The following is a 62,209-nucleotide window of genomic DNA, read 5'->3' as shown; positions in this document are numbered from 1 at the left end:
GAAAGTACGTAAATTGTTTTTTGTTCATTTGTTTATTTTAGGGGTTTTTGTTTGTTTGTTTGTTTTTTACAGGTACCTAGGGTTGAGATACTTTTAAAAGACACCTAGGACTTTGAAAGAGAATTTGAACTATGGGACTTTTAAAGTTATAAAGTGTTTCATGTGTGGTATTAATATTAATGTTATTTTTGGGGACAAATACAAAAGGAAAGTTTATGACTTACTAGTAATGTATTTGTGTGTCATGTTGACAAGTGGGTCAATTATGTTGGCTAGTTCTTGTCAACTTGACATAAATTAGAGTCATCTGAGAAAAATGAACATTAATTGAGAAAATGCTTCCATTAAATTGCCTTGTAGGCAAGTACATGGAGGAATTTTCTTAGTTAATTATTGATGTGAAAAAGCCACCCCACTGTGGCTATGACACCTCTGGGTAGGTGGTTCTGAGCTACATAAGAAAGTAAACTGAGCAAGACATGAGAAGCAAGCCTGTAAGTGGTTTCCTCCATGGCTTCTACTTCAGGTCCTGCCTCCAGGTTTCTGCCTTGTGTCCCTGCCTTGGCTTCCTTCCATTATGTAGTGTGAATTGTAAATAAATCCATTCCTTCCCAAGTCTATTTGGCCAGTGCTTTCTCACAGCAATAGAAACCTAAGACACTGCACTTAGCCCTAACAGAGTTCAGGAGCCATCTGGCCATGAAGATTATAGGAGGGAGGGGTTTCTCTGCACGCACCAGCTCCACTTGAGATACTATAACTGATTGTGAGGACTCGGATCAGGGTTTCCAGCCATGGTAATAGCATTTGGGTGACTGGGAAAGACATGCCATCTCATATGAAAGGGCTCAATGCTGCCACAGGGTACTTGTCGACTCTGTCAGTGTCCATTGGATTTCCAGTTTTCCAACTAATTTCTTTGTTTGATCATCAATAAACCTTCTTTTTATTGGTTCCCATCTTTTTGCTTGCAAGGAATTCAAAGGCTTAATGTCAATTTCAATTTCAAAAGCTAGTAGCAATTGAGAAAAGAGCTTTCTTCAGATCAATACTTCCTTTCAACTTGACAGTGAGCAATTAATAATGACTTGGCATGTGGTTTCTCTACAATGAAGCAGGAGCTGATAGGACTGCAACACACAGATGTAGAACTAGTCATTTTCCCCTCAATCAGGTTTGTATGTAGAGGCCACAGATGCTTAAAGGGGCAGAAAGCTCCTCTTTCCCCTGATGTCCACAGCTGCCCTTTGGAGCTCCTCTTCCCACCGGTGTCCACAGCTGCCTATTGACTGTGGGCGCCATTATTGTTTCACCAGTAGCTAATGAAGCCCATTTGGCAGGAACAATGCCTCCTTCTGCCAGCTGTGTATCAGCTCCTCATTTCCCTCCCATTGATTGCAAATTGACTTCACCGTCCATCTCAGCAGTTTAAAAGCAATTCAAAGGTGCTAAATTGACTTTCTGGGATCCCACCTTAACCAACCAAGGAAGTCTTATATGGGTTCTTCTCCAAATGTGAAACCCAGTGACCTTTCCAGGTCTGCCCTTGTAGATAGATGATAGCTAGATAGATGGTAGATAGATAGATAGATAGATAGATAGATAGATAGATAGATAGATAGATAGATGATAGATAGTAAATAGATAAATAGTAAATAGATAGATGATAGATAGATAGATAGATAGATAGATAGATAGATAGATAGATAGATAGATAGATGATAGATAGTTAATAGATAAATAGTAAATAGATAGATGATAGATAGATAGATGATAGATAGTTAACAGATAAATAGTAAATAGATAGATGATGATAGATAGATGATAGATAGATAGATAGATAGATAGATAGATAGATAGATAGATAATATAAAAAATAGATGGGTAGATAGAGAAAGAAGAATAGATGGGCAGGTACAAAGGATGAAGAGGTAATGGTTACTCTCTCCAATGCTGACAGACTCCAGTCATTCTCTCAAAGCTGGCTCCCAAGACTTCCCTGTCTCCAGCTTTCCTCTTCCCATTCAGCTGTTCTAGTAGGGAGGGGATGGCTGCTGCACTGACAACTTCATTAGTGATCCCAGACCTGTGTGTTCCAAGGAAAATCCACATTAGGATTTATTATGGTCCCATCTGGACCCTGAGGAGCTGCAGAGGGAGCAGCTGCCTCCTGAGTTCTTGCCAATGACCTGAAAACCATCACACCCCTGAACTCGAGTAGAAGCTTCTCCATGCCCCACCCCAACAGGAACATTCCAAGTCACCATCTGGCACTTCCTGTTCTCCCCAGTCCCTCCCATTTGGCCCCTGGCAAGGGGCTCACAGCCCTGGGAAGGTTTGAGAAACACAGCAGAAGATGGATCCAAGAACAAAAGGTAGAGCCAGGTCACAGATGTGCTCAAGCACACATCTAGCAGACCAGCTCAGGCTGGATGTGGAAGGACGTGATACTTACCCCTCTCCTTAGTACAGAAAGTACATAGGTCACACCATGACGGCAGCTGTCCTCACAGTTCAGAAACCAACACTCTGTCTCCAGGGTCCTCAGGCCAATAAATCAAAATCAAGCAGAAAAGACCCCATCGATGACCTCAGCGAACGGCCATCAGAAAGTCCATACTTGGCTTTCTTTGACTGACGTACTAGCACTTTCTGCCTGTATCTTAAAAGACTGAGAACAGGGCTTCAGAAACCCCCACGATCCTGATCAATCTCTCTGTAACAGCGACTGCTAACCACAAGCTCGCTCCATCCCTAAAGAGGGAGGAAGGGGCGTTAAAAGCCACGTCATATGTTTCTGCTTACACTTAGCTCACATTTAAGATATAGCCCAAGTCGTCTTTGTTTTAAAATCGTGTTAATTTATTTATTCTGGAGGCTATGGTATGTGAGAGTGGATAGATTGATGTGTAATACGTCGTATGTGTAGATACATGTATGCCACAGTGTGTGTGTGTGTGTGTGTGTGTGTGTGTGTGTGTGTGTGTGTGTGTGTGAGATTTTTGCATTCACAGTATGGGTTCTGGGGACTGAACGAAGGTCGTAAGGCATAGTGGCTAGCGTTCACTGGCTCCAAGCCTCTCTCCTCTTTGTTACCCAGTTTTCCCTTCTCTCAAGAGAAAAAGAGTAGAAGATAAAGCTGTGTAGCGGGGACTTAAGAGCTGGCTCAGCTGTGAAGAACACTTGTTGCTCCTGCAGAGGTCCCAGGCTCAGTCCCACACACACACATGCACACAGCTGCCTGTCCCTCCCGTTCTACAGGACCTCCTCCTCTCCTCTGGCCTCTGGGAGCACTGCACACATGTGATACACATACACGTACCCAGGCACACACATATAACACATAAACAAATTAGTCCTCTTAAAAGAGAAAAAAACTACTTAACATAGTTTAAAAGCAGCAACAGAAGGAAAATTGAAGTCCAGCTAGATGGCATAATTGGGTAAGCTGGGTGAGCAGCACCTCAAATTTTATACCATTCAGAGGACAAGCACCAGGTTCAAATATGGGGGTTTCTTCCCGCTGTGGGCCTAGCATGCCCTACAGGCTTTGCTTCTGAGGGTCACTCACAAAAGGCTTCTCACGAGGCAACACAGGTAGCATTACTCCAGGCTAGGTGCTCACTCGGATGGAGGGCAGAGTTCTTGGCTTCCCTCACACTGATGACCAGAGCAAAAATAACCTCGATTTTTATAGACTAGAATTTTTTCTTTCCCAAAGCCTTGGCCCATAATCTTATTAAATGGAACAGTTCAAAATAAGTCTCCCTGGGAAACCAAGAATAAGGCCACAACGTCATTGCTTTAGCTCTAGCATAGACCCTCAGAGTTCACATCCCAGTACTGATGGGTATCCCAGGAAGCTGGATGCCATGCTTGGGCGTGGACAGCCAGCTGCACTGTTTGTTGAAGACCTAACTGCTGCTCCACTCGGAGACGCTCCACATCTTCAGGAAGGGCAGCACCCCCACCCTTCAGTTTCTGGTGACCGGAAAGCTTGGAACTTCTGTCTGCTCATCACTGGCCAGTCAGTAAATTCTCTCCAGAAACTGCCCATCCACTGAGCGTGCTTGGAAGTCCCATCCAAGTCCCATGCTGTCTTCCTGGGGCCTTCAGTTCTGTTAAACCTGACCTACTGGTGTTTTCTTCAAGCCCAGTTCCCAGCAGAACCAATGACCATTCTCCAGCTCCTCACTGGTTACATCTGCCTCCTCCTGCAAGCCGCTCATGACGGGCCAGACTCTCTGTCTTTCCTGCCAGTCTGGCACCCTCATATTTCATGTCTACTGCACTCTCTACCGCTTCCTGGCCACATCCACCTATTCATCCTACTCTACCTCTTCCCAGAGTACCCAGCATGCCTTACCGTGCATCCCTTCCCGCTAATTCACTATTCTTGGCTTTATGATCTACCCCCAGGTGCCCAGCTCTGCCGTGAAATGTTCTCCTCTCAGAGCCAGGAAAGCTGGTGAGTTTGCCCAGCCTGCGATGTACTTTGTCTTGGTCGTAAATGTCCCCAGACAGTACGAAGTTCTGCACTCATGAAGTGGTTCATCATTACACTATTCAGTAATTACATTTGGCAATGTGCCTTCAAGGGGCTGCATAAATTACAGTATTGTAAAAAGAACGTTGTGATAGTTTCTAGGCTCCAAACTGCTTAGGGAAGATGTTACTTCTGTAATATGGTCCATCTCCTGGAGTTCCCGGGACACCATCTCTATGAGCTGACCCACATAGCTCTTACAAGGCAGTCAAGAGCTCAACATTTTATCAATAACTTCACCCCATTGCCCTTCTTCCACGTGTTTGGATAGCGCAAGCTTCTCTTGTTCTAAACATTTACCCTCACCAAAGAATTAGGAGGAGAGTTGGTGTTTCTTTCCAAGGTGATCCCTCCCCTGGTTAGGCAGGGCTTCACCTATGTTCAGCATCAGCTCCTGGATGCTCAGGTTCTACATGAAGCTCTTGAGAGCAGTGGCAGTGGTACCCAGAGAGGAATATCCATCAGGCATCCTGAGTTTCCTCCCACTGTTACGCCCTGGCTGGTCTTCAGTCTAAACCTGTCATTCTACATGCCCTGCCCTCTCCTAGGACACCCTCTATACCCCACTTGAACAGTGAAGCTTCCTAACTGCCCTCTCCCCTGCACTTCCCTGGAACCACACTCCGGTACCCAGGCAGACTCTACCTGAAGTCCTAGTGGCCATGGGTTCCATGTTCTGAGCTCCTGGTCTAAGCTATGAGATGGTGGTCTGTACCCTTTCAACATGGGGGTCTTAGACATGGCTGTGCCCCTATTAGTAATACACATTCGCTCAGGACTGCACCCCCTCCTCAGAATTTGAAAGGAGCCTGACAGTGGTAACCTATGGTGTGGAATGGGGTGGGTTGCACCTTTAAGAGCTTTATAACATTTTGAACCATCTCAGGAATCGTACCTCAGCCTCAGAAAGCTACAAGGCAGAGTGGGCAGGGACAACTCTGTCAGAGCTGGTGACTTCAAGCAAAGGGATCGCTAATGCTCTCAGAGGCCATGTGAGTCAATAATGCCTCCTGTACAGAACAGATTCACAGTGGCAGGGTGCCTATGACATATTCACATGCCAGGCCCACACTGGGCCCTCAGGCAATGTGAGACAAGGTCTGTTTACTGGGATACATGTAACCTAATTAGGTCGCATGTCGATACAAATGTATCCACATTTGACCTAATATTGTTTCAAATAGCCAGTGCTTTGCAAATAGCCAATGAGAAATATGGTGTGTGTGTGTGTGTGTGTGTGTGTGTGTGTGTGTGTGTGTGTGTGCACATGAGCATTGACAATACAGGTTTTTGTTTAGAACTCTGTTGTTTATGACAGAAACTGGTGAATTGGATGTTTAAAGACTTCTGTTACATTCTCTTTTGCTTTGTTTATTGACAAAGCCTCCCTCTAGTTCTACAGTGCAGACCAGCCTATGATTTACTATTTAGAGTATGTAGTCTGTCCTCTAATCCTCCTGTCTCCCTCTCCCAAATGCAGGGCTTAGAGGCATTTGAGCCTCCACACCTAGCATGTCGGTGTCGTTGCTGCCTGAGATCATAGATGTGGCTTGTTATGATGACATCGAGTTCTCACTGAGTAAGTCTCCCTTCTGGAAGATGGCACCCTTACAGTCTCCAGGGAGCTTCCTGCTACCAAAGTCCTTTGGTGAAATGACAGAGATGCATCATGAATACTCTGCCACCAAGACAAGGAGACATCGGCTTTCGACATCATTCTTCAAGTGCAAGCTGGAACATTATTTTTCCACTGTCTCTTTCACCCCAACTATTGACGTAAAAATTAGCCTCTTGTACAAATCCCTCAGAGGCAACAGGACCTCATGTATCCCCACAGACTGTCACAGAGTGCGGTCTGTCCTAGGCTGCATCTACACACTCTCTTGGTGGCTTTCCTGGAACTTGAAGCTGATGACGGAACTCTCAGCCCATAGCACTCCTGCAGGACTTGGGGTGAGAGGGTGTGCCTTAGTATTACTGCTATGAAGAGGCTCAGAAAGTATTTAATGGGGCTGGCTTATGGATTCAAAGGGTAGCCCATTACCATCATGGCAGGAAGCAGACAATCATGGTACCTGAGTAATAGCTGAAGACTTTGTCCTGAGCCACAGGCAGCAGGCAAAGAAAAATATAGGCCTGATGAGGGCTTCTGAAACCCCAAAGCTCACACCCAATGACACACACCCTCCAACAAGGACAAGTCTACGCTAACAAAGCCACTCCTCCAATCTCTCCAAACAGTTCGTCAGCTAAGGATTAAGCCTATGAGGGGCATTGCCAATCAGACCACCACAAGGTGGTTGCAGGAAGGAGTGCCATTCCCAGGGCACTGTTCACTCATCTCCCGTGGATAGCTATAGGATGATGTCATTATGCAGGTGAAGGCAGGTACGAGATAGAATGAGGCCTGACATTGGACGAGAAGGAAGGATGGGTGGGAGAAAAGTTTTAGACAGGAGAAGGAGACTGGATCAAGAGGAGGAGAAGCAGCAGAGAGAATATGGAGGCGGATGTTAAGATTCCTCTCTGCACATTTACAGGTAGTTATGAATATTCTTAAGGGATGGGTGTGTACAGGGCTTTGTATGTCTAGGTGGGCAAATTATATCTTATCAATTGGATCAGAGGTTATTGTGTTGTGTGTTCTTTCATGGGGCGATTTAATTGAATTCAAGAGAGTGTGTGGTGGCTGGAGACATTGGACTGCCATGGAATTGGGATGTGTATGTTTGGCATGGTGGCAACCTGCCTTGGGAACTAGATACATAGAGAGATTGTTGCCAGGCTCAGAGAGTAGACATCAGCAGTGTGATATGGGATAGCGCAAAGCGGGTGAGAGCCTTTGCTGACTGAGATGAAGACACCCAACAGATGTCCTGGGGAACCAGATCTAGTGCAGGATAAAAGATGTATATATATATATATATATATATATATATATATATATATATATATATATATATAATTTTAAAGTAACAGATAGCCACCATGAGAAGTCCACCTCTTGATGCCCATGCAAGTCACCTGGTGGCTAGGTGAGGGCTCTGGTTTTCCTGTTCTTTGTTCCTGGTGTGGTAGTTTGGCCCATGGGAAGTGGCACTATTAGGAGGTGTGGCCTTATTGGAGGAGGTATAGCCTTGTTAGAGAAAGCGTGTCACTCTGGAGGTAGGGCTTTGAGGTCTCATATATAGGCTTAAGTCTGGCCAGTGTGATTGTCTTGTCTTGAGTACCTTTGGATCAAGATGTAGAACCCTTAGTTCCTTCTCCAGCGCCATGCCTGCCTGGATGCTGCCACATTTCCAGTCTTGATGATAATGGACCGAACGTCTGAATCTGTAAGGCAGCCACAATCTAATGCTGTCCTTTATAAGAGTTGCCTTGGACATGGTGTGTCTCCTCATAGCAATGAAACCCTAACAAAGGTACCCAAAAATAACTAAGATTTGGAGGAGAATCGGCCTGCAGATGATTCCAACAACTGTTTTAAGAAAAAGAAAAAAAAATAGCCAAGCTTAGGATTCAGCAGAAGGGATGTTTACAATAAGCAGGGACAGTGATCAAAAGCGCCAACTTTAAAAAATGGCGTAGCCTTCTCAAAATTACGCGACCTCTTATTACACTGTTCACTCTGGTTTCATCTCAGTCTTCAAAGAAATGCCAGGACACTAGACAGGATGAAAGGGGGGGTTGATTAAAGAGAAGGAAACGGCACCACAAGAAGGCTCGGAATGCTGGGAGCGCCCGAAGGAAGGCCTGGGAGTTGGAGGCTGGCCTGCAGGTGCAGACTCCATATTCCTAGATGACCTCTCCAAGCTGAACTCACCACCAGGCAAATGTGCTTTTAAGGAGAGGAAACCGTGTCCGTGCTCTAGCAACATATTCAGGTCTCTGATGGCCCGAGCAGAGAGTCCCCACAAACACCCCTCAGAGACAAGAGAAAGCACAGGGCTCTAAACTTCTGCCAGTGCTGCCTGGAAGTCAGATGGACGTGCTTGCATCCTTGGCAATGCCAGAGAAGAGGCACAGCAAGAGGAAGGGCAAAGCTTCCTGAAGGAACTGAAGCTACCAGAAGGACAGACCCTGCAGTGCTATGGAGATGTGGTGCTAAGTGTGATGACTTAAGATGTACTAGGGTTCTGTGTGGCCTAGAACCCTGTAACCCTGTAACAGTGCCCAGCCTTTTGGTCCTGTGACACAGCATTGTCACATTCAAGAACCAAAGCAATCCAGTTACCAAAATGAATAAATAAAAAAATAATACAGAAGTGATTCCATGGTTCTTTACATAAATTTTTATTTGCATTGGCACTGGTCCTGCCCCCTGTTCTTTTCAGGGGGGGAGTGTCTTCTACTCTCTAACAAATTTCTGAAGCTGAGCTTGATTTGAAATGCTACAGCGAAGTTGGCAAGATGACTCACCTCGTAAAATTACTCGCTAGCTATATAAAGTGCTAACATGTGTGATAGTATCTTTATTTGCCCGATGTAACTGCCTTAGTCTGCTAACCTAGGCCTGGTCCTGGAAACTTCTAGCCTCTGTACAATCTTATCCAGGCCTAGAATGTTTTCAGCCTCTGAGACTTACTGCTGAATAAGCTCACCCTTTCTAACTCTTTCTGAACTCTGGCTGGCTGGTTCAATTCAGCTGTTCTGGCTCAAACTCTTCTTCCACTTGACTGATTTAATCTGGTTTCTCTCTCGGCCTCTGACTGAATTGATCTGCTTGGCCTCAAAGTAACTTTGGCAATCTGTCCTAATCTTCTGGATCCTTCTCATCTTCTGACTCATTCTGTCTTCACCTGTGTCTAGCTTGTTCTCTCTTCAACCTGTTCTCTGTAAAAGTCTCCCAGAAAACTGTCCCCTGTCCTCTGCACTGCTCTCTCTGCTCCAGTGAGAGTTGGACATGTCCTATTCTGTCAAATTTGTCTCTGATACATCACCTTTTCTGCTACTGAAATAGACATCACCTTCAAACATGGGTGTTTCCTTCTGCAAACTAACTTTACCTTCATCGCTTGGGATTGTGCTAGAACACCATCTGTATTGTAGCCAGAGGGATTAAAATCATGCGCTAAGACTGAGCCACACCACAACTAGAAATAGTTTTTTTTTTTCAGTAAATAACACAATCTCAGGGTTCACAGTATGATCAAACACCCTGCAACAAACATGACCATTCTCAGGCATAGTTGAAAGAAAGTTGATTTGGTTTTTGTTTTGTTTTGGGTCTTTCGTTTGTTTGTTTGTTGGTTCTTTGTTGTGTTTTTCTCTGTGTGGCCTTGGCCACCCTGGATACTGCTGGCAGGAATTGGAGATCTGCATTGCCAAACAGCAACCATAGCTGCACATGCTCTCTGGTGCCTCTGTGTCCAGTAAAACTTCAATATGCACACAGCAGAGACCAGAGCCAAGAGTGGACAAGACGAGGCATCCTGTAGAACTCAAGGACCCGAGCCTGAAGTCATATGCATGGGCTGGGGCGGGGAACCTGAGAGGAGAACCCTCTAACTGGCATTCGTCAAGCTGCTGAGAAATACCACCTCCAGGCAGCACATCAAGGTCTCACTGGGTCATCCTCATGGGTTGGTCTCTAGAAGAACAGAACTAATGGAATGAATATATGTGTATCTATATATGTATGTGTACCCCCATAAACATATTTACATGTGTTTATAATACACATATATTTGCATGCATATATACATATTTTTATGTGTGCACATATTTATATAATCTATACATTTACATTATATATGTACATATATATGGAATTTACTAGACTGGCTTACAGGCTGTCGTTCAGCTAGTCCAAAAATGGCTGTCCCTCAAAAGAAAAATCCATGAATCCAGCAGTTGTTGAGTCCACAAGTCTGGATGTCTCAACTGGTCTTCAGTATCTGCCAGAATCCCAAAAAAGTCGGCTCGAATGCCAGTGAAGAGATGGACTTACCAGTGAGAGCGAGAGCAAGCCGGCAAAGAGCAAAAGCTTCCTTCTTCCCCGTCCTTTATCCAGGCTGACAGCAAGTGCGGTCCAGATTAAAGGTGGATCTTCCCATCTCAGAGGTTCTGGATTAAAGGTGAGTCTTCCCACCTTAAATGATTTAATCAAGGAAATTCCCTCACCGATGTGTTTAGTTTACAACCGAAAATAACCCACCTGCAATAAAGACATACAAAGATGAACTCTTTAATTCCAGATGTGTTCTGTTGACAATCAGGAAGAGCCGTCACAGGTAATTAGTCTCACTGAAGGAAAGTTAGCCTGCTGGGAGATGAGTGCAGTCTGGGCATAGGAAACCCACCAAGGAGATGTAGATGTGGCTGCAATGAAGGCATCGTCCTTGCCTCAGCGGCAGAGAATCTCTAGAGGAATTTTTGTTTTGGTTTGGTTTTTGGTTTCATGGGTTTGTTAGGACACCATTGGGATGTACAGCCTGGAGTCACTGTACAGCACAGGCTGGCTTAGAACTTGCAGTGTAGTTCAAACTGGCTTCACACTCACCATGTAGCTCAGGTTGGCCTCAAAACTGCGATCTATCTCTTCTTCCTATGTAAGATCCCAGATGTGCACCACCACAGCCCACCTGAGAGATGCATTTTCCAAATGAAAATCACAACTGATTCCATCAACCTCTGCTCTTGGCAGACAGCCTCTTCAGATGTTCAGAAGGGGAAGCCAGTTGTAAGGCTCATGTGTGTGTGTGTGTGTGTGTGTGTGTGTGTGTGTCTGTGTGTGTGTGTCTGTGTGTGTGTCTGTGTGTGTGTGTGTCTGTGTGTGTGTGTGTGTGTCTGTGTGTGTGTGTGTGTGAGTGTGTGTGTGTGTAGGTGCATGTTCTTTCCAAGGCACTTTTCTCACATGAATTTCACAAATGTCAGAGCCAGAGTAGCATTTGCTTACAACTGCAGAACCCCAGGACAGCAATATGAGTTTCCTTACGTGTTGCTTTTAGAACAGTTTAGCCAAACACCACATCCAGCTGTTCTAGGAAGAGCTTCCTGATAAAGTGTTATAGTCCCCCTTCCAACACCTACAGTAATGTCCTGACCATGCATTCTGGATACTCCAAAAGGATTGGCAAGCTAGGAGCGAGCACACAGTAGGCCCCTCAGGAGGCAAGCCTACTGGACATCTAAGAGGCCTGCTTGAGAATCATTGGTGCCTCAATTTATGAGAGTTCACCCATTTCAGCAGTGTTTGCATTCTCACTGTTAGGGATATGGGCAAGAAGCCCACTCAATGACCAGCTCCAGTATCCAGGAACTCAAGTGGCCTGTGAGATTTGCACAAGAGAACAGGAAACCTAATTCATATGAGTCCTCCATAAGTCAACAGGCTGTGATTCCAGAATCCTTTATCAAAAGACCATGTTAATGCTAACTAGGTTTGAAAATTGGTTTGTGACAAAAAGATTCACAGAAAAACAAAGCCTGTTTCGGCAGAGGAGGCACCACGATAGCAAAGGGGGTTTTTCCCAGGGTGAGCCTTATCCATGGCAGTCTGGATGTGCTGACCCCTGTAATTTCCCCAAATGCAGGAAACTTCATAATTTGAGGTAGTGGGGGACTGTGTTCTAAGTCTACCCAGTTAAAGAGAAAAGAAAGCCGTTTTTAATTAGGGTAAAACTCTTGAAGATAGTGTTTTGTCTGTTATGAGTGTTATTAAAACATCTTTTGCCCTCACAGGTATGGCTGTTGCTCAGCTGGGTCAGCAACAACCATTCTCAGTTGTCAATTAAAAATATTAAATATGGCCAGGTGGTAGTGACGCATACCTATAATCCCAGAGGCAGGTGGATCTCTGTGAGTTTGAGGCCAGCCTTGTCTACAGAGCAAGTTCCAGGACATCCGGGGCTACACAGAGAGACCCTGTCTTGGAAAAAAAATTATATGGAACTGGGTTCATAGCTCAGAGTACAGTGCTGGGTGAGCTCGCACGAGGCACTGTGCTCAACCCCAAGCATCAAAAACAAAACAAAAGCCAAAAGCCCAAATACTGGTAATGTCCATTTATTGTATTATATAACAGCAGTATTTTTGATAAGTACTTTTAAGAAGATGAGTTTCACCAGTTTAAGAAAGAACCACTGCTTTATAATAAATCCTTAGGCAATGAGTCTGTGCACGTGTGTGTGTGTGTGTGTGTGTGTGTGTGTTTGTGTGTGTGTGTAAATGGGTAATGGAAAAACATGCAGAAAGGGATGCTACTATGTTGGGTGATCATATATTGCACGGTATCCATGGTAAACAAAACATTTGTTTCCATTTAGAATCAAATAAAAACTAACAGCGGCTGGTCAGTAGCCTGGGGTCACTAAGGAAGGCCTCTCCTTTGACTCCCAATGCACAGGCAGAATGGTCGCTAAGCTCCAAAGGAATCCTAGAGCTTTCTCTCTGCCTTCCAGGCTAACTCACATCCACTTTCTTCCCCATGACTCTTCCCCTCCTCGTGGAACCTGCCTAGAGAAGAACTGCCTCTGTGCCTGGCATGGGAAGTGGGAGCCTTGCTCTGCAGACCAGGCCCCGTTACTAGCTATGAGACCCTGCCAGCCTAGACCTGGGCGCCTGCGTGGGCTTTCGGTTACTTCTGTCACAGAGCCACCTGCACAGGCTCCCGTCAAAGAACAGAAACAGAAAGCTACGGTGAGGACGATAGCCTTTCAGAAAGTCAGCCTTATCCCGCAAATTGCTGGTGGGCAGGATGAAGGCGTGGGGGCGGGGAAACAGCCTTGGCCTGCGGGCCTTCAGGATCATAGCTTCAGGGCCGGTGTAACTTCCGCCTATCCTCCATCCCCTAATGCCACAGCTCAGAGGAGGCAGGTTGCAGCCTGTGTGCACAGCCCTGAGAAGTTCATCCACAGGAGTTAGAGAGGCGATTCTCTGTATCAGAAAGGTAAAGAGAAAAGGTGAGGCTCTGTCGTTCTGTACAGTGTTTCAAACTCCGAATTTGGGCTGGAGAGATGGCTCAGTGGTTGAGAGCACCGACTGCTCTTCCAGAGGTCCTGAGTTCAATTCCCAGCAACCACATGGTGGCTCTCAACCATCTGTAATGGGATCTGATGCCCTCTTCTGGTGTGTATGAAGACAGCTACAGTGTGCCCATATACATGAAATAAATAAATCTTAAACAAAACTCCGAATTTTGTCTTTTTCTCCTAATAAACGACTAGCACACCTTCTAAATCTTCAAGACATCGTATCCTTCCTGAGTCCCCTTCCCTGTGATTGCAGAGTTTTGGGTCCCTGTTCTGAGCAGAAGTAAGAAGGTAAGCATAAGGGGTTGGGGATTTAGCTCAGTGATAGAGCGCTTGCCTAGCAAGCGCAAGGCCCTGGGTTCGGTCCCCAGCTCCAAAAAAATAAAATAAAATAAAATAAAATAAAAAAGAAGGTAAGTGTAAGGCTTGCTGGTTCCACTCTCATTTCGGGGGAGCAATGTACAGTTTGGCTGGCTTTGTGCAAGTCTGCCCTAGGAGAAGAGCGTCATCAAATATCCACAAGGAGCACGTGTACCACAGTGTAGTCTGATGCCCTGGGTCTTTGGTCCACACAAATGAGCCGAGTGCCACAGTTCTGCCTGTGGTCAGGGCCCACCCCAGCGCTCTACTTAAACTATCTCCATCACGGCAAGACACACTGCACACTGCAGACACTCGGTCCAGCTCAGAAGGAAGATGTGCCACGATGCACGGTAAAGTGCTCCCTAAAATTCCACAAAATGAAAAACATTAAAAGCTGCCTCCCCACACACTCCCCAAAGCAAATCATGTCCCCAAAGGATACCACGTTTTATTGCATTTAATTCCAGAAAAAAGTAACACTTCTTTGCCAGCTAGCTAGGCAAGACTCCTAGGGACACATTGAAAAGCCACCGTTCCACACAGGCTCCGAGTGCCCACCCACTTGCTCGCCTCTGGATGTTACACATGCATGCACTTCTGAGTGGACTCACATCGATTCATCCAGGAGCACAGAATCACAGGCACAGTGACTGGTTCATGGATGTGTGCACAAGCCTAAAAGCATGCGCTCACACACACGTGCGCGCACGCACACACACAGGAATGCTCATAATTATGAGAGCATGTGTAATCCCACACACAAGCCCATGTGTATTTACACACAACATACTTGTGTATATTCAATACACATTCATGTATCCAAACGTGCTCATATGCACTCACGGGTGCACACGTATGCACAGGTGCACACAATTATTTGCAAACACGTTCATCTCATGCCCACAGTCACTCTTCAGCTTGCTAGTGGCTAGCATGGAAGGGCAGCTTCCTCTTGTCTCTCATGGCAAGGTATGTACAGTCCGCAGAGGGTTGCACACTGGCAACTCTGATGAAACTCCTCTCTTTGGTCACTTCTGAAGGGGTGACAGGCCAGAGGTCGCCAGGAAACAAGATCAAACCAAGCCAGGCAGGGGCAAGAGAGGTCCGTGTCACAGCACACTTCAGAAGGGCTCTCCAACACCTCTGACAGCTCATTTGCATAGTGACTACTGGAGAAGTCGATTGAAAGTCACTTCCGTCCACTCTTGATGACCAAAGCAAGAAAAAGGCTACTTCTCCACCTCCTGCAGCTCTTTCAGAGTGGCCTGCAAGAGCCATCTAAGCTTCCAGAACACACTGGAGGAGGCTGTCCAGGAATTCCCAGAGGGGTCCCCGTGGTGAGCACACTCCTGAACGGCCTGCTGTAGCTGCAGCTGAAGCTGCGGGGAGATGGCGGGGCTCCTGTGTGATGAGGAGAACCAGTGTTGGAATATTTTATCACAGATGACCTGGGGGAGGGAGGAATGAGAGGTTAATTCAGGGAAGCAACTCACCTCCTGGGTTTCAAGGACACCCTTACCTTGAGGAAGCTCTACAGAGAGAATCATAACACCTACAGGAGTTTCCCTCTTAAACCTTCAGCCATGCAGCGCTGGGAACCACAGTACACCTGAAGAGCTCCTCAGACTCGGTCCACACACTACTTACTTATAGGTTTTAGGGTCCCCAGTGGGGAACATGACTGGGAGCTGCAGAGAACAGCGCTTAACTTTCCCTTCAGGCTTTCTGTCAGCCTCATTTCCCAGACACCTTCAGAGTCAAGTGTGCCTCAGAGATCCACACGCTGAAGGCTTCGTCACCAGCCTGTGGTGCTGTTGGAATGTGTTAGAGCTGTTAGGAGGTGTGAGTCAGTTAGGTCCTTGCTGTGTGCCTTGCAAAGCATGCTGGGATGGAGGAGATCTCCCTCTCCCTCTTTGCTTCCCTGCCACCATGAGGTAAACAGTTCTTCTTTGCCATACACCTGAGCCAGGATGCTGTGCCTCCCACTGGCACCAAACAAAGGATCAGGCTCACCAAAGGCTGACCCCAAACTTCCCTCATCATAAGCTGTTCGTATCGGGCGATTTATCACAGCGACTGAACTCTGACACACAAAGTGCATCTGACTTTCCGATAAAACGCCGCCTAGTGAACACGAGATCATGTGACAAGTGCTGACTTACAACCTGAACAGTTTTCACTCAGGGCTTTCTTTAGATTACATCCCAATGGAAGCTCACGTTCACTTCTGGAGCTGTATTCAAAGACAGTAGTCAAGCACGGGGATGAGTGTGTCCACAGCCACGCTAGAGCCACAATGTAATGTCATGATAAGGGTGGACAGTCCTCTAACTCCCTGGAGCTTCAGCTGGCACTTAATAGCATTTTAATGACTCTCCCCAATTGGCGAAAGCATATTATGGTTGAGTTTTAATTAACATCGTTTTAATTATGTCTTTCAATGGTGAGATGAGATATGAGATAATTTCCTAAATCCTTTGGCCCTTTGGGTTTCTCGTCTGTGTCTCATTACACCTGCCCTCTCCGGCCAGTTTTCTTTGGCTCAAGGTTCCACTTGCTTCTCAGTGAGTCTGTAAGAGCTGTGTGTGTGTGTGTGTGTGTGTGTGTGTGTGTGTGTGTGTGTGTGCGCGCGTGCATATATGTGTATGTGTATATGTGTGTGTGCACATGCATGTTTGTGTAGGTCAGAGGACAACTTGCAGGAGTCAGTTCTCTCCACTGTTTGACTTCTAGGAATCAAAACCAAGGTGTTGAGTTTGGCCAGTGACGTAACCCACAAAGCCATTTTCACCAGACGTCAGTTTCTCAATGCAAAGACTTGCGGATGAGATCAAATATGGTTAAAAAAAAAAATCTTGTCTCTAGGACATGCATGGCTCTAGGACAGCAGAATCACAGATCCATCAAGGGGTAGCTCCTCATGGGAGGGGCTGGGATGGCACTCCGAAAGCCCACATCATTGGCTAGCCTTCTTAAAGACAAAACATCGGTGACCTTGGCACTTGACTCAGAAGTCTGTAGAACCTATGGCGATGGAGCCAGCGTTGCCTGGCCTGGGCTAGAGCCACCTGAGGGATAGCTCTGTTTCGTGAGTCTCTCTTTCACGGCAAGAAAGCCCCACAGTGTGCTTTCCTGTGCACCTGGCTTAATCTGCTTCGTTTCAGCTCAGGAGTCCTTCAGACCCTAGTGCAAAGCTCTTGGGAAGACGACTAGGAGAGGTGTGGCTGGGAGAGTGAACTGAATTAAGTGCAGGCCGACAGGAGCCGGATATAGATCTCTCCTGAGAGACACAGCCAGAATACAGCAAATACAGAGGTGAATGCCAGCAGCAAACCACTGAACTGAGAATAGGACCCCCGTTGAAGGAATCAGAGAAAGGACTGGAAGAGCTTGAAGGGGCTCGAGACCACATATGAACAACAATGCCAACCAACCAGAGCTTCCAGGGACTAAGCCACTACCTAAAGACTATACATGGACTGACCCTGGACTCTGACCTCATAGGTAGCATTGAATATCCTAGTAAGATCACCAGTGGAAGGGGAAGCCCTGGGTCCTGCTAAGACTGAACGTGATTGTTTGGGGGAGGGCAGCAATGGGGGGAGGATGGGGAGGGGAACACCCATAAAGAAGGGGAGGGGCTAGGGGGATGTTGGCCCGTAAACTGGGAAAGGGAATAACACTCGAAATGTAAATAAGAAATACTCAAGTTAATAAAAAGAAAAAAAAAGAATAAAAAAGAAAAAAAAAGAAGTTTTAGGACAAGGGGACTTAGCTCTCAATGCTTTCTCTCCATATGAGGATTTACAGGAAGGCAGACACTTGCAGAAAGAACGGATCTCCTTAAGTACGAGGACAATTTGAGGACATGCCTCCTTATGAATCACGAAGGTGAGTGCGGCTGATCTGGCTGGCTAGGCAAGGGTCCCCTTCCTATTTCAGAATTCAGAGTGCTTACTGCTTCCTGCTCTAGACCTCCTAGAGAGAAGGAGGACCATTCTTTAGCCCAGGGCATGCAAGTAAATGCATTCCCCCAATAGAATCTCCAAACAAATTCTCAGAAGCAGCCTCAAGGGGAGGTTCAGGAAAGAGAGAAGAACCCACCGGGGGCTATGTTGGGACCTCCACTCATCAGATCCCGTTGGGCCACTTAGGCAACCACCACCCAGGTAGTAAGAAAAAAGTGTGGTGAAGTGTTGAGATAAAAACAAAACAAAACAAAAAAAGCAGTGGATCTCACTAGTTCTGGCTCCAGGGGCCATAGAAACTAACACTAATTTATGTCAGCGGCTCCACGCTGCCCTCAAGTACTTTCTGACCTGCTCACTCTCTGGGAGACATTTCAACACCGCACCCTGTCAGACAGCCCTGGCCCCACTCACAGCTCTAGTGGCTAGTTTCCACCACACCAGGCACACACATCCCAATTCTGTGGTGGGCCGGTTTGTCTGGCCATCAGGCACTCTCTTGAACTCAATTAAGTCCCCACATGAAAGAACACATCACACAATATCCTCTGATCCAATTGATAAGATATAATTTGACCATCTAGACAACACAAAATCCTGTACACACCCATCCCTTAAGAATAGTCATAACAACCTGTAGTATGTGCAGAGAGGAATCTTAACATCCGCCACCATGTTCTCTCAGCTCCCTCCCCTCGCTCTGGCCTCCCCTCCTCTCTAAAACTTTTCTCCCGCCCATCCTTCTCTCTCATCCAATGACAGGCCTCCTTCTATCCTGTACCTACCTTCACCTGTATAATGACATCATCCTACAGTGAGGAACCCCTGCCCCCACCCTGGAGGATGCAATGAACCCAGAGGCATGCAGCCACCAACGCCATCATCCCCAGCCGTCTAGACTGCTCACCTGCAAGTTGCTGTTGACACGCCGGGCTCCACACTTGTTCACTCGCAGATCACACTTGGAGAAACAGTCGAAGAAATTGCAGTCTTCATCTCCCGTGCAGTTTTGCTCAAGGATCTCCCTCATTTTAGGCTCAAAAAAGGCCATGTCTACGTCAATAGCCACCACCTGAAATCAGAACAGCGGGGACAGCCATCGAATCAGAGCGTGGGCCCTGCAAGAGAACCCATTTATGGTTCCTTTTCCTGCCCTGATGTCAATGGGTCACAGGTGACTGGAGAAAGGTCCACCATGGGCTGTGACCACGGAGTCCACCTGTCCAGAGGAAATGCCCAGGTCCTCACCTTGTTCCCCCAGGGCATTTACAAATGCTTCCTTTGACACACGCTGTTGTCTTAAATCAAGTCCTAAAGTTTTACTGTAAAAAAAAAAAAAAAATCTGTTCATGTCACTAACTCAAGCCTAGGGTTGAGGACTGTAACCAGTCATAACACTTTCATCGTTGGGCCCTTTCTGGACATTAAAAGTAATGGAATACTTACAATACCTTAAAATGGATTTTCTTTCTGTTGCTTTCTTAAAGTTCACTTGTATCTGTACTTAGGTATATGTGTGTATTTGGGTGCACGTATGCCACAAGTGTGCAAATGCTTGTGAGGCTAAAGGACGATATTGGATCTCTGGCTGGGTTAGAGGTGGTTGTGAGCCATCCAACCTGGGTTCTGGAAATGAAAACCGGTCCTTCAGAAGAGCAGCTGGCACTCTTAACCACGGAGCCACCATCTCTTGAGCCCGTGCCTTCCATTTCCCTTTTGACTGTCTGTGACATTTGTCAACATAAGCAACAGAAATAATCAGAGAAGCTTTCTCAGAGAAATTCCTTGGGACTAGAATAGCAAAAGTGTGGCCGGGGTGAGACGCAGGTGCAGGTGAAATACAGGCTCATTGTTAGAGGTCAGGGGAAGGGGGTGGTTTTAAAGGCAAAAATCAGGGAGCGGAGCAGATAGCTTGGTTACTAAAGTGTGCTTGAAGACCTGAGTTCAATCCCTAAAACCCATGTTAAATGAAAAGAAAAGAAAAGAAAAGAAAAGAAAGAAAAGTTGTAATTCCAGAGCTGTGGAAGCAAAAAACAATAGATCCCTGGGGTTTGAGAGTTAACCAGTTAAGCCTAATCTACTTGGTGAGGTCTAGGCTAGTAGAAATCCTGCCAATAATAATAATAATAATAATAATAATAATAATAATAACAACAACAACAACAACAACGATAATAATAATTTAAAGTTTCACAGCTCCTGAGGAATAACTCTGACCTCCATATATACACAAGCAGGCACACTCACTCTCTCTCTCTCTCTCTCTCTCTCTCTCTCTCTCACACACACACACACACACACACATACACACACACACACACACACACACATTCGAGAGTGTGCAAACAACCCAATATACAAGACAAAAAAGACAAAAGTAAGGCGAGAAACACTGACTGACAGCAACCATGGCATCTGTCCAAGGATCAATGAACAGTAATGGGGCCGACGTCCTTGTGAACTCACAGAAGTGTGTTGTTCAAGGCTATGGTGGCTTCTGTGAAAGCCTGTAGATTTGACAGGATCCATGTGACAATATCAGGCTTCAGTCGCAGTGCCTTCCTCCACCCTTACCCCCTTGTTTATGTTTGTTGTGAGAATTCCATTTTGACCCTGCTAAGTTTCACATTTCTTCACAGCTACCCGGGTGAGGATAGCTAATGCTGGGAGGGATACATAATTGAGCCCCAAGACTATCAACAATCGCGGGCATCAACATACCAACCAGATGGGCCGTGGGGAAACGGCACTGAAATTAGGATCCGCATAAATAAGCCCTGATCCAAGGGCATCAACCACTAATTCCACTGTCAGAGTAAGAACTTGAGGACTGCGGGAATTGCAGATTTATCCTTCTGGCTTTCAACCAAATGGGCTTCGAAACCAGAAAAAGAATAGCTTATAAATTATGCAGATTTTCCTCCACCACCTGGATAAAAAAAAAGTGAGCTCAAATTTTTGAGAATTTGGAGTCTGCCCAAGTCCGCCAGCTGATAGCTTTAAGATAAGAAGTCATTTAAAATGTGACATCTTTGATGGAACTGGCTTCCTACAAGTCCTCGCAAGCCGTTGTGAAAATGTCAGGTCCCCCCACCCCCAACACAGTAGCATCTCGGGGTTCATTGCCTGGTGTCATTTGGCTTTGGAAGATGTTTTCTCGTTTCTACCTTTGTTTTCCTCTCTTCACTCAGGGTCAGGGGTTATCAGTAAAACAGCAGAAGGGACTTAAACTATTTTAAAACCAGCACAACAATGAGAGTAAAGTGCAGAGACCCTCTCCTTTCAGGATCTTTGCCTAACAATCAATTCAGTCCAGGCAAATAGGCTATTGCTGTCTGTTTGTCTTGAGGGAGTTAATTCTTTTTAGTTTTTTCATTTTATCTTTTTATTCAGTCACTGACAATTTCATGCATATGCTCTAAACATCTTGATCATATCTACTCCGAGTCTCCCTTCCTACATCCCCCACACACAGGCTAACATCATACCCGCCAACATGCCCCCTTCCTACACCCACACACACACACACACATACACACACACACACACACACACACACACACACCCCAACATGTCCCTTTCTTACACACACACACACACCCCAACATGTCCCTTTCTACACCAACATGTTCCCTTTCTACATACACACACACACACACACCCCAACATGTTCCCTTTCTACACCAACATGTTCCCTTTCTACATACACACACACACACACACACACCCCAACATGTTCCCTTTCTACACCAACATGTTCCCTTTCTACATACACACACACACACACATACACACACACACATACATGCCCACATGTACCCTTTCTACATCCCCACACACCTGCCAACATGTTCCTTTCCTACGTTCATACACACACACACATATACACACCAAAATTTCCCCCTTCCTACACACACACACACAACACACACACACACACCCCAACAACAACAACATGTCCTCTTCTTACACACACACACACACACACACACACACACACACACATCCTCACACACACCTGTCCTCATCTCCCCTCCCTTCTCCTGTCTCCTTTTCTTGTTGCTATCTGCAGGGACTCCAGACACATCACAAAAACCTGGTAAGCAGCCTACAGGGAGCCACACCCCTAATCCCAATTAAAAGTGGGTGTCTGCTGATTTTTGTGTTTTGAAATGCTGAGGGTTGACCCCAGGGCTTTGCACATGCCAGGTAAGACTGTCCCTGAGCTACAGGAACATCCCCAGTCTATATAGCTTATCTGTCTTTCCTGCCACGTAATTTGGTCAAAATTAAGAACTAATCTTGCTGCTTGGTTAAAACCACTGAAAGTAAGAACTGGGAGCTGGAGCATGACTCGGTGAAGAGCACTCGTTACTCTTTCAGAGAACCCAGGCTTGGTTCCTAGCGCCTACGTAGTGACTCACAACCATCTGTAAGTCCACGTCCAGGCAACCTGAAGCTTTCTTCTAACATCTATGGACACCAGGTACAAACATGTTCACACATACATGCAAGCAAAACACCCATGTACAATCAATTAATCAATCAATCAATCAATCAATAAATTTAAGCCAGGTGGTAGTGGCACTGGCCTTTAACCCCAGCACTCAGAGGCAAAGGCAGGCGGATCTCTGAGTTCAAAGCCAGCCTAGACTACAGAGGGACTTCTATCTTGAACCTCCCCCAACCCCCTTACCACAAAACAAAAAAACAAACAGCTTGTAAGCGATATACAGACTCCATCAGGCAAAACACCCAGACACATGAAATGATAAAATAGTTTTAATCTTTTAAAATTAACGAGAGCTATGCTAATGAACCTGTCTTTATAACTTCTCTCTGATTTCTGGCACTTTCTCTGTGTTCCTCCTCAACCCTATTCATGACACTGTTCCTCTCATCTCCCAGTGAGAGATTCATTTTTAATTTATACTGCGTGCAGCCTAGAATAAATCGCAGCTCCTGGGTGCCTAAAATAAGAACAGCAACAAAACAATCCTTCACAATATTCCTCAGCATCGGGAGAATCACAGAACTTATCCTGCACAAAATGGCGTAGGTAGTGGTGTCTGCTGCTTGAAGCTGGTCTGGGCACAGACTGGAAACACTGGCGATAATCCTCTCTTCACCACTGAGTGGGCTGTTTCTGGTCTCCCCACACTCTTCCACCCTCCCCCTCTAGAGCAGGAAGCGTCTCTCTTGCTTGAAAGGAGTCCTTGTGAGGTTTGGGGTCACCTTCCTTTCCCGAGCTGTCCACGTGTGCATACGTCATAAATCCTGAAGACCTGCACTGGGAGACTTGGAATCTTCTGTTCTTGTGCCTCATCTCTAAGAGCCCCTCCCTCTGCAGGGCAGGAGTCAGCCAGGGGTGAAGAATAGAGCCCACCTTTTGGAAGCAGGAGTGCAGTGGTTCAAAGGTGCCTTGTCTGTTAGCTCGTTTGTGTATGTATTTTTGAGACAGGATCTCATCATGCACCCCAGGCTGGCCTTGAACTCGCCACCCTCCTGCTTAGTCTTTCTGAGTATTGGATTGGCTCACAGTTGGCACCTTGACCTTGTCCAGAGTCTCCGATTCAATAGGTCTGAGGGCTGCAGTACGAAAATTTACATTGCTGGTAAACGGATGGTCAGATGGATGACCAGGTAAGGGCACTTGTCACCAAACCTGAGGACCTGAATCCAAACTACATAGTATTAAGGACAGAGCCCACTCCCATAAATTGATATCCAACCTCTCTGCATAGGCTGTGACATTTATGCCCCTCACCATACACACAGAATAAATAAGTAAATGTAACGAAGAATTTGCATTGCTAGCAAGCGCTCTAATGTTAAGGATAACCACTAATCCACCCTCGGGGAGGGGTCAACCCCTGGTGCTAGTGTGTGCCTCATGAGTGCCTCAGTCTCCTCCACTGTGGATCACAAACAGCCCTGATGTCTCTTGTGCAGGCCATCACAGCTGTTGAGAGCTCAAGGGGACAACGGCATGTCACGCCCAGAGGACAGCATTCCACACTGCACATCCCTAAGACTCACGTGATTATATCCCTGTCTCAGGTGGCTATGTCGTCAGGAGTCATAATGGCTATATCCATACCACAAGTAACTTTTCAGAGGTGGAAGGCAACTGCTCGCCTTTCTCCTGCATGATTCTGTTCACTACGTTGGGAAGCCTTACCTAGAGTGGTAACCCCCAGACAGCAACTGGCTGGATACTGTATTAGGGGGGCTTCATCTAAGAGACACTGGTGGACTCACAGCAAGGCATAATACAGTACTGAGAGCCCCGAGACCTTCCTCCCTAGTGTGCACACTCTGCTGGAGACCCCAGAACCTTCTAGAACCCACCAGAACTACCTCCACAACCACCTTTTCTCATTTAAAGCTGCACCCCCTGGGTCTTCATCCCCTCCAGGGTACCCACAGACTGGGCATCGGGAGGACACAGTGAGCACAAGGACAAAAATTTGATTGCACGCAAGGCTGGTGGCAAATTTAGTTCCCTAGACTCCAACCTGCTTTTAAAAGGCTAGGTCAGTGCAGTGCAGCCTGCCGTGAAGTCCCACGGTCTGGCCATAACTCACTGTTATCAATAATTATAACAATAACTCAATGTCCTAACCAGGATGAAGAGCTTATTCCTCTGCCATGAGTCAATCCCCAAAACGAGCAAGCCAGTTTGAGTAGCATTTGTAGCATAAGAACAAAGTTGCTGAGTGGCCAGAGTACAACCCTCCGATGCCTGTGATGTCACAGGTATCCTGTCACCTCTTCCTGTTGGGTGGCCCAGCACCTGACCATGAAGACAAGGAGACCAGGGGTAGGAAACACAGCACATTACTTTTAGCCAAGAAGTGAAGGGGTTGGATATTATCTTATAAAACATACCAGTCTCTCGGTCACTTCTTATCCACCACAGTTTATCTCTGGCACAGCTGCGAAGCCCCAGAATTGAGGATAAAAGGGTGCCTTCCATCTGCAAGAGCTGCGGGGTTAGACATTCCCCGCGTCTCCTTCCCTGTGAGCAAGCACTAGAACTCCACCTGTCTCTCTAAAAGTCTTACATGCAGGCTCAAACTGACTAGAATCTCTCCAGAAGAGGAATGGCGGCTGGCACTATTATCAGCGCACTGGCGCTGTGCACACAGAATGCCTGGCCTGGAAGTTCTCCTCCACACCATCTGCAGCCCAGCAAACCCATCCTCTGCAGACCACAGATCCTGTAGACCACTAACTAGCCATCACAGCTGCCCTCAAGGAAGTGAGACATGTCCCCCGCCCCTGCCTGTCTCTGCCTCCTGTGGGTTTCTTCTCTGGCCTGACCTCTCCTCTAGGAGCCAAAGAAGATGCATTTGTTTAAATCCTTTTGTCAACCTGGCAAGGAAGTGGTCTGGAACCGGAAACGCCCCGAGCCTCAAGGCTTCCCAAAGTTATACCCGCTACCTTCCGGAGGCCAAGAACCCACTTCCTCCCACAGAGACCAGAGTCTCTTCTCTTACCGCAAGCACGGCTGCCTGCTTCCACTCACCGTGAAGTCCCTCTTGATGGCAAAGTTCTCAGGTTTGACATCACAGAGGTGGAGGCGGTGGGAGAAGTCACTGTCGAAATGGCTCACCATGTCCAGGAAGCTGAGGGCGATGTGACTAATAGCCTGGGCTTGGCCGGCATCATCCAGTGGGAAGAGAGCCTTGTGGTGAGGGCTACCGGCGGCCAAATATTCCACTGCGTAAAAGTGACCACAGGATCCCAGCACCGGTAGGATGTGGCGACTCAGATCTGGCAGCAGGCTGAAGTACACATATTCCTCCTGTTGGAGCAGTGACCACGCGCTGGCCAGCTCTTGGCGCCAGCCGGGACCTTGCCTGGCCGGCCACAGCGGGGCTATGCTGTTGTTGGGCAGCTCCAAGCCTAGCGTGTTCTTGACCTCCCCAGCCACCATCAGGAGCAGTTCAGCCTCAGGGATCGGGGCACCTGGCCCCGCTTCCTCCTCCAACAGATTGAGGGGCGGGAAGCTGGAGAAGGCCTCCCTCTTGGATTTGAGGACAACCGTCTGACCTCGCCACTGGGCCTGTAGCACCTTCTTACCCCGCTCATAATACAGGCAGCGTTGGTACAGCAGCTCCCCAGCCACACACAGGTCCTCGCACAGGGCGCCTGTGAGCCAGCCACCACGGTAGTCCCGGCACTGGAACAAAGGGAACAGAAGGTCAGAACAGGGCAGGGGTAGGGGGCAAAGGGCTTTGTAATAAGCTGAGGAGTGAAAATGCCCACAAGAGTGTTGGAGGCCACCCGGGAGATAGATTCAGGTGATCACCTCCGCCTGTGAATTCCCCAGCCAACCCTTAGTGGAAACATTGATTAAATGTTGCAACTGCATAGAACATGTACTGACTGTTTCACACGTCATCCTTTATTATACAATGTAGCAATTACTTCCCTTGTGCTGGGCATCAGAGGAAACGCAGAGGTGATTCAAAACATAGGGAAAGGCTAATGCCGTGCAGACACTGGGCTGCTGTAGAAGGAACCAAAACCCTTGGGTTGATTTTTGGTTCTCAGGGAGGTTCCAGAACTGATCCCCCACATACAGAGGGGCAACCCAAACTTGGTGACAGTCTCATCAGGATTATGTCACTCAGTCTAGCTGAGGACGTGGCCTTCAAAACCACCCATCCAATGTCAAGAGCTCATCCTCTGCTGTCGAGCTGGATGCACCTGAGAACTTCTGAACCCTGGAAGAACGGACCCAGGCCACAACCCCTCAACTTTGACTCCACATTGGAAGCTTATCCAGAGACTTTTAACATTCCCATACCGGGACAGTTAGGTCGGATGAGGCCTCAGAGCTTCATCTGCCCCTCAGAGTGACCATGGTGCTATCCCTTCCAAACACACTGCTGTTTGCTGTTTGCAAACACGAGGTGCTTGCATTCCTGGAGCCCTCAGGATGTCAGATAGCATGCCTCCTGGCTCACAGAGTTGGTGTAAGGCACAGGGTGCAGTGTCTTGGGACACTGGGAAAGCATGGAGACAGTCTGCAATTGTAGCAACAGTGAAGACAGATCCCCAGAAGCCTTAGATGGGGTGTCACTTCTAAACACGATGGGGCTCCGGGATAGAACCACTCAGAGGGAGGGGGGAATCTGGTGACCTTCCCTACCATGACATAGATTCCTAGGAAGGCTATTCTGGCTGACCATCCACCAAGAAAGAGGAAGGCACACACAGGAGTAAAGGAAGAAGAAGAATCACAATTCTGTTCTTTCATTTTCACCATTTTTCATTAAGTCTAAATCTCTGGACTCACGTGTGTCACAAGATGAGCGTAGTTTCTAAGCCTGAGCAGATGAGTCCCTCCATATTAGCAAATGCAAGCTGCTCTCCTCACCCCAGACTTCTACAACATATGAACCCACATCCTTACTCCTTACACGGTCCAATGACAGGAGTAAAATCTCAGTGTCTTTTCACCCTGTTTTGCTCATTGTAAGACACCTGGATGATCCACTGCAGATACTATGCCGTATGGTGCCCAGAACAAGCCACTGGATGAAGGGTCAAAAGCCTGAAGTCTGACTGGTGGGCTGCAATGTCACCAGTATGCCTCCTACCTGGTCAGGGCCTCCATCCCCCCTCTCTATCTTAGCTGTTCTGTCTTCCTCACCCAGTGACTGTGACTGAACAGCCTGGCCAGACACACGTGAGGGAGATACAAAGCAAGCCCAGGGCCAGGCTGACAAGATGACCTTTGAACCATGACCGGATACGTCAGCATGTTCTCTGCAAAGTCGGGCAGGGAGTTTCACCTTACTCAGCTTTATTGTTTCTGAGTTGATTATAAGATATGCCTTCAAGAAAACAAACTCCTAGTGCTTAGACTCAAATAATTTCAAACCCCAAAGCTGTCTGGAAACCACAAGCTTTCGTGACTCATTTGGCCACATGTGGTGCCAAGCAAGGCTGAAACGACGGGGCATTTACAGCCGCCGCTTGACTCTGACTGTGGACATCTAAGAATTCCTAATCTGCCCGGTGACTGGCACTGCCCTGCACGCAAAATGCAATATGCACACCGCACTTCCTCTGCACCGTGCAAAGATTCCAGGCGGCAAAGTAGTCAAGAAGACATCGTGGACGTCTATGAAGACCAAAGACAGGATGCTCAAAAGGCCTGTTCGCAAAGAGCATACCAGTGCTTGAAGGTGGTGCCTGGATTGTCTGACCACTTTTAAGACCCTGACTTCACAGCAGTCCCAGAACCTGAAGCCTCGGGTCCAAGCTGCCCCTCCCCACTGGCTTCCTGGTGACAGGTCTCTCCTGTTATGATGCCCTTTAGACCTCTGTGAAGCACGGAGCCGGAGGATCATACTAGTCAAACACCATGTGACAAGCCTTCTCAGAACCGAGCTCTGCAGAAAGGAAGTGTGGGACCCAGAGCTGGAGAGGTGGCTCAGCAGCCCATCCTGCTGCTCTTGCACAGGATCTGAGTTCAGTTTCCAGAGCACACATGGCACCTCAGGGCCATGTGTTCCTCCAGAGGAGGGTCTCACACCCACTTCTGACTCAGACCCCGGGCACACACGTGGTACACATAAGTAAATGCTATGAAAGCTTCTATACATGAAACAAAGTACAAGTTTAAAATAGAAAGAAAGTGCTGGGCTTGATTTCCCAGCCAGAAAATAGCACCATAAGCCCAGCGTTGTGCTGCTGCTGCTGCTGCTGCTGCTGCTGCTGCTGCTGCTGCTGCTGCTGCTGCTGCTGCTGCTGGTGATGGTGATGGTGGTGGTGATGATGGTGGGGATAGTGGTGGTGGTGGTGGTGATGATGATGATGGTGGGGATAGTGGTGGTGGTGGTGGTGATGGTGGTGGTGGTGGTTGTAGAGTGTGTGTGTGTGTGTGTGTGTGTGTGTGTGTGTATGCCTCTGCATATTGAGGCCGGAGATCAACTGTGAGTTTCTTCCCATATTACTCTTTACCTTGCTTTTTGAGACAGGCTCTCTCAATGAACTGAAAACTCATTGTTTTGGATACACCCATTGGCCAGTGATTCCAGGTTCTGCCTGTCTCTGCCCTGCCCCCTTGCTGGGGTTTCAAGTGTACGCCACCATGCCTGACTCTCAGTGAGGATCTAAGCTCAGGTTGCTATGCTTGTACAATAAGAACTTCACATTTTCTGAGACATTTTCCCGGCCTCCTTGGGCTGGATTTTTTATGTCTAGAAAAGCAACGGCCATAAGGAAACTGTATAAACCTACTCAGGTGAAATTGTTTTAAATGACCTTGCTTCAAGTTGTGCTCCCACGCTGTGGTGTTCTCGGGACTTGAGAGAATGTGGAGGAACTGTTGTCTTTTGACCTTAGCTCTGGGACCCCTCTCCAAGGCACAGGGGCAGGAAGTGAGCTTGGGAAGGTGGTGTCAGTCGCTCTTTGCTCTTGTGCTCCCACGGCACATACGGATCAGCCAGTCAGGCTTCTCAGAGGCCTTCCCACATAGTCTTGGGAAGGGTAGGTACTGAGACAAGCAGTAAGTGCAGAGACGTGGTCATACAACGCGGTACGTGTCATTCACTCATGTCACCCACTGTCTGCCTCTGGGTTTCCCCGACGTTGTCTTGTGTTTACAGTTTCACGTCTCTAGAGTAAACCCGATAAGAAAATGTGACACTTCCTCGAGATCCTTTTAAATTAAACAAGAGAATCTTTGTGATACCCAAAAGGGCCTTGGATCAACTCCACAAGCATTTCTCTAATGTTACTGCATTAGTAATTAAATCGAAAATGCTCTTGCATGGGGTGCGGGGCAGAACTGAAAATGAAGGAGTGCGTGTGTGGTGTGGGGAAGAGACAGAACTGTGTAATCTCACGGTGCTGCAAAGGGAGAAAGGAGCCAGGCCCTGATGAAGCCTAGAGAAGATGCCCTGGAGACCAGGTCACAAGCTGGGCCCTGGCTATGTCCCCAGTCAGCCACAGAGCTGTTCTCCTTTGCTTAGGAGTCAAAGTAAGTGTGTGTAGCAGGGAGAGCTGACCCTACTCCTCTAAATGTGACTGTCACTGCCACAGTCATGGGTTACACCTGCAGATTCCAGAGCCAGTGAATCCCATCAAGGCTGGTCTAGAACAAGGCCCCGAGGCTTAGTCCCCATCTTGACACAGATTAACACAGACAACAACAGTTAACCTGTTGGTAAGTGAGGACTCATGGGGCTGCCTTTCCACTGCAGCTCCTAGGCTTAGCGCACAGAAGAAACAACAGCTTCCCAGGCTCCTGACTAACACTGGAGCACAGCATGGGCAGGACCAGAACATGACACAGTTTAGTTTTGGGTCATGCTGGGTTTGCCTCTGGGCATGCAGGATGAGAGAAACTGTCCAGTGTCACAGGAGACATCACAAGAGCTGACAAGTCAGAGGCACAGTCCCTAGCATACATTTCTGGGCAATGTAAGCTCCCCTCTCCAGCTTCCCAGGCCCAGTTCTGAGAGAGTGGGGTCAGGGCTTCTTGGAGGACATGGTCTGACCTCAGTGCTACCAGTGAAGGGAGCCTCATCATCGGGCAATGAAACAGAGGGTTGTTCTGTCACAGCAAGCTATGCAGAGGTCCAGCCCAAATTTTGACGAAGCACAAGTGACCAGAGAATCAGAAAGGGTACTTCAGAATGGAGAGCAATTAAAACCTGGGCCTCAGGCCAGACTGGAATAGTCTATCAAAAATACGATTCCAGGGCTTGGATGATGGCTTGGTGGGTAAAGTGCTTATTGCACAACTGTGAGGACCTGCAGGTGTGTCAGCACTAGTCTGTAATCCCAGTGCTCCTGTGGCAAGATTGGGGAGGGAGCAGAAACCAGAGACTCTCTGGTATACAGGATGGTAAACACCAAAGAGACCCTGTTTCCAAACAAAGTAGAAAGTAAGGATCAACACCCAAGGCTGCACTCTGATCTCCATATGTGCTCTGTAGGATGTATGTACATATTTCCAGGTGTGCATGCATACACACACACACACGCGTGCGCGCACACACACACACACACGCACACACGCACGCACGCACACACACACACACACGCACACACGCACACACGCACACACGCACACACGCACACACGCACGCACGCGCACACACACACACACTCACACGCACACTCTAAAAATTTCTATTTCAAGCACTGGGGACACTGCACTGGGGCAGAAGGAGGGCCATAAATTTGAGACCCGCCTTTCTGTAGAGTGAAACACTGTCTCAAACAAACCCCACTCAAAACAGTCATTCTTCTGTCCCATCTCACTGACATGCTTCCCAACCTGTCAAATTCCCGAGAAAGCTTCCCCCACTCCTGGGTGTATCCTTGGATTCTCTCTCTCCCTCTGTCCCTCCCTCCCTCTCGCTTTCACCCCCCCCCCCACTTGACAGCCCTGTGAGGACTGTCTGTGTTGGGTCCACCAACATATTGCTTTATATACAAATCTGTTTCACCAATGAAATAAAACAAAAATTGTTGAAATGCCCAGGAAATTCATCCCAGCAAATTTGGAGGGCAATTTCCAAACAGGAGTCAGGGAATGCTTAGAACAATGGTGTCACTACTAAATTTGTATCAGTCCTAGGGGGTTGGTGGGTTTGTAAAATGTAAGCTCTTTCTGGGGATCAACAGGTTGGCTTCTTGCTGGGAAGTCTAGTGTCAAAAAGGCCAGGATGTAAAGTGGGGTGACCAAAGGCCCCCAAGTCTGCTGACCATCACAACTGCTCAGCGGCCCGAGAGAGAAATTCACCTAAGAATGTGCACTCAGAAGCAAGCTCGTGGGTGAGCGCTGTTGTTACTTTGTGTCCGGGTGCTCTGCTACTTATCCTACCTATCTTCTTTAGGCGCAGAGCTCTCTCCTGTGGCTGGCTGGTTACCAGTACTAAACTCCTCCCTCTCTCCGGAGCTTGGCATGTCTGTGCCTGATGAATAAAGAGTCCAGCAAACAGGAAACCAGTAAACTCAACATAAAATTGCAAGTTTAAAGGGTAATCTGGAAACTTTCATTATGTGAGTGCTAAAGGCTGAGTTATTTGATTAGCAGCATAACCTATTGCTTCAGCAAAAGATGTTCTTTAAGTCTGTATTTAAAATCGGACTTTTCTCTCCTCCTCCTCAGCAGGATTACGAGCATCTGCAACCGTACCTGACTTTTTAAGTGGGTTCTGGGGACGGAACTCAGATCCTCACACTTTCAAGGAAAGTGTTTTACCAACTGAGCTAGCTCCCTGAATCCTCTGCTAGCACAGTTCAGTATTAATAAAATTCATAGTGAATCTGTGTTGCATGTGGACGTACACACACACACACATACACACACACGTACACACACATACACACACATACATACACACACACATACACACACATACATACACACACATACACACACATACACACATACACAAACATACACACACATACACACACATACATACACACACATACACACACACACACACCATCACATACCTCTCGCCCTTTCCTCCCCCTCTAATTCCTCCCATGTCCCCTTTCCAAATTCATGAACTCTCCTTTCAACATAGATTACATAGATATACATGTGTGTTTATTACATATATATAGACAACGTACATATGTATATATACCTGGACATGTGTACCTATCCAGGGCAGACCATTTGAGACTGGATCACCTAGGAGACTGATGTTAAAGAAGCACTAAGTTCCTACATAAGAAGCATTCAGATTTCATGAGAACAGTTCTTCTCCAGGAAATCACACAATGTCTTGCAGGATCTCAGCAAGCCTCGAAGCATCGCCCCATCATGCAACCCTCTTCTACAAGTGTGGCAAAGACTGTTTGCAGGAAGGGTCTGCTCGCAATGAACTCTTTCAGGGCAGAGGCCCAGGCTGCTGTGTTCCCTGAGGCCTGTGCAGCCTCTATTATCACACACACACACACACACACACACACACACACACACACACGGGGGGGGAATCTGCCCTGGTTTTGGGTTTTTTTTTTTGTTTTTTTTGTTTTGTTTTTTTTTTAAAAAAACAAAAACACAAACAGAATCTTCAATGTAGGCAAGAGTGCTAAATTCCATAGCACCTAAGCGGTCCGAGGTGGTAAAGCTTTCTGAATATCGCAGCCTATGGGAAGATGGTGTGGAGGATGTGGAGTCCCCTAAGCTGGTGTCCAGGGTTTGCAGTGTAGAGGCTTTCAACTCAGGGTCTCTACTGTCTAAGGCCCCAAGTAGAGTCTTGAATCCTCAACACATTAACTTTATTAAGCAGGACAATGGGCTTAAATGCTCCGATCTGCAAGAACAGCAATCTTGCCGTTAGAGTTTGTTGAGGGGAGTAAGTGAAATAGCGCAGTCTGTACTTCTGCCTATGCTACTGGATAGCATGGACATCAACAGACACTGATCTGCCTGGAGAAGCAAGGGGTGTTGGGGTGTCAGTGTTAATGCTCCCCAGCCACTCCTCAGCCCAGCAGAGCCTCAACACATAGCTCCCCGGAGAAATAAAACCCTAGCAACCTCACAGCCAACCCAGAAGTGCCCCTTCTGTGGATGCTATTCAGCTGATAAGTCACACAAAAGGAGCAGGAAAACAGGGAATCCAAAGGACCCAGGGATTGAAGCCTTCAAACCAAGTCTAGCTGGCCTTCTAAGCAACTCCTGTCTTTGCAAATGTTGGAAACCCCCGGGGACTTACAGACCCCCACCCCATCCTCCAGCCAGCTCTTTTACCATGCGGTTGCTATATTCTGCAGGTAAGTTTCCCCCCACTACCAGCAAAGCCACCTGACACTCTGGGGCCTGGGAACATAGACCCCGCCAGCATGGGAGACTCACCAGGACTCTTGGCTCTGCCAGAGAGAACCTCCCTTTGGCTCTAATTTCTTATGTGCACTGGGTACTCAGAGTGAAAGCTAATGAGAGTCTGGAGGCCAGTCAGAAAAATAACAACCGCTTTTATTATGTAGGATGAAAGCCAGGCAAAATGCAAAGTGCCGGGGAAGCCAGGACACAGAGGCGCGATTCAGAGCCAGTCCTCAGAAGCCACAATGCCAACCTCTGCTTGGCAGCTGCCTGGCTGGAACTGCGTCTTGGTCTGCCCTGATTTAAGGTCTTGGGTAAAGTGAGTCAGGGTGCTTTTTCAGTTTTACCTCAGTAAACACAGAATGAGAGCACCAGGAAAGGCCATGGGAAGGTAAAGAGAGACGCTTGCTTCGGTGAAGAACTCACACAGCAGTTCACCTGACACTTCAACACACAAACTCTGGGAAAATGGTTTTGGGAATTTGGCGAGAGTTAAGACTGAGAGCCATAAAGGACAGAATCAATCTTTTCAGCTCTCTGTCAAAGTAAAAATGATCCCATATGGCTTCGTTGAAGATGTATTGGTAAAGCTTCTAAACAGAATTGGTTTTAATTTACAGTCTGGAATGCTGGGAAAGTTATGACCACCAATTACTTAAATCCTATCAGGCAATTTAATTTCCATTAGGCTTGTCTCAGCGTGACCAAAGGTAAATAAACAAACAATGGGCTTTGTCTCCTACTTTAATCTACAAGATTATATTAAGTTTGTAAATGGGACCTGGACCTTACCCAAACTACTAAATTTTGTTGTCTTAGTCAGCGAGCTTCACCAAAATAAAAGGGAGTTTTATTTTGGGGGAGTTTTAGATGCCTACTGGGGAAATTAGTGTTCCCATCTGCAAGAACAGCAAATGCTGCTAGAGTTTAAATCTTGCGATTTAAAACTTGGTGAGGCTTCAGGTAAGTGGTGAGCAGTAGATAGGACCTGTGTGTCCCTGTGCGGAGGAAGCAAGTTAACAAGGTGACAGGAGCAACATTTAGTTAGAAAACATACTTTGGTGGCTTAATTTTTCCTAACTCCTTGAAAGAGTGAGAGAAGGAAGGAGGAAGGAAGGGGGGAGGGAGGGAGGAGAAGGAGGAGGAGGAGGGGGAGGGAAAAGGAAGGAGGCAGTAGTAGAGATGGTGAAGGAGAGGCAGCAGGAGGAGGAACAATCAATGTTTAATACTTAATCTGTTGCGAATTTCTCACAGTCTGAAAACAAAACAAACAAACCAACAAAAACAACACCTTTTTAAGCAAGTGAACTGACACCCCCCCACCCCCACCCCACCGAGAGTTTCTTGGCGGTTTCAAACCAAATACTCTGGTAGTCTAGGAAGTGAACAATCGCGGTGTGGGGCAGCAAATGCAGTCTGCTTTCTTCTCCTTTCCTGAGGTCGGAGATGCCTCCCTATACTCAACTCTCTCCTAAGCACTAATTCCTAAGCAGAATCCAAAAAACAAAAACAAACAAACAAACGAAAAAACCAAAACGAGGATTTTACTTCATGGTGGAAAGACCAGACCATTCAGCAGCCCCCTGATGTGATGTTTCTTTGTATCAACAGTAGCCGGGACAAGTTAAGGAGCAGCCCAGTAAAAATCCTGACTTTCCCCCTTTAAGGGACCACAGCAGAGCACAGAACAGGGTCGACCAGGCTGGCTTCATGGGGCGTTGTGCTCCTTAGAAGGTGTCTGCCTCAGTACCTCTGGACCCACACAGCCAAAGGCCTTGTCTTTAGGTCACCAGGAGGAGGAGACCAAGCAACAATCAAACAATGGGGTTTGATCAGGTGGGGGTGATCTGGCAGCCCCATGGGATCTCTGAGAACGGTGGCTTAAGGAGCGAGATGGCCTAGGAAAGAGGTATATCCTCCAAACCTGGCCACCTGAATGGATGTAAGCACCACAATGGCCCTGCAAACTTTGCGGCAGGAATACTGTCCTGGGACGCAAGGCTAATTTTGGAGGAAAAGGGATGGATGCCCGGGATCGCCCATAGCGAACTCCTAGCTCTTTCCCTGGATATTTCATAAGCACATAGAACCTCCCCCAACTCCCCTATCCCAGGATGGAGTGGTCGCTACGACGTTGTAGCATCGCAGGTGGTGTGGACACCGAGGACCTTGAGAAGGGGTCTGGGAACCCGACCCGGACGCGCGGCACTGGGCAATGCGGCGGCGGGACCTACCAGCGCCGCCAGGATGCGCCGGCTCTTCTCGTCCGTGCAGCGCTCTGAGAGGACGCTCGGGTGTGCGCGGAGCAGCAGCGCGGCTGCCAGCACCCAGCCCGCGGTCCACGCGGCGAAGGCGAGGAGCGCGCCTCGCCGCCAGCGCCCGTACCGTGCAACCCGGCCCCGCACGCCCACCGCTCGCGCCATCGCGGTCCCTGCGCTCGGGTCGCCGCTCCGCAGCTCCAGAGGCGGGGAGGGGGAGGGGCGGCGGGAGGGGAAACTGGCCTAGGGCGCCGCGTAAGAGTCCCAGCACTGCGTGGGGATCCGCCGCTCCCGGTTTCGGCCACCTACCCACCCTGGACACCTTCACACTTTCTTTTCCACTTTTCTTCCCCAAGACTAAGCCTCTCTCTCACTTCTCCGCAGGGCCTCACCCCTTCCCTCGTTCTGAGACTACCGCCCTCTGTCCAGCCACTATACTTGCCCCTTTCCAGGATCCCACCCGACCCCCTCCAACCTCCAAGCTGCGGCTCTCTCCTCACCCTCATCATCTCCACCAAGTCTGACCTTAGCTTCGGATCCCTCCCCGCTTCCCCGGGTGACATCTCTAGGTTTGGAGAGAAGAAATGGAGGTAGTGAGGGACCATCTGGAATACCTCGACTGCCCCTTCCCAAGAGCGCGGGGCCATACTGCAGCCTCCCGGACTGCACAGGAATTGAGAGTTCCTTGCGGGAGTAAAGAGAGATGAGGTGTCAGCGCTAACACGGCCACGACAATGGTTCACCCCTGACTTTTCATTTGCTTGGGTCTTTTTAGGGCCACCCTGTCCAGTCTATTCTCTAGCAAAGAGAATGGCAGTCCTGAGAGGTATTGTCACTTTGAAGGGCACTAAAAGAGACAGGGCCTCTGGCTCAGGCATTCACCAGACAAAAACGCAGCAGGGTTGCTGCAAACCCCATCCCAGACGCCCTCCCTCTGCCCTGTGCTCTACCTTCTCAAGCTCCCTTTCTCACCCTGATTAAGCTGTTCTCTAATAACCTCTAGGGAACTGGTGTCCTAACTTAGTCTATTCTTCAAGTCTCTGGTTCTGGGATTGCTTCCTCCCAGAATTTTAGAACAAATGGAACGCTCAGAATGAGTTGTAAGACTCACAGGAAGTTCCCAAAAACTTACAAGACTCGGGAGGCGCCTTCCTGTGGCCCTGGACCGAGTAAACAAACAATTGCAGGCACAGAGGAGAATAAGATACAGTTTAACTTTTAAAATGTGTCCTGTAGTTTTGTGATATTATAATTTTGTCTTTTCCCCTTCCTTTTCCTCCCTCCAAACCCTTCCACATACCCTTCCCTACTCTCAAACATATGGCCGACACACACACACACACACACACACACACACACACACACACACACAATTTCTAAATACCCTGCTCATTCTGTATAATGTTACTTATCTGTCTGTTTTCATGCTTATTTCCTATCAGATAGCCAATTGGTGTGTTCTTTCCTGGGAAAGACTATTTCAAACACTATTTATTTTAATCTCTCTTTTTTTAACCAAGGAATAAAATGGGTCATGGAGGCACATTGTTAATCCCAGTACTCAGGAGGCAGAGTCAAACAAATCTCTGTGAGTTCAAGGCCAGCCTGGTCTGCACAGCAAGTCCAAGACAACCAAGGCTGTATAGTGAAACCTATCTTAGCAAACCAACCAACCCAGGGAAAGTGGGAAGCAAACCTTGAGGTTAAAATTAATATTAGGATTCAGTTTGACTTTGTGACTTTTAGACTACATGACTAAGCAAACTCCCCTTGGCGTTTTATACAAAACAAAAAACAAGAAAGGTAACTCCATAACCAAGGGCTCCATTTAATGTTGTTTGAATGCAGAAGTTAGAGCATTCTCTGGACCCCTGGACATGCCCAGAACTGCACTGCTCTTGTTGTGTGCTTTGCCTTCTCACAAAGCCAGATAGAGTGAAGTCCATCAGAGCTCAGTTCACTGTGCCCTTAGCCTGAGAGTGTGGAAAGGGACACCTGATTATATTCAATTCAAATGACGGGTAGTTCCGATGAGGACAGGCGGCAGATGCCTATGGGTCATAAATAAGTGTACAGTATAAGCAGACAAGGTGTAGAGGGGTCAAAGCAACTTGATTTAAACATGTTAAAACTCCTTAAACTGTGAAATCTCAGCTACTGTATTGAAGGCTGTGCCCCTAGCTGATAGCTTCTTACCATTGAGAAGAGATTAGGTCGAAAGGGCTCTGAGCTAATCCATTGATTCCCGACTCCCATACCACACTGGATTCATAACACTGAGAAATGGAACAAAGACTCTTCCTACCACCATAGCAAACTTCCTTTATGCAGATCTTCATGAACTTGTTTTCCTTTGCCTTGAAGGAAATGTAAATTTAGCTCTGAATCACCACTGAGTCAAAAGTCCTGTGAGCAAACAAGAGGTAAGCCCAGGGTACCCCCAGATTCTAGATCCAGGCTTATGGCCCACACCTGAGTGTCTAGCATTTTGTTTTGTTTCATCACTCTGACAAGAACTGGAGAAAAACTATTTTAACAAGGAAGGACATATTCAGGTCCATGGTTTCAGAGACTTCCGTCCCCAGTAATCTGTACCCGTGCATCCATGACTCGGACTATTACAGAAGCAAGAATGGCTGTTCAGCATCGAGCAGCCACGAAGCAAGAGCCTGATAGGAAGGTCAGGGCATAATTAATCCCAGGCAACCTCCTACCTCCAGTCAGGACCTATATCCTGCTTTCTATCGCCTCCCCTTGACTCCATCAGAACACGGATCAATCAATGGATTAGCTAAGAGCCCTTTCGACCTAATCTCTTCTTGATGATAAGAAGCTATCAACTAGGGGCAAAGCCTTCAATAAGGGAGCCTTTGGGAGAAAGTTTCATACACAAGCCCTACTAAGGTCTCACTGACATTCAGCAAAATGAACACATCTCGTTTCTGAGACGTTCTGTGTTATTTGAGCATCTCTGACACAGCCTCAACACTGCAGGGTCATTCGACTGGAGATCCTCAGTGGTGGGGCTGTATCTTACTGTATTCTGTAGCCCCAGAACTCAATACAGTACCCAACACAAAATAGATTAGTGGAACAATGGTGCTAGCGTTTCCCCCAGAAGATCAGAAAGCTTTGAGTACGCTGAAGAATTTTTCCTCAAGAAATTTCTTCTAACCGATAAATATTTCTATCTGATTTCTGAAGGCTATGTTGAAGAGTGCAGGAGCATTTCAGGGTGAGGAATATGTTTGAACATATCCTCTGGGTCCTGAACTCTTTCCTTGATAGCTGAGCTTGTCACCTTGGGGCAGGGAATGTCGCTTGTAGGCTGTTACTGGAAGAAACTGTAATTCTGTAATTTTCTAAACACACGAGGTTATTAGTTCCCATTCTGCTAAGTTACATGAACTTACAAACACTTCTGGAGAATTCTTGGCCATGAGAACTCTCCCTTGTGACAGCAGAGCTCACTGTGTTCGTCACTGTCGGAGAGCCGGATGCACACATTGAGGGAGCAGCACTGGGTAAAGTCCTTCTCTGAATGGTCTGTCGGTGGAAAGGACACCTTGGGCCCAGTCACCCACTGCTCTCTGTCTCAATATACTATCCATATTTATTGCTCTAGAAATGAACGTGGAAAATGCTCTGGAAGACCCACTTTTCATCAGAATGACAGATACGGAAGCAAATCAGTGCCAAGGAGGGACCTCACATGTTGTGCTTGGAGGGATTACTGGTCAACCCACTGTAGGGAGGCTTCCTAAAGAGCTCAAGCTAAATCTACCTATATTCTATTGCTGTAAAAATATATTTAAAAATGCTGTCTTTTATCCTGCACTAGGTCTGGCACCATAGTGCCCCAAAATGTCTGGTAGATATCTTAATCTCTGTCAGCAAAGCGTCTCACCAGATCTGCTCCATCCCATATCACACTGCCGATGGCTTCTCTCTGAGCCTGAGAGCAATCTCTCTACCCATCTAGTTCCCAAGGCAGGTTGCCACCATGCCAGACATACACATCCCAATTCCATGGCAGCCCAATGTCTCCAGCCACCATGCACTCTCTTGAACTCAATTAAATCGCCCCATGAAAGAACACACAACACAATAACCTCTGATCCAATGGATAAGATAGAATTGTCCACCTAGACATACAAAGCCCTGTACACATCCGTCCCTTAAGAATATTCATAACAACCTGTAAATGTGCAGAGAGGAATCTTAACATCAGCCTCCATGTTCTCTCCTCAGCGTCTCCCTCTCCTCACTCCAGTCTCCTCCTCTCTCTAAAACTTTTCTCCCACCCATCCTTCCTTCTTGTCCAATGACAGGCCTCGTTCTCTCTTGTACCTGCCTTACCTGTATGACACCCTACAGTGCTTCACCTTTACCACTCCTGGGTATGCAGCAGAAGGACTCCAAGGCAATAATACATCACAGAAATATTAGTTTTGATCTCTAGTGTCAGGGGCTTCTGTCTGTGGCCACAGGCTGTTGCTCTCGTCCTCCCGTGAGACGGCACATTGTGGTGAGCTCATGCTGGACACCAAAGCTGTTCACTTCCTATGGACAGGAAGCAGAGAGAGAAAGGAAGGGACTAGGGAAAGGGCACCCTTCAGGGCCACCACTGCCCCCCCACACCCCCAACCCCGTCATTTACCTCTGCAGACCAGACCCTACATCTTGGTTTCTGCCATTTCTCAATGATGCTTTCAAATTATGGATCAATCTATTGATTAGGTCAGAGCCCTCAAGGTCCAGACATTTGCAGAAAAATCCCACCTCTGGTCACACACTGGATACCAAGCATACAAGCTTTAGGAGTATTTAATATTGAAACTACCACAGCTTATCCATAGCATCACTGTTTACACAGGTGTCTTGCCTCAGTCCAGGAGCATTTCCAACAGTTACCATTTTTTACCAGATACATGAAAGAGTTTAGGTGGAACAAGATTTTAGCTTCTGCTCAGTTTTCTCTCCCCTCTGCTATGACAGCAGTGGCTTCCTTGTGCACGTGGGTTAAGTGAGGGGACAGAGAGAAGCAAGTTCCTGGCTAGCTTGGGGGCAGTGAAAATAGCTAGAGGACACCAGCATTGGTGTCACCCTCACATCGGCGGTATAGCCCAGGCATTAGAAATGTTGGTGACATCATCACTGTGGTGATGTCATCATTGTAGTGATACCATCACTGTAGTGATGTCATCATTGAAGGATTACCTTTCCCAGTCCCTACTTTGCGTTCCGTTAAGGGAAATGGGCCCAGTTTTTAAAATGAGATTTTATTTTGTGTGACAGTCCATGGCTTGCCTTGCTGAGGTTCCAAGCAGACTGGAACTTGATATACCAGAGGACAGATTTCTAAGAGGTGAGAAGGAAGGTGGAGACATGGCTCTGCCGTAGAGAGTGAGAGCCTAGGACCATCCAGTGAATAAACCCAGAGACCTTCCCTGTACAGACAGACAGAGCACAGGCACAGCCTGGCATCGGGCTGCTCTTTGACACATGGCTGATAACAGCAGTAACGCTGGAGGTAGCATAAACATGCACCAGAGGGAGGGATTACATAAACCTTGGCCGCCTGTCTGCCAAAAGATATGGCATAAAAATGTGGCAGAGAATGTTTCTAGGGAAATACTACAGGAGGATATCTGTCATTTCTTGTCTTTTCTATACCCAAAGTTTCCTGGGAAACTGGCCATCCTGGAGTGCGTCTACTCAACATATGTGAGGTGGGTTATGAAGAGCCTATAAGGGCTTCACATCTCCCAGCCACATGGCTGGGCAAGGCAGCTTCGGCATGAGAAACCAGTCAGAGTCAGAGGGCCTCTGTCCTCAGGTTTTGTGGGACTATTTGGCAAGATAGGCCATGTTTGAGTTCATTGATACCTTTGTAACTATTTTGTATAACTAGGGTCATCTAACAGATGTCAACCTTTCCAAGGTTCCTCTGTGTTGTAACATAGATCAACACCTCATTTCTTTTACATTAGAGTTGAGTCCACTGTGTGAATACAGCACGGAATATGTAACACGTTGTCAGCTCTGACATCTAAATGCTTCCCCATTTTTTTTTTTTTTTTGCCATTGCAACATCTCGCTGTTGTGGTAGTTTGTGTACATGTCTTTATGCAGATGTATTTTTATTTCTAGATCCTGGAACTGTCAGGTATCGAGGTAATTTATATTTAAGTTTTATGTGCATCTGTGTGTGCATTGGGGGGTAGACTGAAAATGTGTGAGGGAGAAGAAAGTTGTGTATGTGTGCACATGTGTGTGTAAAGATGTTTATGTGCAGATGTATGTGTGAGAAGGCTGTATAGGTGTATATGTGTTTGAAGGTGTTTATGTGCAGATGTGTGAGTGTGAGACAGAGTTGTATATGTATACATAGTGTGAGGTGGTTTTATATGTGCACACGTGTGAGGGGGAGCATGGGTCAGAGGATGATGCTGAGTGCCTTGTTCTATGATTATCCAACTCACTCGTTTGAAAAGAGGTCTCTCCTTGAATCTGGAACTCATGCTTTTTGGCCAGGCTGACAGTTATCAAACCCCAGCCATACCGTTGTCTCTTTCCTCCATGACCTGGGGAGACAAGCAAACTCAAGGCCATGCTCAGCCCATTAAGTGGGTGTCAGGATTCAAGCTCAGGTCCTCATGGTTGACTAACATGTGCGTCTAACCACTGAGCCATTCCTGTTCCCTAGACTTAACTTTTAAAGAAAGAGCCAGTCTATTTTCCCAAAATGTTCACACCATTTCACACGCCACTGGATTCATCAAGGATGCTGGTGTCTCTGTGTCCCACTAACAGGCCCTAGTTAAATTCACTGTAGACTGTTCTAGGGTCAAAGCAGTGATATGCCCTGGCATTGTGCATTTCATGAACAGTCACTGTTTTTAATTTGAAGGGCAGGAAGTGTCCTACAACTTAAGCAAATGGTTCTATTGTCCCCCGTCTTAGTCAGGGTTTCTATTCCCACACAAAACATCATGACCAAGAAGCAAGTTGGTGAGGAAAGGGTTTATTCAGCTTACACTTCCACATTGCTGTTCATCACCAAAGGAAGTCAGGACTGGAATTCACACAGGCTAGGAACCGGGAGGCAGGAGGCAGAGGCCATGGAGGGATGTTACTTACTGGCTTGCTTCCCCCTGGCTTGCTCAGCCTGCTTTCTTATAGAATTCAGGACCACCAGTCCAGGGACGGCACCACCCACAAGGGGCCCTCAGCTGGATCTCAGGGAGGCATTTCCTCAAGGGAGGCTTCAGCTTGTGTCAAGTTGGCACACAGAACCAGCCAGTACATCCCCCAATTATATCCATCTATGATATGATAGGATCTGACAGAACTGCAATTTAGAAGTGCTGGTTGAAGTCCTCAAGACATATTGGACCCTGCTTGTCACAGAGGTCTGTGAGTGGAAAAAATCATTGGCTAGTCCCAGTCCTGGGTTTCCGGGAACGCTGGGCCAGCTCCTGGAAAGACAAGGGGCTGCCCTTTTGGTCTCAAAACACCAGCAACATTGATTAAAACCCAGGAACTGCAAAAGAGCAGGCTCTTCCTGCCCCTTTCCTCCTGTTGGGGGGTACTAAGGGGAGGCTCTCCACAAAGCCTCCACTACTCAGTTTAGGTAATGCCTTTGTTGTTCACTGGGCTTGACCAGAATGGTTTGCACTGAGCGAATCGCTGTGCTCCTCTTTGGACTGAGCTTGGCTTGACGAGCCTCTGGGGTTTTCTAACCACCCACAGTTGCACTGATTTTTCTGTGATTAAACTTTAGGAAATATGCAACCTTTCCTTGGCCTCCCTTCTGTAACAGGTTCCACAGTAGTTTCCAACGGCAGCCTTCAGTTCACCACACCCACAGCTGCGCCTTGGGATTTCCCTCCAGAAGGTAAACACCCCATGCTAAGCCTTTGCACATGGGTGTCTTCCTGTGAGTGCCTCTCCAAGATGCACATCAAGCCCACAAGAATGATGCATAGGGAAAAACTGTGTCATGCCACTTGGCACTGAGACGCTTATGCAAGCATCCTTGGAAAAAGTGACATCCCAGAATTGTCATTTCTCATTTGGCAATGGCATGCAACTCATTGCCAAGGTCTGGGCTCAGCCATGAAGCAGCCCTGAAGGAGCTGTGCGGCCCTGACTCTTCTGGTGAGAGTCGGCCCTCTGTTGTGCCAGGAAGCGTTCTCGAACCCCAAAAGACCACCAAGGAGCCGATTCTGATGTAATCACACTAGGGTCATGCCGCCATCTCTGACAGCAGAATGGGAGGGCGCAGCCCGGAGGTCTTAGGGGGACAAGGCTTTATAGGAAATGGTGAGCAAGCGAGGGGGTTCCCAGCCTGGCAAGTATCTAATTGAATGACTATGGAACGCCGCCGGACAAATGGGTGCTCTGAAGCAAGATCATGAACAATCACGAAAATACGTCTGAAACACTCAGCCGAATCTTTGATTGACTGTTGCTAGGAAGTAGCTAGGGATAACTGGCCAAGGACCAGCCGTGGGGTCCTTCCTGATACCTGGGTGCAGCTTGGGTCCAGCTGCGGGCCAAATTCTCAGGCTTTTTTTCTTTTAAGATGGAGGCCGGTCCCAAGATAGAGTAGGCCTGGCCTCTCACCCCCACCTCCCTCTGGGCCCATAACATATCGCTTGCACTGCACTGCTGGAAAATGCCGTGAGCCGTGGTGGTGGAAAGACTTTCTCAGAGGCTGAGACAACTCAGTAAGAAAAAGACCTGTCCACAGCGTGAGCCCCAGAACCCTGGTAAAAAGAACCCAGGCAGGCGGTGTGTGCTTATAATGAATGTCTATGCTGGGGAAATAGAGACCCGCAGGTTCCTAGAGCTCACTCGCCTGCCTAGCACACCCAGCAAGCTCCAGGCCAGGGACAGACTCTTTCTCAAAAACAAGGTGTAAGGCCCTGAGGAATGACATTGGAAGTTGATCTCTGACCTCCAGAGGCACCTCAAGAACATGCCCCTATACTGGAAGAGAAGAGACTGCTTTATTACGCAGAGAAGTTTGTGCTACCTGGCCCTGTTCCCCAGGTCTCATGGTCTTTCTGAGTTTATGTAGCTTTGATCTGGTCTACTGGGGCACAGTCTTGGGATCCCCGAAGGCAGGAGTGGTCACAACGCCCTGAGTAATGTTCTAGTCCCCAAAGCATCCTTTCTACCCCTCTGATAATGCAGTAGTGTTGGCTTTTTTTCTTTAAATTAAAGGGGTGTGTGTGTGTGTGTGTGTGTGTGTGTATGTGTGTGTGTGTGTGTGTAGGTGGGGGATGTCTTTTATTTTGCTTTCAGACAAAATCTCATGTAACCCAGGCTTGCCTTAGACTTTGAAGATGATCTTAAACTTCCAATCCTCCTGCCTCCACTTCTGGATGGTTGAGATTTCAGATAAGAGCCATCACAGCAAATTTAAATTTGGTTTGTTTTTTTTTTTTTTATTTTTGTTGTTTGTTTTTAGAAAAATGTTAGCTTTATAATACAAATAAGAGAGGTAGTGGGCAGGGATTTCCTACCCATGCCCCACCCTTTGTGGGCGTGGCCCTCTGTTGTCTCCACCTTCCACCTCATGGAGGGCACCAGGAACTACAGGGATGCTTCAGGCTTTAAGAAACATTAAATGTGACTCTTTTTTTATCAAACACTATAAAACGTTTTTATGTCAAAGAATTCAAATCTTTCATCTCTCCCACTTCATAAAACCTTTGTTTGCACAAAGGCCCTGGTACATTCTTGGATTAAAGTGGCTGGCCCCTTCCCCCTTCCGCAGCTTTGTACTGAGTCTCTTTAAAGTTGGCCAATGGGAAAAGACGATGAGGTTGGACCCCAGACAATGGGGAAAGAACTGAGAAAACCAAAGGCGTTAGAATAAAATCCCAGTGTGCTTCCTGCGCTGATGTGCTTGCTGTTCAGAGTGCAGCCTCTGGATGAGGGGTAAAGTTCTGCCTCGTCAAGACCCTTCACTTGGAGCGGTGGTCTCTTTCTCTGAGGTCTGGAATTTACTCCTAACAACACTTACCCAAAAATCCATGGTACCTGTGTGGGTCACTCTGGGTGTGTTAAGTCTGTGGGTTCGAACAATGGTTACTGCCATGGAACCTAAAATGCAGACCAGGGTCTGCAGGGATAGTGGTTTTCTGATCATCCAACTCTCCCCCACACCCCTTAGTAACCCCTGATCTTTTTATTGAAATCAAGCAGTGTATAGCTTTTCAAGTTGGCAATTTGGGTCAACTTTCTTCTAAGTCCTTCTGTGGTTTCAGCCCTGCATTCCTTTAGCATTGAATGGAAAGCTATGACGAGATCGGTTAGTTTATAAACTTGCCTAAGGTGAAGCTCCTTGCTTGCTCCCAAGTTCGGGAACTCTGAATCGAGCTGCTGAAAACATCTATGTGCAAATTTGCATATAGGTATTTGTAGCTCACTGGTTGAAAATGCTCAAGCGAGATTCCTGGGTCACACGGTGGACTGGTTTTGTAAGGAGCTTCTAAAGTCTCATCTCAAGCCTCTGCACCATGATGCATGCCAGCTTCTCCTCCTGCTTCCTGCTGCTGTGTTTAGACTGGAGCAGTGTGGCCTCGGGGGGCTCCCCTCCGGTAGTGTCTCCTACTGTTTTAACCTTCAGATCTCTGACAACAGTGTGGGTGGGTCTGTAGTGGGCTTTGTCCACATTCGCTTAGGAAACCAAGACAGCACAGGAACAAAAGAATTGTTCAAAGTATTTTAAATAACTTCTTGAAATATTTCATGAAGAGCAATGCAATTGTCACCGTCAGAAACCTAGATCCGTCAGACTTCCTTTTACTTGGTCTATTTCAAGAACCACTTTATGGTGACTTTATTAGAAAGAGCGCCACCATCATTAAGTGCTTTGGGCTGGCCCTCTCTGGCCTCACATCCCGTTAGCAAGTCCTGTTCACTTGCTCGGCCCCTGCATAGTCTGCAAATTCTGGTCTCTCGTCTTCTACCTCTGTCAGTCACTGAACAACTGTTACCTTGGAAGCTAGTCATCTTTGATGTTCCTGAAATCAAATCCAGGGCAACTTTCCCTCTCCTGAGCCAGGTCTCCAGTCTCCACAGTACCCATATACACAAATAAAAATAAATAATGTTTTAAGTTGTATTGGGCGTGGTAGCACACATCTTAATCCCAGTACTGTAGGTGCTGAGATGAATGGAGCTCTGAGAGCTCGAAGCCAGCCTGGTAGAGAGCTCCAGGACAGTCAAAGCTACATAGTGAAACATTGTCTCAAACAAACAAAACAAAACAAAACAAAATAACAAGTTTCAACTGCACTGATTCTTACTTATTTCTGTTGCTCCCAGAGCATGTCAGCACTGTTCCTCTTCCAACTACAGCTTGGTATAATTGCTTCTTGAGCCTCAACTTCTCTATGTAGGGACTAAGAAAGCCATTCACCCTAGCCACTCCCTAAGTGCTGTGCACTGTGTTAAATTTCTGAGTGATCCTGGCACTGAGACAATGAAGAAAGGATTAAAAAAAAAGACTTCTGAAAAATGAGCTGTGAAAGCACCTCATAATAGATTAATGACATTATATATGTTTCTTTATCAACGTTAATATTTAATGATAAAGCGAGTGCCTGAAATAGATACATTACAAAACACAAATGTGTATTGTGTGCACAGATCACATTAGATTTACGAGCTGTCACTCTAAGTGGCGGTGGCAGTCAATATACCTCACTGAGCAGCCACTGACACGCTGTTTGCTCATGCTCCGCAATTCGAACTCTGACCTCATGAAGAACCAAATCCCACTCCCCTCCGATGACCCCTGGTGATTCCTATTCTGCTTTTTTCCTCTGTGGTTTTGACCATGGAAGCATGAAGCAAGGTCTCCTGAAGTAAAACCAACCCCAGGTTAAAAATTCTGTAGATCAGTTGGCTGATCAGAACCTTAGGATTGTAGAGAGGTAAGAGTGTTTCATGAGCCAAAGTATCTTGGTCTATTTCTAATTCTTTTAATAGCCATTTAACACCCAGTCTCTGTATTTGATCTACTATTCTGTAATGTCTCTGTATTTGATCTAATATTGTGTAAAATATTTGGAATGTATTAATTTGTAGTTAGTGGGCCACTTGCTTTTCATAAACCCCCAAACCAAAAATCTCATCAAATAGCCTCTGGGACCTACAGATGTCTCCACTGTGCAGAGGTACCCCACTGTGTGGAGATAGCCCCCGTTGAACTATGACCAACCCACCTGGTGTCCCCACCAGTGTGCTTGTAGCTCGCTAATTAAGTGATGTTTGTTCTGTGACTATGAAAGTTCATGTAGCCTCTTACTTTATGGGATATGACTTCAGGTTTCTGAACTATGGTCACGGAATGAACTGATTCTTATTCTGTTTGGAACCTTTTTTATGTTGACCCAAGCTAAATTATAGTTTAGATCCAAAGTTTCATGTGCTCGGTGCTTAGCCCCTACCTGGAAACTGTGGAGATAGCAAAGACCTTTAAGGGGTGAGGCCTTGTGGGTAGTATTTAGTCAATGGAGGTTTGCCTTCAAAAGCTATGGGAAGACCGTGGCCTCTTTCTGGGTTTTGCTGCCTCGTGTGTCCCCCATATCGTGTGCCACTGAGATGGAGATCAGCTATCCATAGGAATAAGGCAAGGACTCATGGGAAATCATAAATAGCTATGCGGCCCAAGAATGAGAGAGGAATGTGACTCCCACAGCCAGAGAAACAGATACAATAAGATGAGAGAGGAGGGCTCTTCCCTTCCTGCATGAGCAGGGCGTGGCTGCCTGGTGTTGAGGGACCCCAGAGGAGAAGGAGGAATGGGCCCCTCTGTAGCAATTTGAATAAGAACGGCTCCTGTGTGTTCATATATTTGAATGTCTGGTTCACAGTTAGTGGACTGTTTAGGAAGGATCATAAAATTGTGGCTTTGTTGGAGAATGTATGTCTCCGTCTCTCTGTGTGTGTCTGCCTTTCTGTCTTTCCTCTCTTTTTGTCTCACCCTATCCCCCCAGCCCTTAATTTTCAGATAAGATGAAGCTCTCTGCTGCTGATCCAGTGCTAGACCTGCCTGCTACTGCCACACTTCCCACTATGATGCTTTCAAAACCACCCTGTAACTATAAGCAAACCCCTAGTTAAATGCTTTCACTTTTAAGTCACTGTGGTCATGATGTGTCTTCACAGCAATAGAACAATCTGAGATACCTTCATTGTTTCAGCCCTCATTGTGCTCAAAGGATGGTCAATTTCAATAAGAATTACCCATGTCTCCATCCAACTCCCACCATATGTCCCATTAAAGGCCATTAAACAAAGGAGTGTGATGGTGTGGCCTTCTTGATATTATAAACACACAAACACATACACACAAAGACACATACATACCACATAGACACACATACATTTTACATATACACACACCACATAAACACACACATACACACAACACATACCACATATACCATACACACACAGATATGCACATGCATACACATACATACCACAGATACACAGACACACATGCACACACACACATATACCACACATACATACATCATATACATACATGCACACATTCCACATACCACACAGACATATGCATACAAAGACATACACACACCATACAGACACAAATACCTCACACACTACATACCCGTGCGCATATACATACCATACATACACAGACATATAACAACATCCACATGCACACACACAGGCATACCATATATACATAGGCACACATACAGGATACATACATACACACACATACACACACACATAAACACACAAAGACAGACACAGACACACATATAAATACACAACAGACACACACAAAAACCACACACAGCACTCACACATAAATATACAAACAAACACACACACACACACACACACCATCACCACCACACCCGCACAAACACAGACACACAGAGAGGCACACAAACACACATACCACATATACACAGACACACATATAAATACACACAGACACACACCAAAACCACACACAGCACTCACACATAAATATACAAACAAACAAACACACACACACACACACACCATCACCACCACACACACAAACACAGACACACACAGAGGCACACAAACACACATACCACATATACACAGACACACACAGAAGCACACAAACACACATACCACATATAAACAGACACATATACACACGCAGAGATAAACACAGAGAGATACATACCACACACACATGAATACACACACATACCACCACATAGACAGAGAAATACACACACATACCACACACACACACACACACACACATACACATGCACACACATGGAGACGTACACCCACTGACACACAGAGATACATAAAGACATTCATCCACAACACACACACACACACACACACATACAGAGCACAGCACACACACATAAACACACATACAGACATACACCACCACATACACATCATATACACATAGACACACACAGTTTTTTTTCTCAATTTTTAATAAAACTTACTTCTGCTTGTTCACTCCTCTTTGTATATACTTCTGCCTCATTAATATAGACGACAAACTCAAGAGCCAGTGGCTCAGAGCAACTCCAGTAGCAGCTGGTTGTCACCCTAGTCACCTGAGTTAATCCAACCAGAGCCCAGGAAGGCCCTACCCCTCAAAGAACCCACATTACTAGAACAACCCAAACTGCTGAACTAGCAACAGACTGATCATGGACAGAACCTCCAAGACATAAGCCCAAATCAACCTTCTCTGTTTATAAGTTGGTTATCTTGGGTATCTGTTACAGTAACGAAAGTTGAGTAACAAAAAGTATCTTCTCTAATTGCACAACCTTTGTCTTTTTTACCTAGTGTAATGTTCTTGAGGTTCGTTGATGTTGCTAGTGTCAAAATGTTTCTTTTTTTCTTTTTTCAGTTTTTTGACACAGGGTTTTTCTGTGTAGTACTTGCTATCCTGGAGCTTACTTTTTAGACCAGGTTGGTCTCAAACTGATTTTGTAGCCAAAGATGACCTTGACTTTCTGATTCTCCTGCCACAGCTTCCTGAGTTCTGGGTTGGTGGTTTTTTGGTTGACTGGCTGGCTGGTTGACTGGTGGTTGATTGGATGGTCAGATGGATAATGGATTGGTTGGCTGTTGGTTGGTTGATGGGTTGGTTTGTCTTAGTAAAAGAGAAGACAAGCAGTAGGAAAGTGTTCTGATAAGCCATTGGTATGTCAAAGCAAAAACCACAGTTCTCATCTTAAATGGAATGAGATAGTTTTTCCCAGAGCCATTTGGACGGACCATAGCTTGGGAACAGAGATATAGGTTGTCCCAAATCCCATATTTCAACATAGAAGCAGTTTTATGATGTTTTAGAGTTTTACAGAACAAAGAAAGTTACAAACCAAGACAACTTTAAATTTTATCAGTGAATATATAGGAGAGGTGGTACAGCAAGGTGGGAGGAGCTTTTCTACAGGCCCAAGATGCCATTTGTGCTGACAGGTTTATGTCAACTTGACACAAGCTAGAGTCATCAGAGAGGAGGGAGCCTCAGTTGAAAATATACCTCCATAAGATCAGGCTATAAGCAAGGCTGAAGGGCATTTTATTAATTAGTGATTGATGGGAGGGTGCCCTGCACATTGTGGGTGGTTCCATCCCTGTGCTGATGCCCCTGTGTTCTATAACAAAGTTGTACTCTATTAGAAAGGCAGAGCAAGCTAGTAAGTAACACTCCTCCATGGCTTCTGCATCAGCTCCTGCCTCCAGGTTCCTGCCTTGCTTGAGTTCCTGCCCTCAGTGCTTTTAATAATGAACTGATATACAGAAGTGTGAGTGAAATAGACTCTTTCCTTTCCAAGTTGCTTTTGGTCATGGTGTCTCATCCCAGCATTCGTATCCCTAACTAAGACACCATCTGATGACCTTGAGAGCTTTGGAGGTGGTGGAAGCCAATTGATCTGTTAAGTCAATAGACTCCAAAGGGTTTTTCTTTGTTGCAATATGTTCTTTCTGACACAGAGGTGGCCAAGAAATGGCTGCTCCTGGGGCTAAAACTAGCTCAAGTTAAGGTAATTAGCCTCTGGACTTGGAACATCCCAACTTCTCCAGTCTCTGCTGTTTCTCAGGAGTTTTTGTTCACGGGTGTTAATTTTCCTTACTATGAAGTCAGAAAACAATTTATCTTAAGACATGCCCAGGGATGTTTGATTGAAAGTAATATCTAAACTCATGGCTTAAAAAGAAAAAAGAAAACCTACAAAACTTTGCATGCTTGCCAAGGTACAGGATTACAGAATCCACAGGACCAGTCAGTGCAAGTAAACAATGTTAGTCCAGTCAAGAACAAACCAAAGAACCTCAGCTGTCTGTCATCTGCACAGACCAATTACCTCAGCACCGAGTTCCTAACTCTCCCACTCCACCCCCCCCCCTTCCTCCCATTCTGGTCTTCCTTTCCACCTGCATGGCTAGGTTCTTCACATTCCTGAGTGATGTGCAAATGGCTGTGGAGAAGACTGGGAGGGATTTCCTGAGCAGGACAGCAGGGGTAGGAGACAGGGAGACAAATGCTTGTCTTCTCATGATATAACCAGAAAGCAGGGTTTCACACCCCCCCATATCATCTATTGCTTTCAGTATCCTGACCCCTGACATTTTGGCTTTGCTCAAAGCCCAGTCACTTTCAGTGCTAAACAACAGATTCTTTTATAGCTAGGAAGGCAGTTAATCCTATTTAACACTGGAACTCCAGAGTTCTTTAGGAAAGCAGTACTTCCCTGACTCGGGTCAACCTCAGAACAGAACATCTGTAGGGAAAGGGTGAGAGGCACTCTCTTCCTCTAAATAATGATGTTTTCGTGGTCTTCCTTAAGGTCTTTAGGTCTCTAATTATTTCAGAAACTCTCTTGTGAATTGTTTAGCAGCAGAACTAAGCATCCATATTTTTTCCTTTATTTTTTTTCCTGTAACTAAATCAAATACTCTATTTGTGCAATATAAGCAAACATACAACCTCTATAGAAAGCTGTAGGAATTCTACAAGACAGTCTTGTGGGTGCCCATCAGTGGAAATACCTCCAACATCATGCTCTCTTTCCCCAAAGCAATGAAGCCTCTACAACTAACTAACTTTCTTTCTTTCTTTCTTTCTTTCTTTCTTTCTTTCTTTCTTTCTCTCTGTCTGTCTGTCTGTCTGTCTGTCTTTCTGCTTTCCTCCCTCCCTCTCTCTCTCTCTCTCTCTCTCTCTCTCTCTCTCTTTCTCTCTTTCTTTCTTTCTTACTAGTTTTTTGAGACATGGTTTCTCTGTGTAGCCATGGCTGTCCTGGAACTCCCTCTATAGACCAGGCTGGCCTCAAACTCAGAGATCCTCTTGCCTCTGCCTCCTGAGCTCTGGGATCAAAGGCATGCACACCTTACCACACCCTACCACAACTTTATTTTTAAACCACATATAAGCAATTAGCCACATGTGACTGTGTTTACTGTGTTATGAGTTACAACACACGCAAAGATTTATGGAGCCACTGCCCCTAAGAGTCCTTCCAGCTATTCTTGCTTTCTTTGGGGTGTGTGGGGGGGCAGATGTGTGTTTGAGTAGCCATGTAGAAGAGAGTGGGCTGTGGAAGGCAGAGGTCAACCTCAGAAAATCTCCATCTTATTTGAGATGGTCTCTAGGGCCAGGTTCAAACTAAGAAGGCTGACTGCTCAGTAAGCCCAGGAATCTTCCAGTCTCTGTCAGCAACAGACTTGGAAGTCTGTGCCACCAAACCTGGCTCTTTAGTGTGTTCCATGGATCAGACTTGTATGAAAAGGTCTTTGCTGTGAGCCATCTTCCCAGCCCCCTCCCTCAGATGCTAAAGACTCTTACAGTCACCCTCCCCACACCCTTAACCCCCAGCATCAGCTACATTCCCAACAACCCATTCATCTACCATGCTATACATTTGCTTCAGTCCATCTTGAAGCAGTTTCTAAATTCCCCTGTGATCTTTAAAATTTTACTCATTGTTTATAAAAGAGTATATTCTTCCATTTATACGTGTTTGTGGGTTTCCCCAACTTCATTTATTTATTTTAGTTTCATCTCATTGTGGTTAGAAGAGAATCTTTGTATGAATTGTTTTTACCTCATTACAGCTTGCTCTGTGGCTCCAGATATTGCATACACTAAAGAACGGGTTTGAGAAAATGCCTATTACGCTGTTGCTGAAGTGTTCTGGGTGCCACTGGGCTAGAGGAATGTTCAAGACTCTCTTTCCTTACCCATCTTCTGCCTGGTTGTTCTCGCCTTTGTTGAGAGTAACAGTAAGGTCTCCATTACTAGTGAATTGCCTCTTTCCCCTTTAATTCTGTCAATCTGTGTTTGTGCAATTGGGATCTCTGTATGCTGATAGTGGTTTCCACACTGCAGGAGGAGTGTATGTGTTTATGTTTGCATTTCTGAGGTCTTACTCCCTGATTTATATAATTATAAATTATATAAATATTATATATTATATAATTATAAATTATAATATATATAACTATGTCATTATAATGTCTGCAGTAACAATTTAGTCACAATAAAGTCTATCCTTTTGTCTCAATATAAATTGTCTGTAGAGAGAATGTCTTATATATTGTATGGATGCACCACTTGTCAGTTAAAAAACCTGTGGCCTATAGAAGAGGATACAATAGAAGGTGGGGCATCCAGGAGGCAGAGAGAATTCTGGGATAGAGCCAGGTGCAGGATTCCCTCTGGGAAGATGTGATGAGATGTACACATGCTTGCAGTCTGTGCACAGGTAATCACCCACATGACAGAATGTAGATTAGAGTAAATGGATTATAGAAAGTTATGATCTAGTGAGAGAAGAGTCTAGCTGTATAGTCAAAGTATTTGTAAATATACTTTCAGTCTGAGTCGTATTTCTGGGAGCATGGGGCTGGGAGGAAAAACCAGGACCAAACTTCTGCAATAGTCCATTTCCCTTTGGGGTATTGTTTATTTTGTATATTTTCTCCTTTTCTTTCCACTCCTTTATATCTTTGAATTCAAGGTATGTGCCCTATAGATATGTTATAGTAAAGAGTGCAACCTCCCTCTGGGTGGAGACATGGCATTGCCTCTTTCCTTGACAGTTAGTCCAATTGGGCCATTCAGTTATCTGGCCTAGGGACCACCCCTTAGGCTGGTGCACATTAGGCCATCCTGGAAGGCAGGAGGAATATTTTATCCCTTTAATGCTGTGGTGAGTTTTGCCTTCCCAGAAAGCCTGCCAGGTTTGCACTTGTACAGAACCATCATGAAGTTCTGCTGGGGAGACCTCTGAGAAAACCGGGTGTTTCCCTTTCCTTCTCTTTTCTGAGCATGCTCCCCTGAAGGCCAAGGGCTTCCTCCTTACTCCAAAACTCCCCTTTCCATGTGAATGTTAGTCCACCACACAGCTACGTCCACTCTGGATTAACCCAAACAGCAAGCCCTTCTCTTTCCCCTCTCCATCCTCCTCCTCCACACAGCTGCCGAGATTTATAGTTTTCTGCCATGGGGCTTCTCTTTTGAACTATAATAAAATCACCCTCAGGCCTTCTTTTTACCTTATTTTAAATTATTCTATTAACGAGACTAATGGTCTCAAGAGGAGACCCAGATCTCTCTATTCTGCAAGGGCTCCCCCAAATCTCCGATGACAGATACATGTAATAGTTGGGTCAGGTCTGTTTACCCGCTTGGCAATCTATGCTTTTGTTAGACTCTTTAGTTCACTTAGATTTATTTACTAATCATTGATGGGGCAGAATTTGCATGTGCCCTGCGGCCATTTGAATTCGATGTGTTGTGGCTTTCTTCTTTCTTCCTTTATATTAAATAAAAAAAGTTTTGTTGTGTTTTGAGACAGGGTCTTGTATAAAGTGAGGACATGACCACTCCAGGGTATGGCTAAGAGGGATTTTATTGTAGATTTGAGGGAGAGAACAGCCGGAGGCATCTGAGAGAGTCCAGAGGAAATAGTACAGTGTGCACGGCCAGCAAAGTGAACTGGGCCATGGTAGAGGGGCAGCGAGAGAGGAGGAGCGAGAGAGGTGGGGAGGAGAGAGCCAAGGGACTGCACGGCCAAATGACAGGGTTGTGTAAGAACAAGAAGCTGGAGAATGGGAAGCCCGGGAGCTGGAGAAGTTTGGGGTAGGGGTTGGGATGAGTGCTGTGTTTTATAAAAAGATAAGGAAAGAAGGAATATGTTTGGTAAGGTGTGGAGAAGGGGGGGCTCTGCAGGCCCATGCTGAGGCATTGCTTCCTCCCGAGGGACCAACCACAGGACGGTATAGTGTGGAATAGAGTTTATTCAGGGCATAGAGAGGGAGTTAAGAGGGTAGTAGAGACAGAGAGAGGGAGAGGGGAGGGAGAGGGAGAGGAATAGAGGAGTAGAGGAGTAGAGGGGGTGAGAGAGGGGGAAGGAAAAAGAAGACAGAGCAAGAGCAGGAAAGCAAGAGCAAGAGAGAGCAGAGGGGGCCAACAGCCCCTTTTATAGTGAGTGAGGCACACCTGGCTGTTGCCAGGTAACTGTAGGGCGGAGCTTAGACAAAGTGCTAACATGAGAAGAGTTGAGGGAGCCAAGACAGGATACTGGAGTAGACTCCGCACAGGGACTTGCTGTGATGCTCAGAGGGCCCAGAGGCCAGCACGCACATTAGGAGGCACCACAGTTAGCCTTTTGTCCTGATTGTCCTTTGGATCTAACAAGTTCACAGAATAGTTCTGGCTGTCCTGGAACTCGCTCTGTAGACCAGGCTGGCTTGAATCTCACAGAGATCCACCTGCCTCTGTCTCCCAAATGCTGGGACTGAAGGAGTGTGCCACCATGCCCAGCTTAAATAAATATCTTAGTGTGTCAGTGTAGTATGCTGCCAGAGTGTGTCACTCAACCCTGGGCTCCATCAGTATTTTCCTGTCTTTGCTTTCTCAGAAACACTGGAGTCACGTCTATCACTCAGATAGAACTAATGGGGCTCAGGAAGATGCTAACAATCTTGAAGGGGGTTAACCAGGTGCGGTGGCTCAAATATTTAATTACAGCACAGGAGAGGCAGAGAAAGATGGATCTCAATGAGTTTGAGGTCAGGCTAATAATCTACATAGAGAATTCCAGGCCAGGCAGTGCTACAAAGAGAGATCCTGTCTCAAATAAATAAATAAATAAATAAATAAATAAATAAATAAATAAATAAATAAAGACAGACAGACAGACAGACAGACAGACAGACATGAAGTTGACAGGAGGGTTAGGGGGCAACAGAGGGAGTTGGAGGAAAGTAGTGACGGATAGATATGGTGACTATACATTGTAGGTGCTGGAGAGATGGCTAAGAACACCTGCAGTTTGAATGGGGAGAGAGAGAGAGAGAGAGAGAGAGAGAGAGACTCCTAGGTATGGTGGAAGAAGAGAAAGTTTATTGTAGATAAAAGGGAGGGCATAGCAAGAGGCAGAAACATTTGGGGGTCTGGAGGAGGAGGAGGAGGAGGAGGAAGAGGAGGAGGAGGAGGAAGAGGAGGGAGAGGAAGAGGAGGAGAGGAGGAGGAGGAAGAGGAGGAGGAGGAGAGAGGTAGGAGAGGAGGAGGAGGAGAGAGGTAGGAGAGGAGGAGGAGGAGAGAGGGAGGAGAGGAGGAGGAGGGGGAGGAGGAGGGGGAGGAGAGGAGGAGGAGGAGAGAGGGAGGAGAGGAGAAGGAGGAGGACAGAGGGAAGAGTCAGACCAAGGCGGCCAGGAGAATAAAGGGTAGGCCAAAAGGGGAAAGGGCTGGGTAGGCAGCTCCACTATATCGGGAAGGGGGTCTGGAGAAAGAGCAGTGCAGCTCTTTTGCTGGAGATAATGGTAGGGGTGGAGTATGGCAGCCATACCTTGTAACAGCTAGGGACTAAAGGGTGCTAGGAGAACCTAGTGGCCATGTGTGTAGGTTTGAGACCCTAACACTCTTGTTGAAGAGCAAAGTTCAATTCCCACAACCCACATGGTGGCTGACAGCCACCCACAGCTCTAGACCCAGGGGACCCAATAGAAAGGAGACGTCAGTGTGTCCTGTGTATATGTAGGGCTTGTCCCACGTCTCTGGTTTCTTTAGTGTTCACCTGATCGGATGGATACCTCTGCCAATCCACAGACCTTGATACGTGCCAGAGCATCAGGTGATTTGAGTTTACTTTTGTTTATCAAGAGTTCGGGGGCTATTTGCATCCTGAAATAGGATTTATTTCCTCCCTTTCTTATTAATAGAAGGCTGAAAAATAGTTCCCAAATGCCAATAAACAGTACACGAATGATGAATGTTTTCAAAGCCCCCCAAAACTTTTCACTTCTCTAATAAAACAAAATGTAGATCTGGAGAAGTGGTTCAGAAAGGGTACAGGAAGTAGAATGCTTGATGCACAAACATGGGGAGCTGAATTCAATTTCCCAGCACCCACAGAAAGGGCTCCACACGTGTATGACCAGGTTGGGTGGAGACAAGAGGCTCAACAAGGTCTGCTGGCTTCCAGGCTAGCTCACATTCAGTGAAAAACCACGTCTTCAAGGAATATAGGCAGAATGGTAAATCAGGGTACCTGGTCCTCTGGCCTTCACAGGGTGTGTGCATGTACCACACTCATAGATACACACAAGAAAAAAATGAGAGATAGCTAGGCTAGGTGTGTTAACACAGGCCTGTGATCCCAGTGTCATGGGAAGCAGAAACAGAAGGATCAAACCGAGTTTGAGGCCAGGCTCTGTGTAGTGAGTTCCAGCCCAGCTCAGGGACACATAGTAAGGATCTGTCTCAAAGAAGAAAGAAAGGAGGAGAAAGCAAAAGAAGTCCAGCAGAAACAGGTGAGACTATCACCTTATAACCGCCCTCACTTCACAAGTGAAGATTTCTTTTTTAAATCACACAATGCCACATGCAATATCTAAAGGCTGTTTTGGCAGAAACTCACCACAGACTTTTGGCTAAGACTTTGGAAAGAACACATACTTCTATTGTTTTTAATTCCCTGTATTTTCGATTTGAAGAAGACCACAATGAGAGTAATTAAACTTAGCTTCTGACTCCCTTTGACATAGCTGACACAGGTAAGTTTAAAGAAATAAACACATGCGTAGATGTATAAATGTATACACGTGTGCTCTGGATGAATTAGTAAGCATAATGTTCAAATATCTGGATATTTGAAAACATAAGTGAAAAATGCAAAATAGCATTTTAAAACATCAGTAGTTAGCACACATCAGGCCTGGTGGCTCAAGCCTGTAAACTAAGTACTCTAAGAGTACTTAGCAATCTAAGAGCCAGGGGGACCAAGAGTTCGAACTGAAGGGCAGCCTGGGCTACAAAGAGAGTTCAAGGTCAGCCTCAGTTACCTAGAGAATCTCCCCCGAACAAACACACGAGAGGGAGAGGGAGAGGGAGAGGGAGAGGGGGAGAGGGAGGGGAGGAGAGGGGGTAGGGGAGGGGTAGGGGTAGGGGGAGAGGGAGAGGGAGAGGGAGACAGGGAGAGGGAGAGGGAGAGAGATGATCAAGACATATAGCTTGCAAGCCAAGGACATTTCCACAGAGACCAACTTCCCACTCCCAGGCCCCTCCTCACAAAGTTTCCACAACTTTCCAAAATAATCCCGCCACCTGGAGAGCAGCCTTTCAATACAGGAGCCTTGAGGGACATTTCATATTCAAACTCTAACAGGTGATAAATCCCAATTAGCATTGTTCCTTTCGAAGTTCCAAAATTATTCTGAAATTGCTACAATTCCAAATCTAAACGCGAGCAGAGCAGAGCAGCCAGGCGTTTTTAAAAGACTAAGGAGAAATAGGCTACTAGAACTCCACCTGACGTTCCCACGTGAGGCATGCATGGAAACAGACCTCAGCGAACAAGCCTAACAAACAGCAACTAATCTTGGACCCTTCTCTGCCACCGTCTCACAGCCATCAAGGCCGGGCAGCCCCTGCTAAGGTGCGTCTGTCAGCCCTTAGTGTTCCCACGGGTTCCTTTCATGTCCGCAGTCTCAGACTATCTTCAGTCCCCTTCCCTCACATACAGAATCACTCTGTAACTAGAAAAGATAAAAGCTCTGTGAAGCTGTGAAGCTGTACTTAGAAATACCAAGTGGGAACGACGAAGCTACATTTTGGAAATGCTGTGAAATTTTTTTGAACATTGGCTGCCTACTTTTTTTTTTACTAGAAAGACACAAAAACTTGCAAGTTTATTTGACTTTCAGGGACTTGATATAACCTTGAGGTGACATTCACACAACTACGGACAGATGCTCCTCTTCTCACCCCTACCACATCAGCAATTTGGCACGCTGTGAAGTCAGTGGAAGGGTCAGCATGGAGTCTCACGAGACCAGAGCTCAGGAGCTGCCCAGTGTTCGGTTCAACGCTGTTTCCAGAGTCTGTCCTTCGTGAATCCAATTAATACAAGAAATCTAAAGAAAAGCTCTACTTCAGACAAAAAAGATTTAATTCAAGGACCAGTGTTCTTGCAGGTGTGTGTCAACGTCTGGAATTAATTAAGACTCAAATGTGTCTGCGAGGGATTTTTTTTTTAATTAAATGATTTGAAGTGAGAAGACACACATCTAATTCAGATCTTTCTAAAGGTGGAATTACACACCTTTTATTCAGACACCACGACTCCTGGTGTATATGGGCAAGGAAGAAGACAGCCTGCTCTCTTTGCCTGCTTAGTCTCACCCTTGCAAGCAAGTCCATTCCTTCACTGGCCTTAGAGTCTACGTCTTTGTGATTCCAGTGTAACTGAAGACCGGCTGAGACATGCAGCCTTGTGGGCTGAACAACTACTGGGTTCTTGGACCTGTTGGTATGGTAGACAGTCACTGTTGGACTGGCTGCACCACGGTCTGTAAGCATTTCTAATCACACACACACACACACACACACACACACACACACACACACACACACACACAGTTTAAAACCATATAACGAATATATATGATAATGTGGGACTGGAACTAATCAGACCAGTCAGGTTAGTCAGGCATTCAAAGCGGCAACAAACAAACAACAAAGTATCTAGGAGTTGACACTATGTGTACTCTGTAAGGACTTATGGGGTGTTTCAGCTTTTCTGACCATTGAAACACATGGCACCTTAAACCTTAGGGTTTTGTGGCTGGAGTTTTATAGGGTAGATATTTCAAATACTTGAGTTACCGAACTTCAAAAATTCTGACATTTTTGTCAGAATTTACTCAAGGTGAGGTGTTCTTATCACGGGTACTGTAGCAGGTTTGACCATGTGGGTGGTATTTTGATGAAAAAGATATTTAAAATATGAAGTTAACTTAATTGACGTTCCCTTAGGCAGTCTGTAACCCTGGTACTCAGTTTAAAACCTCAAATGTGTATGAGCACATCTAAATGTGTCAGATAAGCAAAACCCACTAAAACAAAAATCCACTTACTTGCCTTTTTCTGCAAGGTTTTCCAGGTTCCCCTAGCAGAGAGAGAAGATGGGGCTTGCAGGTGGGGAGGAGGGGAGTGGGCTGGGTTGAATCAGAGGCCTGAGATGATAAATGAGGGACCGCTGGGCTGCCTTTGAGAAACGATAGTCCCAGTAGACAAAGATGATTCCCAAGCCTTAGCCACAGCTGGGAGGATGAGGGGTGGAGACATTTCAGAGGCCATCCCTGAGATCTCTTCAGAGAGTTAATACTTAAGTAGAAAGCCAATATAGATAGGGTCATTTTCTGCTAGTGGACTATCACACTTGGCAATGTAAAACACCTTTGTTTGTTTGCTTATTTTGAGAAAAGACCTCAAATCCCAGGTTGGCCCAACTTACAGCCCTGTTGACCCTACTTCCCGAATCCTAAGATTGCAGGCGTGTGTCACCCCTCCTCGTCTGCTGGACAGTTTAACCTCAACTCAGCACAAGCTAAAGTCATCTTAAAGCATGGAACCTCAATTGAGAAGATACCGCCGTAAGATAGGGCAGTAGGCAATCCTGTAGGGAATTTTCTTAGTGATTGATGTGGGAGGGGCCAGCCCATAGTGGGTGGTGCCATCCCTGGGCTAGTGATCCTAGGTTCTCTAAGAAAGCAGGCTAAGCAAGTCAGGAAGAGCAAACCGGTAAACTGTGCCCCTCCATTGCCTCTGCTTCAGCTCCTGCCTCCAGGAATTGTTTGTTTTTGTGTTGTTGTCGTTGTTGGTGTTGTTGTTTGCCCCAATGCTTTTGAACTATTATGTGGAACTCCCCGAGCTGCACCAGACTACACTCAACTATGGTCTAGTCTTTTGC

The 62,209-nt window shown here is 46.5% G+C and overlaps 1 protein-coding gene across 1 annotated transcript; it reads right to left on the bottom strand.

Moving 5' to 3' along the window:
- Positions 1 to 14,315: 14,315 nt before the first annotated feature.
- Dipk1c (divergent protein kinase domain 1C) lies at positions 14,316 to 36,236 on the bottom strand. Its single transcript, XM_574179.9, has 4 exons — positions 35,904 to 36,236; positions 25,381 to 26,037; positions 18,757 to 18,921; positions 14,316 to 15,329 (listed from the first exon to the last, which is right to left on the bottom strand). The coding sequence occupies exons 1-4, from the start codon at positions 36,090 to 36,092 to the stop codon at positions 15,111 to 15,113; spliced, it is 1,230 nt and encodes a 409-aa protein (XP_574179.1). The 5' UTR covers positions 36,093 to 36,236; the 3' UTR covers positions 14,316 to 15,110.
- Positions 36,237 to 62,209: the final 25,973 nt, after the last annotated feature.

The sequence above is a fragment of the Rattus norvegicus genome, chromosome 18, assembly GCF_036323735.1.
Source record: "Rattus norvegicus strain BN/NHsdMcwi chromosome 18, GRCr8, whole genome shotgun sequence".
NCBI classification, from domain to species: domain Eukaryota; kingdom Metazoa; phylum Chordata; class Mammalia; order Rodentia; family Muridae; genus Rattus; species Rattus norvegicus.
The sequence above is the reverse complement of the archived record's forward strand: the minus strand, read 5'-3'. Positions and strand labels throughout refer to the sequence as shown.

Coding starts and splice junctions, on each gene's coding strand:
- Dipk1c (XM_574179.9), bottom strand. CDS start 36,092: ATGGCGCGAGCGGTGGGCGTGCGGGGCCGGGTTGCACGGTACGGGCGC. Junction 18,922..25,380: donor CCATCAAGAGGGACTTCACG/GTGAGTGGAAGC, acceptor TTCTGATTTCAG/GTGGTGGCTATTGACGTAGA. Junction 15,330..18,756: donor GTGTCAACAGCAACTTGCAG/GTGAGCAGTCTA, acceptor TCCCTCCCCCAG/GTCATCTGTGATAAAATATT.